Source organism: Hylaeus volcanicus, chromosome 7 (assembly GCF_026283585.1).
Source record: "Hylaeus volcanicus isolate JK05 chromosome 7, UHH_iyHylVolc1.0_haploid, whole genome shotgun sequence".
In the NCBI taxonomy this organism is placed as follows: domain Eukaryota; kingdom Metazoa; phylum Arthropoda; class Insecta; order Hymenoptera; family Colletidae; genus Hylaeus; species Hylaeus volcanicus.
Window position 1 is genome coordinate 15,774,566 of NC_071982.1, and position 72,089 is coordinate 15,846,654.

At 42.3% G+C, this 72,089-nt stretch overlaps 3 protein-coding genes and 1 long non-coding RNA gene across 5 annotated transcripts in view; 2 read left to right on the top strand and 2 right to left on the bottom strand.

Annotated features, from left to right (window-relative positions):
* Positions 1–4,835: 4,835 nt before the first annotated feature.
* LOC128879675 (uncharacterized) lies at positions 4,836–22,438 on the bottom strand. The gene is made up of 3 exons (XR_008457674.1): positions 22,294–22,438; positions 7,381–7,548; positions 4,836–5,036 (listed from the first exon to the last, which is right to left on the bottom strand). It is a non-coding gene; the product is annotated as an uncharacterized LOC128879675 (long non-coding RNA).
* A 16,644-nt stretch (positions 22,439–39,082) lies between these two features.
* On the top strand, positions 39,083–66,064 carry LOC128879662 (protein gooseberry). Its single transcript, XM_054129019.1, has 6 exons — positions 39,083–40,507; positions 46,817–46,855; positions 53,714–53,934; positions 60,908–61,154; positions 62,302–62,470; positions 62,775–66,064. The coding sequence occupies exons 2-6, from the start codon at positions 46,843–46,845 to the stop codon at positions 63,262–63,264; spliced, it is 1,140 nt and encodes a 379-aa protein (XP_053984994.1). The 5' UTR covers positions 39,083–40,507; positions 46,817–46,842; the 3' UTR covers positions 63,265–66,064.
* An 84-nt stretch (positions 66,065–66,148) lies between these two features.
* LOC128879656 (TRAF3-interacting protein 1) lies at positions 66,149–69,035 on the top strand. Its single transcript, XM_054129010.1, has 10 exons — positions 66,149–66,591; positions 66,680–66,797; positions 66,881–66,993; positions 67,075–67,338; positions 67,405–67,814; positions 68,031–68,135; positions 68,208–68,451; positions 68,540–68,659; positions 68,736–68,821; positions 68,885–69,035. Exons 1-10 carry the CDS (start codon positions 66,457–66,459, stop codon positions 69,033–69,035), a joined length of 1,746 nt encoding a protein of 581 aa, XP_053984985.1. The 5' UTR covers positions 66,149–66,456.
* A 98-nt stretch (positions 69,036–69,133) lies between these two features.
* The window catches only part of LOC128879655 (RNA polymerase II-associated protein 3), a 3,384-nt gene continuing 428 nt past the window's right edge, over positions 69,134–72,089 (bottom strand). Inside the window, exons 1-10 of one of the 2 annotated variants that reach the window (XM_054129008.1) lie at positions 71,967–72,089; positions 71,591–71,856; positions 71,398–71,529; positions 71,028–71,272; positions 70,720–70,930; positions 70,310–70,630; positions 70,040–70,249; positions 69,719–69,979; positions 69,444–69,636; positions 69,134–69,351 (exon numbers count right to left, since the gene is read on the bottom strand). The exon at positions 71,967–72,089 is cut by the window's right edge and continues 428 nt beyond it. In XM_054129008.1, coding sequence (XP_053984983.1) covers positions 69,257–69,351; positions 69,444–69,636; positions 69,719–69,979; positions 70,040–70,249; positions 70,310–70,630; positions 70,720–70,930; positions 71,028–71,272; positions 71,398–71,529; positions 71,591–71,728 — 1,806 coding nt within the window. In that variant the 5' untranslated portion in view covers positions 71,729–71,856; positions 71,967–72,089 and the 3' untranslated portion in view covers positions 69,134–69,256. Of the gene's footprint in view, positions 69,352–69,443; positions 69,637–69,718; positions 69,980–70,039; positions 70,250–70,309; positions 70,631–70,719; positions 70,931–71,027; positions 71,273–71,397; positions 71,530–71,590; positions 71,857–71,966 lie in introns of those variants that run through there. The other variant, XM_054129009.1, reaches the window with a different exon arrangement.

Genomic DNA, 72,089 nt, shown 5'->3' on the forward strand with positions numbered 1-72,089 from the left:
AAACTTAAACTGTTCTCAGGTATTATCCGTTTTAATTGCAATAGAATAAATTAAGGAAATTACAAAAGGGGCTCCTTTGATGTTTTATTTATCAAGCTTGAAGACAACTCTTTTAAGTGAACCATGAAATTAAATAATTTATTCATTTGTTCAGAAATTTACGAAGCCACTTAGCTGGATTAAATTTGTTTGATAAGAATTAAAGGGTTCTTGTGAAAGACAAACCAAAGAATTAACAAACAAACAGAAAACAAACAAGACATTCTGATAATTAAAGATTTAACAATCTTTAAAAATTGTTTTATTTCATCCTTTTAAAAAAGAGTACAACATACTCACATAATCTACCGAAGAATCTTACGAAATAATTTAAACGACACAAAGTCCACCACCGGATTAAAAAAAAATATGATTCAATTACGCCACGTTTTAAGACCGTATCGTGCATTCAATCGAGGACCAATAATAATTAATGAACGAGTAAAGGAAGTTCATTAGCACCAGACGAGAAATTGTTTAAACCCCCGAATTTATTCCAGTACGAGTCCACGTGTCGTCGATTATTGACTGGGGAGTTGTGTTATGCTAATGAGATCCGCAAGATTCGTGTCTTTTTCAGCGATCCTGACGATCATCTCGAGCAACAAAGTAGAGGGTTAATTAAAATACCTTGCCCGACGGTGTGACAGTGTCCCTCTTACGATGCCATAATTTTAATGAAATAAAAAGTAAGAGATCCCTTTCGTGGGTCCACGTTTACTTCAGACGACGTACCATCTGTTTTTGAAAATTGGTAGCAAACTCATCGCTTTTCGTGCCGATACGATTTACTAACCCTATTTTAACCACCAAAGTGTCTCATTTTTCACTAAAAATTTCCCACTCTTTGCACGAAGCTTACCATTAAATTATCAATAAAACATAAACCAACTAGTATCGAACCCTCGGCCAAAAATTCTCCTCGCATCTCTTCCTTTTGGACAACGAAGACAAAGGGCCCTCCGAGCTACGACAGAGTACCACTTGAACTCACGTTCCCGGATCTCGTGACGGCGCACGTGAACGTCGATCCCGCATCGATCTTCGAAATTATGAATTCAGGAATCGCGCGTCGTGAACGTTTAATCTGGCAAATTGCGCCCGGCCAGCGGGCGTCTAGGGCCGGAGAATCAATCGGGGGGCTGCCTTGTAATCGAGTCGCGCACTAATGCATTCTGTAACCCAGTTACAGCGCGGCCTCGTCGATCTCTACCGAAGATACCGGGGGATCGATCGATCGATAGACCACGACGCCTCGACGGACGTGTCGCGTGGCCGCCACACGACATCCTGCGCTGAGATAACGCGAGGAAGATCGTGACGAGGGGTGAGGGAAGATCGTGATCGCGCCGGTCGACGCAACCAGCCACTAAAAGCGTCGAAACCGGCACAGCGCGTGATCGAAGGGCTGAGGTAGGGGCAGAGATGGACCTGTCGCGGCCAGGGCCGACGATAGAGGTGATAGGATCGCTAGGAAACTTTCCAAAATCCTTTACTAATTCGTAGGACTTGATGATGCAGAGTTTTAGTCGAGGAATTATCAAACAAGCGTTCTATGTTGCCCATCAGGGATCCTACTTTATCGACTAGGTATTCTACGTTGCCAGTAGGGTGCCCTATTTTATCGACTAAGTGTTCTAGGTAACTATCTTATTAGCTTTCAACCTAGAAACTATTTCAATCGATTCTTTAACATAAAGTCCATTTTTTACAGAAAACAAACTGACTTTCAGATGAAAATAAGGGACGAAACGAACACGAAACCTGAATTGATTAAAATTTGACTTTGTCCTTCGCGTTAAAGAGCCCTCAAAAGTGAATTCGGCCCTGAAGAACAAAGAGGGGCCCTTCGAGAGAGACAATACGAGCCAGTAAGGTGTCCGCGGAGAAGGAAAGATAAATGGAAGTTAGAGAGGAGACAACAGCAGGTAAAAGGGCCGGGGGCCCGAAGAGACGTTCAATTTCTGTCGCATCTGCCTAAATGTACGTTAGCCTATGATCAGCCGCGTGGCTCGAGCATATTATGTATCCGAGGAGACTAAATATCGTTTGATTGCGATTTACGGACTGGCATTATAACGTGTACGTGTCACGATACGATGAAAGATGATCGTGTGGCGAGGTGCTATGGGCGCTCTTGTGTCTGCCGGCTATTATCGATGTACGAGTGCAGAAATTGTTTCGGCGCTTTTAGAATCAGCGATATAATTGATACGATACCTCAGCGCCGCGCGCGTGCGATGAATAACGAAGGACAATAGCGCGGAGCGACCTAACACCGGCCCACGGCGTCGTCGAGACATGTTCCCCGGGTGAATCACGCGAAATTCTCGCCCAGAATTGATTTATTATCGATCGTACGTCCCAGATTTATGTACACCACGGATTTAAGCTGTGACATCGCGTTTGCGTTACACGAAAATGGGCCAACAAGGTGGATATTTACAGGGGAAAGAGGAAAGAGCGTTCTGCTACTACTAAGTACACGTAAAATTCGTTCTAAAAATTCAAAATCTAACTAACAAATATATCATTTAAATTACGTTAAAGTACGGTGATTTAAAGCTCGAGTATATGAATTTTAAGTTGTATTTATTTTTAAAAGAGAAACACTTCTACCCCCTTGTAATGACAGTAAATATTTGCGATGCGAGACATGGAATGACAATCTGATCACGATGCAGAAGGGGTGTGCCTAAATACCGGTATTTTGCGCCCGAGTCTTGAAACGGGCTATATTACACAGCAGCTGGAATATCGCAATTTTTAATCATGCGGTGTCGCGTACCGTGTATTATCGCCCGAAGAACAAGTATTACTTCGCTAATATTCTCCGCCATCGGGCCACTTAATATTGAAATATGAGGCACGGGGAAAAACAACTTCATACGGGGTGTTTCCTCGGATACGCGACACCCTGGTATCGAGATTTTTCTTTTTAATTAATTTTTACCGTCGCCATGAGACACAGAGGCCGATTATTAGCGGCGGACACAGTGGCTCAATGACGAAAATTAGGCCATATTTGTGTCCCCGTAACCATCGGTTACGTCCAGCAAATATAGACATAAATATTCCTGTGGTTTATACTTTAGAGGGAATCCTTCAGAATTTAATTATACGACTATGACAACGAACTGGCGTCAACAGGAAAATGTATAAACTCGACAAGTTGTTTGGAATAAAATAAATAAATAAATAACAAATAATAATATGTAACTTTAAATGTTGAAAAGCAGAAAACGCGACTGGAGAAAGGTGAAGACAGAAACATATAAATGAAACAATTGAAAATTCATAGTTTGTTCTGTATAACAGATCTTGAAAGTTTCCCTTAGCATGAATAATAAATAGAGGTCCTACCGCACTACTTTCCATTCCTCTTCGACAGAGGTTTCAATAAAATTATAATTTCCACTAAAATTTAGTGAACTATTAAATTGCACGCTACGATTATGATTATAACATTTGTATCGGCAGAGATGCAATTCGATCGACGGAGGAATTTTGATACGTGAATCTAGAAGAACGAAAATTTACGCATGGCCAGGTATAAGTACCCACCATCATGGAAATTGGGCTGCAATTTCGAGATTCTAAAATGCACAAGTGCTCAAGGTGGCTACACGCCTGTGATTACTAAATGAGTACGCCTTGTTCTTCTAATTTACTATGTTGCACCGAAACCGACACGTTTTGCATCTCGCTGCAACGACGCGAGCTCGAAAGGGTTCTCGCGTTCTATTAATTTTCGAAAATTTAAGCTCGAAATTCTTGAATTCACTCGATATTGCTAATTGGTCTCCTAGTTATGCAGCATTTGAACAAATTCTATGGAAGTTAAAAAGGCATTAACATAGGTGATGTTCCAATTCCGATTAAAAATTGGATATATTCCAAACTAATACTAATTCCTGCTTTCCAATTAGGTACCATTAAAAAGAAGTCTATAGAGTATGTTAAACCCGTAAAAATCCGAACTAACACAACATTACCAGGTTCACCGTGAATGGCCGTTACCGGGAGCATAATTTCGTCGACGGAGGCTGCGGCAATCTCATTCCCATCGCAACGGCGAGCCTATTCGAGCCTCTACCAGGACACACACGACCGAGGTGGCTAATAGGCATTCGTGATTTCGCGTGCTTAGATTTTTAAGGGCAGGTGAGCTGGCCAGCAACTGTCCCCTCGGAGGCAGAGATCCGAACCCTCCCCCTTCCGTTTACGTCCCCCCTCGGCCTCCGTCACGACCCGCGGAAAGAACCGAAAATAAAAGAGCCAAATGGTAAGGTGGCGTTGCATTCGACTCAATTTTCGTCGAGGAGCTAAGAGCAAGTAGGCGTCGCCCCTGAAATTTCGCATTGACTCTCTACGAGTCCCGTATACCCGGTGGCATTCATAAATCGTTCCAACGACCCGGAGAGGGTTGATCCGAGCCAGACAACCGGGAACACGTGCCCCCTTTTCGAGTACACGCCGCGCAAGGATCTTGATAGCGCGAGGTATCTCGAATTAAGGATGTCTCCTTCGATCAGGGGCCCTTCTGCGGGATCTAATTTCGCGATTAGGCAGATACAGGGGCGCGTTTTAGTGCGCAGACGTGGCCCAATTAATAGGATCGCTGGCGAAATAAGGATAACTTATGCTTCCTCTTTTTTTCCTTATTTGAGGCGCGTATTCAGATTTTGTCAAAAGTTGGATCAACACTTTGGCTCGAGGCCATTTTGCATGTTCTCTTTAAATTAAATGTTGGGATTATAATCTCCAAAGCGTCGAGGATGAAGCATGTTTCATAAAAGCTTGAGAAACACTGACATAGACTAAACGAATGCGCTACTTAGACACATTTAGATGCATCTTTTTTCATTACAGCAGCCAATACGTTACCTTTATACTCCATCATCAGGCATGCCTGCAACTACTCGCATCCTCTATCAACTGTCCCGAAGAAGTCGCCACTTCCGAAGTAAACCTGATCCCAAAGCCAGCGTCTCGATCTACAAAGAAACAAAAAATGCAAGAAGTCAGAAATAAGGACATGCCCCCGTGCGAACATCCTGTCTCCATTCGTTGAAACCGTCTCGCCCCTAACCGTGAAGTATTAGCGCGTCAGGGCGATTTATTTCGTGGCAGAAAATTGAAAGCGAACGACACATAGCGGCGTCCGGTTTCCATATAAATAAACCTCGACAGGAACGTCAGGACGCTTCTTGTCCTCGTTAATTGAAACGACGTCGAGGTGTAGTTCGCGCGGCATTCCGCGTCCTCTCGTTCCAAGGGCACAAATTGTCGCGACGTTTCATCTTGTCGCGACGTGTCGATCGATTCGAGACTGCTTCTTGCGGTAACCGCGAGTGTAACGCGGATTTGTCTGCGAAATATCAGCGGTGCCGACATCGTCGTTCGTTAAACTATGCCGATCTCGTAGTCCCTCGGTTTCCCTTTGACGTCTTGCTTTTTCCGCGCGAGAGCGTTCAGGTTCGCGTTTACAGACTTGCTACGCGCGATACACTCGTAATGAACCCTTTTTAACATTATGGTACATTTATTAATATAAGTATCTTTGTTAATGAATATCTTTTTTCAATGTGGTTTTGCTCATTTTATGTTTCGTGGATGTTGTGGGGGGTTATCAAACGTCGTCAAACATTTACGTCTATACAAAAGCTTCTTTAAATTAATGAATTTTACTCTTAGGGCCATGGATTTAAATTAAGTGGGTCAAAGAAGCCCAGAATTAAAAGGTCGAAGCTTCGTGGTACCCAAATTAAGACGTTATCATTCTGTATAAATTTGATCAAAGTTATAATAAAATGAAGAATCGAAAATTTTGAAGTTCGACAACTCTTCAGCAATGTCGAGTGACGCGATAAGTTTGTCCTGCAGTAACACGACGTTGTACACGCGTTGTCCATATTTAGCCCTATACCGGAAATACCTAGATGCTGAGGTAACGTTTCACGTCCTTCGATCACGCTGGTTTCTTCGCAAACGTTTAGTTTTTCCGTAATCGACGAGCGAGCTGCCTCTGAGAGTAAAAGCAGGGTTCCGGGAGTGATTACGTGTGACGTGCGTGGACTGTGGTTAACTCTGAGAATCACCCATCGAGTTTGTCTGCTTTGTGCGCTTCTTTTAAACGCGGGACCGCCCTGCTTATTAAAACCGACCAGCTATGTGGGCGCGGGCGTTACTAGCATTGTGGAACGTTGCGACACACTATTTCGACACGAAACGCACAGATTTTAGTCTTGGTTATTTTTGCTTTCAGCCCTGAGTTCCTTCCAGAATTTAATTACAACGCGCAAATAATATTAAAAGTTTTCCAACATTTTCCTTGGACTTCTAATAAATAACTGTTAGCTACCGACACGAATTATTTCAACTTTTAGACAACTAATCCTCTCCTAGATTTTTGTAAAAAGTCTTCGTTCACTAAATATTGAACTAGCAACAAACACTAAAATATCTCAACAACTACGCCTGTATAAAAATTCAACCGAAGAATGTCTACGCATTACGAAATAAAAGAAAGCTGAGCTTGTAACAGTTTGAACCGTCCAGACCTCACAAATTCACCCGAATTGTTGCAGAATGCCTCGAACAATGTTAAAACGTTGCCAAAGAGATGTTCTTCTTGCTGCTTAAAGGGATTTTCGATTGTCCGACGCGAATTTACATCGCTCACAGGCGAACGCCACGCAAAATCATCCGGGCACGTCCAGGTAGCGCAATTGCTTTTGTTTAGAGCGTGCAATTTCGAAGGTTGCGCCTGTTTCTTGTCATTTAGGGAACTGCGTAGCCCGTACCTCGGGGCCGGAACAATTTACCGCGGATCCACCTAAATGGTTCGCGCACGAAGTGTCATTACACTACCGAAAAATGCTCCTCGGCACGGTCGCGAAGAGGGATCCTAATGATACGGTCACACACGTGCTTCCTCCTCCTCCTGACGATCGCTTGGATCGTCTTCGCTTGTGCTCCAATAACATTGGCTGCTCAAGGTTACTTCCTAAACTGTCAACTATTTCGGTCACGAATATCGTTTTTACCTTAGGCTTTTTACTTAAAAAATTATTTAACGCAAGGGTTTCACAGGGGTACACTACTTCAAAATAATATTCAGTTTTCAAAGTTACTTTTTTCAAGTTTGAGCAAGATTCAATTAAATCCAGATTATCAACTATGACGCCACAGGCCAAACGCAGGTTCTAATTAAAAATATTTCCTTAGTTGCACTGTCCCAAGAGGGCGAGTTACAGAAAATTAAAGTAATATTCACAACACAGTTAGATTGTTGTCGTAAATTAAATTTAAAAGCTTGAAGCAAGCCTGTCCATTTACCTCGCACGAGTCCAGCAGCTCACCCCCACCTCGATCGCTCCAGTATGCGCGTTTCACGATGGCGCAGTCCCCCACATCTGCTCTGCTCTACGCTCCACAGCACACTGAGGTCTCTCTCTCTCGGTCGCGGCGCGTAGAAGGGGAAGGCTCCGTGAGAGGGGGATCTACCTGTGGACAGGCCTGACTGTTAGATACGATTTTTCGAATTTCAAACGTTAACTAATGAAGCGGGAATTGGCGTAAAGGACATTTGGCTTCGATGTTATACCAAAGGTCTATTGGGCAAATAAACATTGAATCAGTATATACAGTGTATCATCAAATGGTCTTGGTTCATTTATAATTCCTAACTTTAAACTAACCTAGGTCTCCCATATAAATCCATACATGACAGTAAACGATGAAAGAAAAATACGACTATCTCTTTGCACACGAAAGAAGAAAAATTAATTCATAACCCATTTTCTCAAACAGATACCTTCGAGAAAAGTATCACAGAGGGTACAAAAAGCGACGACAAGTGACGCAACGTGAGCAATTGCAAATGAGAAATCACACCTGGATTAAGTGGTCGCGTTACAGCCAGATAACGAGCATGCAACGAGGTGTTAAATATCAAATTCCACCACTGGTCCATCATCATCCCCCCACCTTCTCATTGAAAAATCAATCTCGAATTTCCATTCACAGCCAAGACCCCCCAATTAAAGAAATCACGTAGCCCCCGATCTCTTGGATGGTCTTCGATCGGGACACAGCTGCGCGGCCAAAATACCGCGATTAACATACTTCAAAATACACACACGGGCAATCAGCCGGATAATCGGAGAAGTTGGCGACCAATAAGCATGCAAACCGTCCGAGACACCGGGAGTCGCGACTTGGCAACTCGAAAATGACAAGGTTCGGTGGTGAGAAAGGGTGTACTTTCGCTCCGGGTGATGCGCGTACGCGCATACGAGCCGACACCTGGCCGACACACTTGTCCCACCGTTCAGAAGTAATGAGCACAGCTGTGAAGAGGATTTACTTTTACCCACGGCCGACTGGCCAATCGCTGGCGCGACTAATCGCGCTCGATTTCAACATTGTCGCCATTATCGGGAACGACAGGTTCTCGTGTCGTCGGCTACATCCTGAAAACGATTCGAGCAGTGCCAAACACGAACCTATCGGAACCTCGCACTGATTATTTCGAGTCCTTTTCTTTTTTCGAATGTTTCTTGAATGGCAAATTTTATTATTGGAAAAATAATTCAAGTGGTACAATAATAAATACAAAAGAAAATCCAACAAACAAGACCGACCAACCATTGAAAGTTATAAAATCGAACATACAGATGTAAATGCAGAAAATGGAGAAGTATTCTTCGAGATAGATTCGCTCCTGGCGTGGGTCGATACAGATCGCGTTTTGGAATTGGAAATAATCGAGTCCCCTTGGTCTCTGTCCTGGCCGCCGCTTTCAAAGGGATCCCGTGGGCCATTATCATGGTTCGTTCCAGCTTTCGTACAATTTTGTTGCGGAGGAACGTGATCGTTCGCACGCATGCCACGAGATCGCGAGAAATCCTCGGAAACCGGTGAATTTCTCGAAAAAGGTGGAAATCGAGAGTGTGAGGAAACGAACGGTAGAGAATCATAAGTGAAGGATACAGAAGGATACAGAAGGATACAAAACGAAATATCGAACAAGTAAATATATAAATCACGTTGCAAACACAAATCGCCTCCGTCTTAATGCTCCGTCAACTTAGTAAGACACTTCCGAAGATACCATCGTCTCTCTCGATAAAGAAGACTGGTTTTGCTTCGTCTGCAACGAAGCACGTAGGAAAACAAGTATGCTTTTTTTTAAATCGTGTCAGATTTTGCACGAGTCGCTCTACCGTATCTTCGACTTCGTTGAATTCTTTTAAAATTCTTCGACAATCCTTACTGGACTTGTTTTCAGATCTTGGTCATTTGAATAAGTATGGCTGGTACCTTGCAATTTTCATAACTGATTTAAGCCAGCATATCGAAGCAAATTTCACTCAGCTGACACAAACTTCGCTAATACCTTCGTCTCTTTTTAATTTACTGTTTCCTTTACCTTAGACTATTATTTTTTCGTTTTATTACCTAACAATGCAACCGTTATCTACGCGATGTCATTTTAAATTATTGACTGTAGGAATAATTTTTAAGCTAGCTGTAGTTGCAGAAGGCCTTTCGGTATAAACACGTAAATCGTCGCGGATTTCCTGGGCTCCTTTTTACGAATTCTTTCACGCCTCGCGGTGCTTCTCTCCAACCGTGGAGAAGCATAGAGGCACTCGCGATTTTACGTGCGAGTCGAATCGCCTCCCAGTCGACTCTAATGACTCGTAATTACGCTGCTGCCGATAAACGCCGATGTACGCGATTATGGGAGTGATCCATGCGAGATTTAGCGGAATTCTCTTTGCAGAAAGGTGTCGCGACACGGACCTTTCGTTCGAATCGCCCAGGCATTCGACCACCCACGGTTATTGCCGAGAATCAATCATATTATGAGACTTATTCCGAAGTAGCCGAGGTAAAAAGTTGCATTGTTGAAAATATAATCATCTGATACTAAATTCTGGGATTACTTCCAACACGGAATTTTTCCCGAACATTCGATAATGAAATTGTCAAGTTGACACTTATAGTTCCTCTTACAGAAACACTATACTTCTTCAGAGACGTATTACACATAAATTTCCAAATACCTGTGGTTTTATAATAACGGCCCTCACCTCGAACCTATACTCATGGGGTCAAGCACGTAGAAAGTATCGGGAATCGCTAAAATTCTTCTGTATGAAAACAAACACAAGATTGGTATCACTCGATGATACTAATTTTCTGAAAACAGACATTGTATCTCTAAATGAATCGTTTTTATTTCTCACAAATGATCGTGTATCACGGATCGCTTTGATTCTAGATTCGGAGGAAAGTTTCACTCTAACGGTCGTCTAATTTCAGTGCAGCAGGCAGATAAGGAATGGCGAGTGGATTAGAAATTACACGTTTCCGGGGAAAGATTTACGAGGAAATTGTTGGTCTTCCTGAGTTCAAGAAGTTATCTAATAGCGATGTTAAAGGTGTTGTAATGAAATTGATTTCAAATTGCTTGATACTTCCTTGTGACTTGTGGAATGATATTTTAGGTTTCCTTATTCAGAGTGGTGGGTAAATATGAGACAAAGGTTGAGTAAAGACTGGAGGAATTTCTTTATAGTGTCGATTAGAATAATAATTTCGTATTACGGGTCGGATTGGAACTTTAATTACCAAACCTAGTCTGCAGATTGCAATGCATGTTCTCCATTATTTCTTTTAGATTTGCAAGCTTAAGTAGCAGTATTGCCAGCTTTGCATCGCGATCGATTAGTCGTCGAGTGTATAAACACATTAAACGTGTTTTCCACGCGAGGGTTAGTCGACACACGTCAGGGTTATCATCCTTTCACGCATTGGGGTGGCCACCCTACTTCATACCATTCGACCCCTGATTCTTCCGACAACGATGAGTACACTCGACCTTAGGGTTATATTCATTGTGCGTCATTGAATGTAGGCAAACGTGCGATAACATCGTCACGTCAGTCCTTATCTCAGCCTGCATCCATTGTTAACAATTTTTAAACAAAATTTAACTGGAGAGCTATAATTAAAAGGCTTGCTCATGTTGCTAAACATCTCGGAAAAGCCTATAATTAATCGAATAAAACCTCAAGAAAAACTCCATATTTACATTTCGCCTATTGTTCGACAGCGTTCGACATTATTACTCTGTCTTACGCAATTCAATTAACAACTTAAACGCGAGCAACGTCGAAACAGCACCTTCGCCCTTGTGTAACTCTGTAGGTATACTAGGTGAAACAAATATAATGACTCTCGTAAACTCGGCAGGGAGCCAAGACGACGCAGCCATAAATGTTCCGTTCTAGAAACCCGCATAGAAAGCCTTCCGACACCTGTGAGCATTTGTCACGCAGCCCGCTCACACGAAGCAGGCAAATCCCACAATTAACTATTCGATAATTATATAAAATTCAATTATTATCTCGTATAAATGCGAATAATTTCCCCCCCCCCCCCAAAAAAAATATTTTTTGTCGAAGGTATATAAAAATTGAATTTCACAAAACACTTCGAAACCTAAATCCCAGTAAGTATAGCCCTGTGGAGGCCAGGTTGCGTCTGGGTGGCCCCGAGAAAATCACTATATTTATTCCACGTGTCCAGGGTGGGACGGGCGAGAAAAAGAGGTGGGAAAATGGGTCGTGGTCGGGGGCGGCGAGGGGAGAGGACGAAAATCAGTGAGAATCGGCGCCTTTATCCGCGGTTTTATCGTTTACTTTCAGCCCAGAACCGTTCCCCATGAAAATCATCCAATTACGAACCGACCGTTATCTCCGATCTTTCGGAACGGCTGGCCAGGTCAGTGGAGTGGGACAGAGAAGTTCAATTATTCCAGCCACGAGAGGGACCACGCTCCCGAAAACTGGTGTGAACGGTTGACAACTTACACAGTGTTATCTGGTAGCAGCAGAATGCGCTGGTAATCTTCCGGTAAGCCCCCCGCCCGGGTCGAGATCCACCAGCCACGCGGCATACGATACACCTCAAGGGCTTACAACATCCCGATGGAAGGGTGAGGAGCCCCTGGAAATGATACTCTTGATGCATTTCAAACTGGGAATGTGTGAACACGTTTATGACTCTTTAATGGAACGATTTGAGGGGGGGGGGGGTGCAGAAACCTCTCCTTGATCTAAGGATCTTCCGCACACCCTGATGGAAGGATGAGGAATTTCGGCAAATGATACTTTTGACGCATTTAAAACTGGGAATGTGTACTCCATGTTTATGACATTTTGATATCAATTCTTAACGTCTTGCATTAACGTTCCTTTACACATCTATCGGGGCCCACTGATTCCCTTATAGCTCGGGTACCTCGGGATTGCTAAGCCCGTACTGTAGCTACAATCAAAGATAACTACAACCCCTGAGGGCGTCTTCTAAAAGAAAATCTCTAATTTGACCATCGATCAACTACCACCTCAAAAAGTCTCTTCTCAGTCTCCCGATACATAAGAAGCTTCCCCTAATTGGGAATTAAAAGTGATCACTTGATACACACTACCGCGCCACTGAAAAAATTAAAGTACACCCTTAAAAATACAGATACCCTGTAAATTCACGGCTATTACCTTTTACGACGGGGACTTCTCGCACGCACACACACACACACACACACACCAAGAAACGAATCTGCAATATTTACCATTAAAGTGTGCCCGCAAAAAAAGCCTTTTTAAGAAATGTCACGTTATAATTACGCCGAAGGAGACGCTTTAAGCCTCTTTCGCGACAGCAAAATCCAGAGACGCGGTTACAAGCCGTTCCCACAATTTCGCTGGGTGTGACCGCCATTTTATGCGACTTAATTTTTCCTTATTACAGATTGACTGTTCCCTACGGATAATCGCATAACGAACATACAGGGGTGGGTTGCGCTTAATGCTTCGCGATTTCTTCACCTCCCCTCCCGGCCAGTTTCTTCTCGGCGGCATATTCAGTCATTAGCGTGTCCAGGCCGTCAATTAAGCTTATGAGCTTAATGCGAAAAGTTTAAACGACGGTCCCCGAGCACGAAGAAGCCGATCTGTTCGCGCGGGGATCTTCTTTTCTTCTTTCCAGGATTGTGAACGGGCGAAAACGCCGATGATTGTCGAATAAAATAAAAGTCGACCGACCGTGCGTGCTGGTTCGAACGTTTTAAGTATCCAATTAAAGGGCCGACTTTCCTTTCGTGCTTTAATTGGACGGTTTTCGCGGCGCGGGATGTTTCCGGCACAAAATTGCAGTTTGGCAAAATGCGTTTTGCCGCCGCGATGGAATGACCGACATTCGTCATCCGCGCAATGAAGGTGGTTTAATTGAATCGGCGAGGTGGCATCAAACGGCCCGTTTAAGGGGTTATGCCACTATGACGGGCAGTTTTTTCGTGGTAGCACCATGTGTATGATCGGAGGGAATTTTTTCGTGGTGAAGAAAGTACGTGAGCTTTAAAAGGACATCACTTCAGAAGAATTTTAAAGTCACGAATGAAATTGACTGGCTTATTAGATTTAGAATTAAGAATTGTTTGTCTCCATTTCGCTCTCTAAGTATCAATAATATTTAACGAGCACCATTCACTCAATAACAATTATTAATCATGTTTGGACATTGCAAAATAAAATTCTGAAATAATTAATAATTACAATTAATTCTGAAATAATTAAATAATTAAAGTCTATTATTAATAGACGTGAAACTTATAATATATATTCAATGAATTTATGTGGAGTCCCCAACCTGACTGCTAGCCGATATATCGACCAGTCCCGCCGCTAAAAGGTTAATTTCCGCGTAACGTAACTAAAACTCCACCTTTTTCACGTCACCCGAAACAATTTTAACTTCAAACCACTCTTTGGAACTTCGAATAAATGGACTGCGCACGTGTGGTCTCGCGAGGTATCCGTGAAATGACACACCGCTTTCCAAATGCCAGGTGCCCCCTCTACCCCCCGTCGCCATAAATCGTTTCCCAATACAGAATCGCGAACGATAACTCGTCACGCGGTCGAACTCGAGCGATAGCCCCCCGAACGTACCCTTTTTATAGTCGTCGCGCGACGAGTGCCCTTTTCTTTCCCTCCGCGCAGAAAACATCCGAGGGGGCACCGGCGAGCTCGAGCAATTTTAATTCCTCAATCCTGACCGGTGCTCCAGAAGGAAACGACGCTGGACGAGGATGCGGAGAGGCCGCGAAGAAAAGGAAGACGTCGGGGGAAGAACCGAGGCCCCGTTGCGCCCCACAAATAATTGGGCAAAACTGCTTCTGGCGAATAATTACTCGAATGATTGAAGGCAGAACCTACCGTTCCCCTTTTCTCTCCATCCTCGTGCCACGATCTCTAACGAAAGCCCAACGAAATCCGAGAAATAAGCGGAAGCAAAAAGGGTCGATGCACTTTGCGGTTTGCGGCCTAGCGACAGCCTCGAATCCACCCTGAAACTAGCCTGGGGATGTTAGATGTTAGAAAAGTGGTAGAGGAGAGAGGAAGTAGATTCGTGAACAAATAAACTGCGGTTGGTGCTGTCGTTGTCTGGTTATTATTCTCTACGCAAAGGGGGCTCCTGATCGCCATGATCGAAGAGGACTTTTGTGTCCTTTGACAAGGAGAATTGCTGGTTCGAGGTTTTCGAGAACGGGGTTGTGTTGGTTCTGTGTGGATGTGAATGTGAATTTTTAGTGTGTGGTGAAGGTAGCAGTGAATCCTAACATTAAATTATATTATTCCATTACATCCTACCCAATTATATTTAAGATCCATTTTATTATTAACAATCTATCCCCTCAAATATTATTCATAAACACGATGAATTTCAATTTCAGAGTTCATTTTAACTCGAATACTTCGCTAGCCCGTACCAGGGTTCTTTTCGGTGGCTGTCGCGAGGAATGGTCCGCTTTTTTGCCCCAGGAAAGGACGAATCCCCATGATCGACGGTTCTCCCAATCGCGACTGGCCCACGAGGATTTAATTGATATTGCCCCGACCCGTCGCATTTTAATCCGTAATAAATTTCGATCATGCGCCCGCGAGATTTATGAAGTCACGTGGATCCCGTGGACTGTCCATCTTTCTAACCCCGTGGCCAGCGGAACTCGCCCCAGGGAGAACTTTTGGCGACTTTATGGCAACTGTCACTCAGTCGTCGATTTACGAGGGGACAGGGGCGACCGAGCGATCTAAATTTGGTGCGTCCATCGACGGACCCCCTGTTCTCGACTGTACGAATCCGTAAAAACGTAATGACCCCGCCGCACGGCTCGACGGGATTAATTTCGAGACGGGAATAATGATTCCGGTAACGATAAGTTACGAGCTTCCGTTCCTAGGCTTAGAATCGCTGGGCTCTTTAGCGACCAGCTTCAATTGAAAACGCTGATTGATATCCGCTCGTCTGATTAGGATTCGTGGAATCTCTGATCGATGTACAGAGTTTAATTAAAGCACAATACAGAAAACCACGGAATATTCCAGACAATTCTCCAGAATGCGTTGACAATTAAATTTTCTCTCTCACCTCGGTCCAAATCAATCAAACCCAACCTCAATGGCTACAAATAAAGAATTCTCCATAAACGAATACTTTGAAACCGAAAAGTCTCACTGATCGAAATAACTCACAAGCTTCCGCAATATTTCCTTTCGAATAAGGAGAGATCGATACCATAAGGCGGTCTGGGAGATCTTGTTCCACTCGTCGACCGAGATTTTCCAAGTACCTTTTGGGAGGCGCGCGCTCGTGTTCGCCACGGTAGCGACAACCGATTCCCTCGACTACTCACCTGCGCTCGGGGTGGACGGAGCACCTGTGCACGCCCAATCAAGCCGAATTCACTCGCGTTGCCGCATATATCTCCGTTAACACGCGCGGCGGAGAGCCGAAGGACCGTGGAGAAGATCAGTGGGAAAGGAAGAGGAAAGAGAAGAGGAGGAGAGGAACGGGCGAGAGCTTCGGGCGGCTAACGAGAGAGTAAAGGTCCGTTTTCACGAGACGCAAAGTCGCGACTTTTAAATTGAGTAAGAAAGAAAGTAATCAAGTTTCTTAATTTTTCTGTGAGATTCTGTGAGATTCTGCGAGAATGATACAAGACTTTTTTTGGAATCTCGACTTTCGGTACCATGATCTGAGATAAATATTTTCAAAATGGAGAAGGAGATCTCTCACACCACTAAAGCCTTCATTTCGTCGAGAAAGCTATGATTTCAAAAAAGTGGAACAACTCAAATTCCTCAAATCCATCCCAATTCCTCAAGAAGGAAGGTTTCAAAGTGGAGTAATCAAAGCCCCCGAAATATTAATATGGTCAAAGATGCTATCCACCTCAATTTTTCAAAAAGAAAGATTTCCAAAATGAAGAAGACCCCTAAGACTTTCATCCCTTCATGTCGTGGCACGGAAAGACCTGATTTCACAGAAGTCAACTAAATCAAATCCCCCAAAACATTGACAATTGCACAAACGCGATCTATCCATCCAAAGTAAAAAAGAAAGATTTCGTTAGCGAAGAACAAAATTCCTAGCACATCCGTAGCTTTCAGTCTCCTGCAGCATTAAAAGTAGCATCTGGGTGTCACGTGAAAACGGACCTTAAGACAACACCGCACCCAGGGCCCCGGAGGCAACAGACACCGGCAAATTGGCCCGACATATTTCAGCTCCCGATCCATTTGCAGTTTCGACGTAAAACCAGTCGTTGGAATCCAGCCGCGGATGCGAAATTCTTACGAAACGCCTTAGGAGAACGATTCGCCCGTTTTGGGACGAAAATGTCCCCTACCCGATGGCCGCTGGTCGCCGTACCACGGACGGAAAGCCGATTTTTATGATGAGTAATGAGCCAATCGTCCGCTCGGACACCGAAACCGGATTTATAAGCTAAGATGGAAAAGTAAAGCGGCCGCGGATCCTTAATCGGCCGAGACGAATTTAACCGGCACGAGGGGACAACGATTTTGCACTTATTATGGAGGATAGGCGGTGCTTTTTGCGAAAATTGGGAGGAGTGACATTGTAAACACGGGGAATGTTCAGGGAGCTGTTTAACTCGAATTTCGGACCGGAATTGATGATATAAGCGAGGTAGCATTTATTTAACAGTGTGCAATTTTTGGGAACAAGTGTTTTGGAGTGAACGAGTTCTACTTTGAATGGAATATTCTTTTGTAAGTAACAAGTAAACAATACCTTGTCTACACCCACATTCACCTTCGTTTCACTTACTTTTTAAAGAAAAAGAAATAAAAGACTCTAATTCGGAGAGATGTCCCCGCGTGAAAGCAGATGACACGTAATAACGCGATCTGTTTTCCTAACAGAAAGACGATACGGTGTTGGCCAGGGGATCCCTGAACGGGGTGCAAACGACCCACGATGGGACCGCGATGGACCCCCGTGGTGCGCCACGAAAGGCTGACCTATGAAGTGTGACATTGGCGCATCTGGCAGTAGCTCGAAACGTTATTACTCGCGTGTCACCGCGATAATGTATCAACCACGTTTCGTAATCTGTGTTTAGAATGACGCTGGAACCGTCGACTTACGCATCCAATACTGTAACTTACAAATTTCTCAATAATCGCTACTTTAATACCTTAGAATACCAATCCCAGTTAACTCATCCCCGACTTCTCCAAAAAATTCCTTACGTCCCGTTTTGTTTAAAACGACGTCCCCGCGGCATCTGCCAACGCTCCTCTCGGTTAGTCTAATTAAATTCCCCGCTCGCGAATACCCGCGATCAAAGCGCAATTAAGTTAGAACGCCTGAAACATGATCCACCGGCGTACCTTCGCGGGTAACTTCACCTGCCGCGGACATTGTTCGAAAATGAACGACGATTATCGCCGGATATCGTCCAAAAACTCCCCAGCGTCTCGGAGCTAGCGCAATGAAATCGGAATCTGGATGGTGGCCTTAAGGGGGCCGTGCAGCACGAAAAAGGACGCAGAGAAATCGATGTTATCCGCATGTCGGAGGGCCCCTCGAAAGGGACAAAAACGGAGAATCCGGCCAGCATGCCTGTCCCGTGGAGTGTAGGTACATCGAGCTGGACGGTTCCCGTACAAGGACGATCCCGCTGGTGTACGTGAAGCTGGTACCCCGACGAATCAAGTGACTAAAATGCAATTAACAGCAATTAAGCCGAGGGACCCTTAAAGAGGTCGTACGAGCCGATTTCACTTTACCTCTTTCTCACTGTGCCACCGCTGTACCTCTTTCCTTCGCTCCTTGTTCCGTTCCTTCTTTATCCTCGTGCCCTACCCCCTTCTCCTTTTTTTTTTTTATTCTTTGGAGTTTACTCGCGGGGCCCACACGTTCCCTGATCGAATGGAGAAATAAAGGGACCGAGGAGCAATTATACCAGGGACAATAAAATAATTGCGATTACACCGTTTTACGTGATTGCATAAAGGGGACAAAAATATCGGGGGTAGGGGGACGTGATAGAGCAAGGCCGCGAGTATAATTGAGTTGTAAAACGAGGGGCGGCTGCGAGACGGTGCGATGATTATTGGCGTAACAGTGTCCTTATGGGTGAGCGGAATGAGCTTGAGGCTGGTATCTATTCGAGTGTTAGTTAATTAATCTTTTGCACAATTTTGAAAATTCGTCTCTCAAGAAATTGAATGAATTCGTTATTACTTTCATTACTAGTATTTGTTTAAGAATTATCCTCCTTCGGTTAACTCTATTCAATAAACAAATAGATAAAAAGCAGAGAAGACGTGAAAAGGAAAGAGAAGGTACTACTATTCGATCAGAAGATAACCAGAAAAACGATAATGCCAGCCAAATTAGGAGATCCAGACAATTAGGGAAGATCGAAATCCACCCCTAAGCAGTCTGGCTGTTTAACAAAAGAGGTATTTCTTTGCATTTGCCGCCGTTATCTTCTCGGCCAGGCAACTTTTTCATTCCCTTTTCAACGTTGTCTTCGAGGATTGCAATTAGAAATTGAACACTTGACAGCCAAAGCAGAGGGATCACCTGCCGATTCAGCGCGTGCACCTTGAACGCGGCGAAAAAATAAAGTTACCGCGAGCCTGCATTTTGAGTAATCGGGCCCCAATGTAGGTATAGCAATTCAACTTTTTAATGAGACGTTCAGACACTCTTGTATATCATTTGAACAGTTCTTGCTTCGTGTTCTGTTTTCGGTTATAATATCAAGTGAATCGCGAGCAAAAATTGATTTAAACGAATAAGTACACTCGAATAGCGAATAAACTAATAACGAATTCATTTAACCTGTTGAGAAACGAATTTTAAATTTTAGATTTCCCGCAACAACATTTTTTTTTATATTCATTTTATTTAAAGTATGATAATAATATAAAGTTTATAGAGTATATATGCTGTCTCATTTTAATATTGTATATTCTTTTATTGTGAAAGGTATAAAAATTCGTTTAAATTGAGAATGTAATTAATTTTGATTCCCTATTTCACGCATGAGCAACATTTCTATCCCATACACCGAGAACTGTATTTTTCAAATCTCTTATAATCCCCACTGCAAATGTTTATCAGCGTGAAAATTAATTCAGATAACTGGTTCTATCTCTTGAAGCGCGTCATATAGCTACATTGAAGCGTAGACCTGTTATGTACTCGCAGCAAAGTTGATCTTAAGACCAAATCAATTTCTGTCTTAAGTCTTCGTCTTCTTTCACTACCAAAAAAAGCAAAAGAGACCCCAAACATCTTGCATTTTATCTTGACAAAAATAAAATGCATCATGATATTAAGAAGAATAAATTGATATTGTTACTAATACAAGTTCGAATTGGTTACGCAGGTGAATCAAGGATGCATGTTAAGAGTGCATGCAATAAATTGCAATAACATATGAATTTTTGAAACACAACGCAACAACGTTAACACGAGCTAAATTAGGCCACCCGTCGCGTCGTGATTCCTCGCGATCCGAAACCAAAAATAAAACCGATTCGATTACTCCTGTCACGGTAAATGTTTCGCAATCAGCGCTAATTAAAGGTGATTAAAATCGAACGTAATTGAATAACGTGTTTCAAATTTATTGGTGGACATGCGATAATTCGAGCACAGATGTCCAGATTCTTGCTCTCGAGTCACGTATCGTGTCTCCCGATGCGAAGACAGGGGATACAGGTGCAAAATCACGAAATTAAAGTAGCCCCTGCTTGTCAAGCTTTGACTTCAGTTTTTGTAATTACGCCATGGTCAAGAGGATTATTGCAAAATTGTAAATTAAAGCATTCGTGAGAGCAACTGGAGAAAGGAACGTTGCGAGAGGAAAGAATTTTAATTGACAGAGAAAATTTATAATTAAGCGTGGCAGCTTGAATAGAAAAATAATATTTAGGTTGAAATGGAGTGAAATGGCTAAAAACGGAGTGGGGCGAAACCTTATATAAATACAGTATTCATCAAAATTGATCATTCTGAAAATGACGAACATATAATCCACAAACACCGAGCTTTCAATAACAACAACAAAAATTCTTGCTGCAATAATCACTTTCCACAAAGAAAGCCTACGCACGAGATAAACAAACAAATCTTCCTCTCCAAAAGATCCTAGAAAAGTCCTCTAGTTCTCCCTCCAAGACCAACATGGCGTCGTTCCATCGGCAGGAAAAATGTCAGGGCAACGCGAACGCGCAAGGGGTAACACTCCAATTAAAGTCGCCGGTTATCATACATTCAATTAGCATAACTCATACCAGGGCCCATAACGAAGCTGACCGTGGGCAAAAACCTTCTTAGCCGGGTGCATAAAACCCGTGGCCCAGCCGAGGCTGCGCGATCTCGAGAGCCGCGCTGTTACGCGCGAGCTCCTCGCCGAGGCAGAAGCGTTAAGGCGCGAACAAGAAGAGGGAACACGGTGAAGAAATAAATGAGAAGAGGGACGGGCCCCGGAGTGGCACCGTTTTACTGTCGCGCGCTCCCGCTCGTTACGAATGCCCCGACCAACAGGAATAAAACGACTCGACGAGCGTGTTCCCTCAATGGCGCGGATTCGAGCCGCGAGGATTGATGTCTTCTTTCGACTAGCGCGCGTGACGTGCGCGGACGATGCCAACACGGCCGAGAGCGCGGCTCGTAATTGTGGTAATTAGCATTCGGGGAAAAACTTTGTCGGGAACGTTTATGGCTACCACGGGGCTAGAGAGCCATCAGGATGGCTTGGCGACTGCAATAAACTCTCGCAGGAACGCGTCTCGAAGCTTTGCGTGAATTTTAAAGTGAATTCTGGGTGGAAGGTGACGTTGGGGTGTCGGGAGAGGCTAGATGGTGATTGGGACATCTTTCTTCCTTGGGGGACATTTTTTCGAAGGCTATCCTAGGCTGGGAGGTCGATTTTCAGGGGTCCTTTGGATTTTGTTTGCTTTGTAACCTAAGACATTTTTTTAAGAGGTATCGCATACGTGTTTAATCACATTTTAAGAATGTTGACCACTTGAACGGTCTTAACCATGTTAGTTTTATGCTACAGTGACGTTCAATGACACAATTCATAGAAGCCAATAGGGGTCAGTGGCACGAGAAAAGCAAAAAGAACCTTGAGAACACTCGTCAGGCACGAGGGGATCACATAAAAAACATTTTACAACGCTGATGATGACGGTAATAATTGGCGTCCGCGGGAAACCCGAAGGTGGCGAATTCCGGAAGTTGCCGTCCGAACGATCGACACGTTTGACCTGGTATCTCGACAGAATAGGGCCTCGTTAATAACGATGGCTTATTTTTAGAGAGATGGTACAAGCTCGCGTGACAAGCGTGCAGGAAAAACCGAGTCGCGATACTCGATAATTAACATTCGAGGGGTATCGAGAAACGCGAACCCGAGGGGGCGTCCTGGACTTGTTTATATCAATATTACTTCGTTATTATTTTACGATGGGTCGTGACTGATGATGTCGGTTGTTAATCGAGAGCTTTTGTTGTGACCGTTTTGGGCTACTTGTAACTATGAAACTAACAAAAATGTTGTTCGTGTTGATCTTCCTAGTCGATTTTAATTTTGAGGTAGGAACAGAACGATACATAATATTTATAAGGTGATGGATAAGAGACTATTCTAAAGAAACAACTGCAAGAACACATAAACTGAAAAAACGAAAACATCTCTAAGCAAACACCAGTCTTCCTTGAAAGTAACGCAAGGATCAGCAGACACTTAACGCCAGTTATTCCGCGCTCATAATTGCCAGCATCGCAAGAAGATATTTACAATGTAGTGTCACGACCGAGTTAATAGCTATGATTACCAACCTATGATCGGTGCGAAATTGGACGTCTTCGATCGTTCGGCCCGTTGATTGGCTCACGTGACAAGAAACTCTACGTCTTCTTTCGGTGCCATGTCGACGAACAACCGTGGAACGAACTCCCGTAACATCGCATTACCATTACACATGTATCGTAACTCGTTGTTACACGATAGCGCCGCTCACGTGCGCCGATTACGGATGATCGATAACGATTTCCCATCGATACATGGTAACCTACGATAGACAGACGGAACGATAATTAAGTGTGCGTGTACATTCCCATGGACTTGGGGAAAGAGGATTCTTGCACGCATATCAGCGATTTTTATACCAGGAATTCCGATCGTTTAGCAATGTTGCGATGTTGATTGTATGGTTAATTAAAAATAAAGTTTCTACTTTAGGCTACCATTTTTAATTCGTAAGGCAGAACACAAAACTTATTAAGAATGTTGAAAACGATTGACAAACATCAAAAATCGACTCTTCTCGGCCTTCATAATGAGTTTTCGCGATCTTTGGAAATTTAGGACGGCGGGTTTAATAATTTATAGCGGCAATTAAATTTTTCCAACCTCGTTCTCTAAGTGGCATAACCTAGATCTAACCCACCGCTTCTTAGACAGGACTAAACAACGACTGTACAGCTGTATAGTTAATCATATAAGTGATAAATGTATCATATTTCTATAATTAATGTACAAAAACAATTATAAATTCTCGCCAAATTATTAATAATAATCTGCCAATTTTATGACGTTGTTAGAATATCTGATTATAAATATTTTGCTAATCTCGAATTTCGGGAACGACTCAAGCAATCGAGTAAAATCGTCAATAAAATGAAAGCTCCGCCGTAAACTGTAGGTCTTTTATAGAAATTGATTATTTAAGTCCTTTATGGATTCTTAATGCGCTTAAATATTCGCGCTCGACGCTTTACGGGGTCCGACTTCCGGTATCATTAAACGAATCAACCGAAAGGGAGCAAAAAACCACGCGAAGACGAACAAGTCGCTATTTATATTTTCCCATAAAAATCGCCGTCTATAAAACACGCGTTTCTCGCGGTAATTAGCGCGAAAGTATCGGCGCGCTTATGACAGTAAATTAGATTCCACGGATGATGAGAAACGACCATAAACGAAAAAGGAACGGTAAAAGTACCGAGTCAAGAAACAGGTATGGCATGCAGCTATATATAACTAAATTTGTAGCGAGTATTTTTCTAACATTAATTATGAATGTTTTTTAGTTTATTTGATAATGGCTAATTTGAATCGTCTGCAATATACTTCCACGTATACATATATTACTAAAATCCCGACAAGTGTGTTTATAACTGATTCTTTAATTTTTTAATATTTTCGAGTTCGCTCAACAATACCAAAAGAAATATTAAATAAATGCTTCAACCCCTAATTAGGGACTTTCCTTCCTTCTTCATGCCTCGACGCTTTACCTCCTCCTCGGCATCCTTCTTTTCGCGTTAAAGTATGTATATCTTTCCTCGCGATTCTCAGACTCTGTACCAACACGCCCTGTTCCTCATTCTGGTACATCGACGGATTCGATTTCTTAATTAGCGGTGGACATTTCGGCTGACACATCACAAAACTCGTTTCTTTTCGTCGCAAGTTGCACGCTTCGCCACATCCTGGTTTGTCCCTACGTGTACCCTTTTTGTCGCTCGTGCTGAGCGTATCTGCCCTCTGGGATAACGAATTACCTGTGATCCCAGTTCGAAGGAAATTCGTCTTCCGCGCGAGTCGATGTCCTGCTCTCGATACCCGTGTCTCGGTATTTGGGTCCGATTCGTATCCACAGACGAATACCACCATTCCCCCCAAATCCATTAGTGCAACCACATCATAAACTATCGACCAAAAAATGCCAACTTCCCAACTACCTTTCTGCTTCGGAGCAAATGGCAAGGGCCACCCTGACCCGCGCGCTGGACAAGTGGACGCGGAAGAGCAAATGAGGTCGGGCACCGCAGCTCCGGGCTGGTATTGACCAAGACGAGAGCTATGCATGGGTAATGCAATAATCGAGTGAGTGAGTCGTCTCGTCTGGTCCCGTCTCGGTCCCAGGGTTCGCCTATAAAACGCAAACGCGAGCCAGCCCCGTAATTACTGTGGAAGTGACTGGTTACTGGTTAGCGCTTCGCCTCGACGAGGGTTTACCTTCGTTCATCGGCTCGATTGGTTGCCACCTAACGGGCGGCCCGGCGCAAAAGTACACTTTCGAGCCGGAGTGTAAATCGAGAGGCTATTACGCGCCGTGGCAAAAATGTAATGAGATATTGCACCGACGCGGCGGTTCCTTTTAACGAGCGGTGCTCGAACGCCGGCTACTGCCTCGCTTGTCCTCGGCTCCGATCTTCCACGTCGCCGAAAACCAATCCTCCGGCATTTTGCACGGTCCACGATCGCGGTTACGAAAGCTTAAGAAACATGAGAAAGTTTCACAGGGAAGAATTCGAAGGGACATCGTCGAGGAGATGTTTTGGTTTTGGATTTTTGGGTGAAGTTGGTTTTTGGGAGTTTATTTCGGAGGGATGGAAAAAGGAATACTGAAAATGAGCTGGTTGTGCAATGGTAGATAACGCAAAAAGTACTTGTTTATACTTTCTTCGCTGGAAATTTCTTTTTGATGACTAGTGTAATATCGGTTTCCTTTGAATCATGATGAATTCTTGGATGAAGCAATAATTCTGTGTATAGATTATAATATACAATTCTACAGTATGACCAAGGAGATAATCCTGTGACCAATCAGACCCACTGTCCATCTTCTCATCTCCGCACTCAATCTAAACTACACATCCTGCTAAGAATTAATTATTCCATACAATCTCCCAAATTGTGTCACACCAACAGCCGCCGCGATAAATAATCGAACTCGACGTCGAGCCTGCTTACCCTAAACGAAGCCTCCAACTTAATTGACACGCAGTAAATTAGCCCAATAGTACGAACCGAGGGGAATAAAGAGGAGTATTAAAAAAAATGTAAACGATCAACGGATCTCGGTTAGATTAGGCAACTCATGAGCTGCAAACCCTGTAATCTTGATTCTCAATTGGTGTAGAAGGCGTTTGCCCGGTTCTTAATACATTTTCGGTGGCCAGGGTTGCACCTGTTGCTCCCGAAGGACGAAAAGAACTGGCTAATTACGAAGCAATCAATTATAAAAGCCTCGACACACGAGAGGCTGTTCGTCGTCATCGACTCGCGTGGCATTTACGATTGCAGAGCTCGATTACCGACCACTTCTTAATTGCTGGAATCGAATGCCATCGATAAGCCGATTTTACGCTCCAATCGTGATCGCGTACTCGCGATACGGAGCTGGATAAGAAAAACTGAATGGAGGGTGAAAGAGAAGAGTTTCTTTCTGGTATATCTTAATCCAAATAAGTATGATGAGAAAATTGTCATTTTCTTGTGAATTATTCTAAACGTGTACTTATAGAATAAAGTATACTATTTGTATTCAGGGAAATTATTATACTTAATTAGAAAGTATCGAAGGTGTATCTCTAACGCAATTGAAGCGATCGATTATGGAATTAAACCCTCCTAATAATTATTTTTGTTGATTTTTAAAACTGATTCTCATTCAATAATTATCATCACGAACGAACACGTATAATATAGCCCGCCAAGACTATAATTATGTCCATCATATTTTTCCAAGCAAGCCATCATCCCAAAATCGTTACAAAGATTCAATCTCGAACTCTCTGCTTGCTTCTCGGTAGATAAATTTTTATGTACCGTATATGTATCATTTACGACAATGTTAGTTAACCCTGGGATCAATGACAGCAATAAATCGAGTGGACGCTACTTAAAATATTCAAAACGATCCCAGATGGCCGCCAATTTCGCGATGTGGGCCAAACCCCGTCGAGTGAAATTCGCCCGGTCGCAGTGGCGGCTGGAAGAAGACGAGTAATGAAATTACGATAAAGGAGCATCACGGGGTCCAATTAAGTGCCGATAATGGCAGGATTCGCTATATCCACATATTACGCGGAATTATTACCCGGCACAACCTCGGGACGCGAATGGTAATTGAAAGCGTACGCTCTCGCATATGGAACATCGCGGTTATAGATTTTGCCGCGCGATACGAGCATGCTTTCTTCGTGTAACTGTAAACGTAACGTAAAACGTAAGAAAAAGAAAAGACTGTAAATCGGGTCGCTAAAAATATTCCAGTTTAATTCCTCTTGGACGGTCAATTTTAAGCGCCTCTCGTCGTTTTGGGGGACATAATTAATCACTCGAAGGAGCTCTGCTCTGAAGGAAGCTTAAAAAAAATACGGGTGCTTATATTAGCAATATTGGCGGTATTTCGAATATTACAAAATGATTCGGTTCTCAATGAAAATCAAAAAAGAACTCCAAACTATCAACCCCTAAGAATTTCGAACTCGTCGAACTTGCCTTGCAGTCTCCAAAAATCATGACCTCTCGTGGTTCCAGCCACCCTTTTTCACCTCTACCAACATTCACGAATCTGTCCTCGTCCAGTGCTAAATTCGACAAGTCCGAGAAACCATCCACCAAGTCTCGGTCTAAAATCGAGTTCGAGGAACGTCAAGCGCCGCGGCTGCGTGTCGCGGCGACATAAACGGTCCATAACGATGGCATCGCGCTAAAATGTTTATCGCATGCGCAAAAGGACACTGTAAACTCGCACACCTGATAACGCACCAAGGGTCTCGCGTTATTGCGTTTACGTGTTAATTACGAAGGTGCCGCGGCTCTTCCTCGTCGCGGCGCAATAAAACGATAAAATACGAATCAGACCCCTTCTTTCCGTTGCACGTGGAACGTCGGTCAACGTTGTTTGGCATTCGGGACTTCGTTATTATAGGCAGATGCTAAACGTCCCGCCTTTGCAGCCCTCTAGCGCCTCCTGTGACGTACAGGGTGCTTCTTAATACGAGAGAAGCGAGAGGATGGAGAACATCGCGGGACTGCCCTTTGTGCGTTCCAGCAAATGTTGCTTAATTACTCTCAGAGAATGACAATGTAACTCTACTTGAATCTGTGGTCAAGTTTGACTCGAGTATTAGATTGTTAATTGTTGCACTCGCATAACAAACAATCCTATATTATCCTATGAAAACTAATATAATTTCTAGCACCTACTTCTAGAAGCTAATTCTCTGTAATTTTATAACAACGCTAAGATGATTAGAAACACCTTGTACATTTTTCACCCTCACCCTACGTCCTTGCCCCTTCCAATTTTTGTTTCAACTTTGACGCTCACGTGGGACGTCCGCCCTGGCAGCGATTCTTAATGAATTTCTGCATCGAAAAGAAGCAACGAGATAATGCTCGGAGATAGGTAATTGGGGTAGATCGGGCCCCAGCGCGTAGTATGACTTGATTCGCCCCGGCACGCCCACGGTTGGCAGAAATTTCATTTGCCGCTGCGTTTTTACCCCTTATCCCGAATGGATCTCGATGGATCGCGACAGAACGGGCCGACTTTTAGCGAATATTTCGACGACAACGGGCCACTTGTCAGTGCGTTGCTTTATGTGTTACGTCGTTAATACTTTGGAAGTGAAGACGATCTTCCCTGGGCACGCGATCGTTGCCGGTTTATCATCGTTCCGTTATTAGCGCTTCGAAAGACATTAGCTGTCTGGTAGGATAAAGGGAACTTTATATCAATTTGAATACCGTCGGTGTTAATTAATTCAAATTGACGACAAAGGTAGTCGCTATATCGCGTTGATCGTTTTGCTAATCTTGCAGAAGATTTGTGCGAGAGTTATTGTTGTATTTCTGTGTAGTAATTTGAATCTTGATGATTAATTGCCGAATTTGTAAAGGCACTTGTAAATTAAAGAATAATTATAGAATTTGTGAGCTGCGCGATAGATTCAATTTGAAAATGCGCGAGTGTGTACTTGCATGTAGTAGAAATATAATCTTTACAGATACCACCGATATTTTTCCACGATTCATCCAGGTACATAACCAGAGATAAGATCTGGAACAAATTCGTATTTAATCTCCTCCGTCATTTTCAATAATAACCTCCGCGCGAGAGATTCTACATTTTACTGCAGCTGCGAGGGATGATGTCCCCGTCCTCTCAACCGGTCTTCCTGAAAAATTATTGCACCCCGGTCAGGGTCATTAAGAACTCGTGATTGTCGAAAAGATGGCAAATTACCCGCGATTAGATACGGCTGACAAAAACTACCTCACAGAAAGCGGCTCTACTAGTCCCGTTTCGAAGAAAAACGGATAATATACCTAGAGCAAGTGGACAGTGACCCAAATAACGAACAGGTGTGTTTACTTTTCATGTTTGGTCCAAATTATGCAAAGAAGAGGCTGATTATTGATCATGGGGTCCCGAAGAAATGTAAAAGTCAAGTCTAAAAACAATGTACTTTATCGTATAGTGAGAAAATAAGAGACTAAGAGACTGAGAGATTGAGAAACTAGAAAACTAAGAAACTAAGAAACCAAGAAAGTAAGAATTTGAACAACTGAGAATTTAAGAAATTAATAAACTGTGAATTTGAGGAACTAAAAAACTAAGACACTATGCCTACATACTTCATTTTTGCAATTTAGAACAACAAACAAAGAAAACCCTCTTATACCCTCATGTATCAACCCCCCAACAAAATTTCGTTCCTCCTATATTATCCTTTAATCATAGAGCAATTGCCAAAATCACATTCAGGTTCTTTGATACAAGTCCTAAGACTCCCCAAAAACTATCTAAATCATCTCCAACTTGGACAACCCTGTCTTTAACCTCGTTCCCCAGCCTCAACCCAGCGGCAAGGCGCGATAAACTTATTCTAACACCTTGGTAACCCGCACCGATGCAACAACGATGCAATTTCGCGCACTGAACCCACTTCACTCGCCCTTTCGACAATTTCAAAGGAATCCTTTTAACGACGGTCCCTGGGCCTAGTTGCGAGGCGCCGAAAGTCGTCCGCGGTCTCGGTGCCGATTGTTTTTACCTCTGTTTTCTGGCACACGGCCGATAATTGGCAAGGGAAGTCGGGGGGCACCTCTTCCTACCTTTTTCTTTACTCCAGCACCCGCCTGACGTTGTTTCTGGGCACCCAGAGCCGCGTGATAGGGAACGAGGGCTCCGAACCGGGTGCCTTCGATCGACGAGCAAAAAGGAACGTCACCGAGAGCAAGTTGGTTTCGTATAACGAAGCTCGCAGATCGATTGATTATTAATTGGTGGTCCAAGGAGGAATTCGGGAGAAACTCGTTTCACGCATGAGTTACGAATCGCGTGGAAGGTTCGCGAGACCAATGGTTTTGCTTTCACGGAGCACGGTATGCGTCAAGCAAGGTATTTGCATTCAGAAGATGGGCCAGGAGATCATCAAACTTCCGACTAAGATGACGATGGATCAATTGTGTGCGCTACGGTTAACAAATTAGTACGAATGCTTGAAAATTACCAATTATTATTTAAGGTTTGGTTGAGTCTGGTATCCTGAAATCGAAAGAAAAATTTAGCAATCGTTCAGGTGCACGTGTTGCGCGTTTCTGGGGGCCCAAACACCGTTTCCCTTTTCGAGGTAACGCAGCTGGCAGGTAAAGGGTTACGAACTTTATCCGCGATAATTTGCACCAGGAAAGGGGTTGGAGGTGGAATCCAATTAAAAAGTTATTTCGAATGTTTGTATAACGAAATTGTAAAGCTTCGAGAACCGAGACACCGCCCATTATTGGCACCTGCTGAGATAATAAAGCAATTGCTGGCGATTATCGAAATTCACGGTTTGCGCCATCGCGCCCCGAGCCCAGGCTTTCCTCGAATGGAAGCTCTTGGAAACAAACGTAACCGTCGATTTCCTGTACTAGACACTTGCACGCTTTATATTTGAGAGCCCTTCGAGTAATATTTCGATTCAACAACTATCTAAGAAGTATTCGTACAACAACCGATTCAAAATAAAAACTATTAAGAAAAGAAATAAGAGGTTAACATTAAAAGTAATAAACTTTAATTTACCAAAAATCTACTCTAAAAATATGTAGGAATGTTGGTTAATTATTTCTACCCCTAAAATTTATTAATAAAATAAATATATGAAGTTTTATTTCGAATTGGTTTCTGTACGAATACTTATTACAAAAAAATATAATTCGATAACTACGTATACTATCAAGCCCTAAAATTTAGATCTAAATGTATAAAACGATTCATTACTCAGAAATAACGCAGCTATACTCTTGACACACCTCAACATACTCGACAAACTATGTACATGTTGTCATTAAACCTGCAATTTTATCTGTCCAGTAACATATATTTACGTCGCAATATGTGTCCCTTTTAAACGTCTTCATCGTCACCGAAAATTTCTGTATTACTCATGGCTCAATTATATGCAGAATCCTTTTTAACTTGAAAATGTCGCATGAAAAGAGCTTTTCACCAGCTCGTTTAACGTACCAAGGAACTCACGACAGACTCGTTACGTATTTAACTCGACAGGTGACCGTTTTGAACATTTACTTTAAACGCGAGTCAACAGCTGACAGAACACGGAAGAGCCTGTAACTCGGAAACAAGCTCTTCATGTTCGCACAAAATCGTCGCCGTTGTCCACGAGACCATCCCCTGCAATTCATTATACGTGTAAAGGGTCGTGTATGGCACAACCGAAAATGAACGCGAGCGTTTAAGTATGATTCCTGCGAAATTCCACGAGCGTCTGGGAACCGACGGAATTCCATTACGCAAACTTCGTCGAACAGCGGCGTTTCAATCTCGATTCTCTCGCCTCAATTAACCTACACGATAATGAGCGTTAATTCGCGGGGAGGTTTATAGTCGGTTGGCATGTCACGCTGACATTTGTCGTTGGCGGCCGTATCGGTCAGAAAACATGGCGAAACTCGAGCATTAATCCTTCGATTCCCAAAGGTGAACGCGTTTTCATTTTTATTTTAGTCGTGAGAAATTCGGTAAAGCGAACGCCGGATTAATACTCTTGAGAACCCTTACTGAGAACTTTTACTAATTCAAGAATTTCGTACAAATTTATTTTCTTTGGCATTTGACATTCGGAATGATTGCAAGTGCATTTATACGTTCCTTTTTAATAGAACCCTAAACAATCTATATATTCAGGTGTCCCTATATAAATGCTCCACCCTGTATATTATCCCCCAGTTTAACCAAAGCATAGGCAAAATTCGCCTCCAACTCAGACAATTATAGACACATATGTAACTGGTCGAACCCCCCGAATGGCATATCTCCATCCGCAGTTCCCGCTGAAACTGGGCGAAGGATTAGGCTCGTGCGAACGGATACGGGACGGAGGATTAAACTGTAACTTCGAGCTCATGCTTTTCCGCTTGCTTGACTCGTCAGGCAGCCAGCTTAGCATCGACGCCGATACCCGAAAGGCGTTGATTCCCAGACTCGCAGGATCGATGACCAACCTGCCGCATCCTTTCTCGCTCCCACGCCTTTCGGACCTCTTCCTTCCCCCCCCCCCTGCGCTCGGCCAAAATGATAATATCGCGTAGTCCAACTGGCCGATGACACCCGCGCTGATACACCGTCGCGTTCCCATTGGCTGCCCCGCCGGGTGGTTAATATTAGAGGGTTTCACCGATTGGCGGCTCTTTGGAACGCCCAGGAAGGATGCGCAGCTGCCAGGACATGCGTAATCCGACGGTTGATCGACGTTCGGAGGAGTAAACGCTCCACGTAACGACCATTTCCACGTAGCCTCCATTATTTCTCCTATGCGTACGTATGTATGCGTAGACGCGACGTTCGACGTCCATGATCGCCGTTTTCCGCCCTCTTCAGCTACCAGAGAGACGAGGAGGCAATTGTTCCAATTCGAGTCGCTGTTGGGGGTTGCTGAAGTTTGCAACGATGGAGGAACGACGTCGAAAATATATTTTTCTTTAAGGGGGAAGTCTGGTCCAGCTAATGTATTTTTCTAATGCATATCATTTCCAGATGTAATTAATTTTTGTTATTGAAACATTTTTTACATATAAAGGGACGTTCAAAGAAGAAAATTCGACAGTGTAGATTTAAGTTGAATGCATACATATGTAGATATAGTAGTCGCAAGGGAAGGATTCGGTCAAAAGCGTAGTCGAATAACGTAGATATTCAGGTGTTCCCATGTAAATCCTCCACCCTGTACATTATTTATCCCGCTAACAAAATTTTGAGAACTTTCTCTGTAAGGGTAGTTTAAAGATACACCTGCCAGAAGGATTAATTTGGGGAGATAGTACTCTAGTGCAAATTTGAATGGGAACTAGAGTAAAATATTGAGCTGTGCAGATAGTTTAGAAGCATAATGATGGACACGCTGTAAAGGTTAACTTCAGGATACGAAGTCTGCAATTGTTCGCATCGCGATATATTTGTAGGTGAAGTTTATATGAAGTTGGCATGATGTTTTTCTTTCAATTTTCATGTGGCAAAAAAATGATGATAAATCTTCCACAATGCGGACACAATAAACGCAACACGCTGACCATTTCCACGAAGACGATATCTGTCCCATTTGTCTTCGTTCTGCGTTTACATCGTTCGACGCTCGTGGACGCCATATGTTTGCGTTTCCGGTGGCTACTGACTGGAAGTACACTTCGCAAAGATCTGATATCGGTAACGTCGATATGGTAAACAGGAATTAGCACGCTTTGTTCAATTTCATTCGTTGAACTATTCGTCAAGTTTTATAGGTTTAGAATTTCTTTCTTTCACGGTACTTCTATTCGACCTCTTCCATTCATTATAAATTGTATAATTTATAAAAATTGTTTAATCTTCGATACTTCCTTCGATCAATAACACATTTTCGTATCTATAAAAATTGTACTCGAATTGCTTCCAATAAATATACGTGCTACCCACAGAGGTCCATCTCTCAGGTAACCTACAAACCCCCTAAATTAACCATTGCTCCTCAAAACAATTAAAAAACGAACAAATGAGCGTCCCGCCACGCGACAACCCGCAAAGATGAATACGCCATCGATTCTGATTAAGTCGTTACAATTCGTTTTCGTGAATCTTTAAGTTGCGAATGATAATCGCTCCGCCCTGATTGTTTCATCAAAAATCGGTGCGAACACCTTGCGCGACCGGTCATCTTCTTGTTTCTTATTTCACGGCACGCTACGTAGCTCCGTCTCGCTCCGTAAACGGGGACTCCGTTCGCGAAATTAATGTTTGATCACGGCAACGCCGTGAAGTCCTGTCGGGCATAAAAAGAGCGACTCCTAAGCCTAAAAAATAATAGGAAACCGGGTCCTAACAGCATCGATGGCCACTCGGACAGCGGCAGCTGCATGTTTTCGACAAAATTGCCGTCGATGAAATTGCACCGAGAAAATAGGAGTCTTTCTCGCGGGACTATCCTTCCTTTACCTCCCTTTTGCATTTATCGGTTCATCTCTCCTCGTCTTGAATAGCTAATACTTCTAACCGGTTTTATTTTCGCATTGCGCCCTCTTCTGCTTTCGACGTTACCTTTTTCTTCCGATAGACTTTTTTATATATCCAAACTCACTTTTAGCCTTCTGATTAATTTTAGTAAATTAACTTCACATATGAGAGCATCGATTCAATAATAGAAATCTAACACAAAATCCCCGTAAACCTAGCGTTAATTGTAACAGAGTCTCACTTTGAGAGGATTTCAGAGCCGCGAGAGTCCTCCGCGAATTCCACGGTTGCGACAGCAACGATGATCGTTCGGAATAGTTCACCTGTCCTTATTTCCACGAGACACGGTCAAAAAGGGCAGCACACAGGCAACCGTAATCATCCTGGTGCTCCCTACCGCCGTGCAAAGGGCATAGATTAATCTATTCGAACCATCTGATCCTCTCCTCGTTAGGGGTTGTTCCGTTGCTATTACCAGCTACCCCTGGCCTGGCATCGCGCACGATCTGATAAAACCGGACCACGCAATTTTTACCCCAGTTTCGTCCGCCGTGTGCTCACGTGGGAAATGTCGCTCGAGTTTTGGAAGGTGTTTCGAGGAGTGGAGAGGTGGGCGGTGGGGGTGGGGTAGAATTCGAGGGGTTTTATCGTCCACCGTAAACAGGTACCATTGACAATTTGATCTATCTTGCCAATGATAGATTAGGCGGGGACCTAAAAGTTTCGTGGCGACAGCTTCAGTAATTGTTTTTTGGATTTGTTTTGGACTAGTTCCTATAATATCTCTTGTTTTTTTTTTTATGTTGTGAAACTACCAGGCAGTTTTAGAAAAAGACTCTAGATTTTTAGAAAGATAAATAAACAAAACATACTGTGATAATCAAGAAAATACACTCACTAAAACTAAATAAAATTTCTGTGGAGGCCTGAGAATAAATAAAGTCCGGCTGCGATAAGACTACATAAATAAAATCTACTGTAATAATCGAGAAGATACACTCACAGAGTTCCACCACAGCTCGAACCTCAAAGTTCAAAGTGGCCTTCCAAAGCTGGTCCCTGGGCACGCACACCTCGTCGAGCAGTAATAACATCCGGATGAACCGCAACGAGCTCCAAACACCGATTAACCGTCGATGATCCGTGAACGAGCGCAACCTGTGTTCGAAATGGGACAAAGAGGGTGAGCAGAGTGGGGAGGGGGGGGGGGAGAGGAAGAGGGTAAATGGGTAAGTTAGCACCAGGTCGAAAGTCGAGACTTGGACGATCACTCTACGGGGGGTCGTTAAAGGGCGTCAAGGGTGCGGTGGTTGCTCTCTTATTTATTTGTCATCGAGCTACCGATCCATTAAACAAGACCATACGCCAGGCAACGATGATGGACGATGTTAGGCTTCGTAGACTTCATACATCCATTTACGAATCATGTAATCGTTTTACAATGTTGCTTGTGTTGTTCTCGAATTGCAGAAACGTCTATTATAGAAATTTAATGAGAGTTTCGGTCGAATTATTTGAGACACTCGAGAAAAATTGTTATGGAATTTTAGAAACTAAAGGAAAATAGTTGATACCGAAGAGAAATTTAAACTAGTCCACGTCCGAATAATCTCTGCTACACTAAACAGATCAATAACTAACAATTTTGAAGAACAGAAAAATAAAATACAATAAACCCTCGGTATACCCAGAGTATCTTCATTCTTTCTGTTCCTAGCATCGTTTCAGCACATCCCCGTCGCCCACAGTTTGAGATTCCATCCCGTAGACGGAACTGCACCATCGGAACGAGCAAAGCTACAAGTTTCGGGTACCCCTGAAGCAATTTATCGCCGTGGCACAGGTAGAACTTGTCACTGTCCGTTCACCGGCGCACCTGTTCGCGAGGATAATTTAGATGGGGCACGCTTTCGTAAAAGCTCGACCGAGATCGGCACGTAATACAGAGAAGAAAGTTATCGCGATAACCAACGAGATAGTAGAGAACCACCAGCCGATTTTTATCTTCTAAATCGTCCCTTCGAGGCAACCGACAAACCGTGGTCGTAACCATTGGCTCCTCGTCGAAAAACGGTAGCGACGGCGCTCGAAAAGGGTAGCCGACCGTTTCACCCATAGAGACTTATATCGTGCACGTGGGTAACTGACACCAAGACGTCGCCTTTTATCGAACTCATCGAACAGGTTTAATTACCACCGGTTGTAAATTTCTTTGCAATATCCTGCTGGCTCCGTAGGCGCGACATGACTCACCACGGTGCTCGACGTTGACGTTCAGGAATTCTAGGCTTTGATGACTCGTTCAACTGCGGTTTCTCGTTAACGAGGCGATCTTATTTTTAAATTGGGTGGGCTATTTGTTTATCTGAGCACTTTCCCCGGTGGTAGACAACGGTAGCCGTGAACTAACTAATATTATGAAGAGGTAAAAAGAGGTAACACTAGAGTAGCACTAGAGTCCTGCAAACCACTTCTAAATGGTTCATTATATTCAATAAGTAAATCTACCAAAATCTCTCCATAAAGCTTAATTTCCTCTAAAATGAAACTTTCTGCATTTTCATTAATAGTACCCTTGAAAAACTTTGGAAACCATCAATTTAAAGAGTGTCCTCCCGCTTTCACCTTGCAATTCAGGGATGGTAACCCCACTTTATGGGAATGAGTCATGCCAGTCGAAAGCAAGACAAAGAAGGGCAGAATGTTACGTAGGAACGGGTCAAGCACGCAAAAAACTGGCGGTCCTAATATTCACGCAAATTATTATTCCCGCCCTGGGACGACGCTTTCGGATCGCGTCGAGACGACCTTCGTGATCGAACTGAAACCGATGATTCGCGGACACGCGTCGACCGTTTAGCCGACGGGTTTAATTCTCGAGGAACGCCGGTTCCAGGGGCCGTATAATTGTCGAGGAAAGAGGTACAGCTCGTCCTCTTGCGCAAGCAAAACGGCAAAATGGTGGACCAAGGACTTGCCAAGCGCTCGCGACCGCGCTTCCTCGATTTTCGTGGAACGCGCCGAAAAGGATCATCCTCGAGAGTACTCGCGTGCCGCGACTGGAACGATTATTACACGTCTTCCTCAAACAAGGAAGCGTATTACACAACCGACTCAACTTTGGGATCTCTGGCGCTGCCGATTTTGTAGGAGACGAAACTGTTCTTTGTAACGCGATTCCTTGTTGCGTAACGACGCGATTATAATGTTGATGTTGGTCTTTTTTCAGAGTTTCTTACGAGTTTAACAATCAGTCGTTGTTAAAAAAATGCTAAAAAAATAAATACAAATCTGACTTTTATTTCTGCACAATGCCTACGTGCATCTTGAAGCTAAGCACAATTTATAATTTAAAGAAAAGAGGTTAACATGTAAAGAGGTTAACAATTCCAACTTCCCACTAGCCCTATTTAAGGATAATTATAATATTTATCTTATGCAAGATCGTTGGAGCAGTAGCTACTAACAAAGGCTGCAAGCAAAATAGAATTTTCTTTAAGCTCGAGGGTAATCTAACGATCAATTAACTTCTTTGCCTCGTAGGACGGCTTTCGTGCCCTCTCTAACGATGGTTAATTCGATGGACTTTTCCAGTTTCTTACTTTTCAACGGTATTTTACGTGCTTCGGCAAACACGATTTCGTGCGCGACAATTACGTCTCTCTACCAGTACTACGGAGGACTGCGGCATGTTGGAAGTTTTTCAACGCCTGAGAACTTTTCTTCACGCTCACTCGAAGACTCTTATTGCGAGCAGAAACATAGAGGTACGATTTAAAAATTATCTTGAGCTTTGCTTAAAAAGCACCAAAGATTTCTCACTCCACAATTTCAGAATCTAGGGATGAATCAAGTCCCTCAAAAACTTTCTCTAAGCTAGATATACCATCCCTTCGTCGATAAATTTGAAGATCAAGTACGGTTCCATAATTCAGAAATAGCTTGCTATACACCAAGTATTGGGTTGTCCAAAAAGTTCGTGTCAATTTTTAAGAAAAATTCAGAGACACATTTGAATTTTGATATATATTTATCGAATTATGTAAGTACCATTTTCTTCCACACCCTTTCCGGCTTTTAAGGGATATACACATGTTATTTCTTTTCAAACGTTACAATATATTCAGACCTGTACCACCTATCAACGATCGGCATGGACTTTCCAGGCAAACCAATACGTGAGTTAGGTCTACATAATCAATCCCTGAAATGGCACGCGACCAAACGACACCAAAAAGTTCCTCCACCCCATTGCTAAAAAATGTAAAAATCAACCTAACCCTCCCAAGACTCCCTTCAGGTTAGAGTCCCTTCGCTCCAATGTCTCCAAAAGACATCACGACTCATCCCCTGTATCTTCAACTAAAATTCAAAGCTCCAACCTAACTCTTCACTACAATCTCTCCGAAAGACATCGCGGCTCATCCCGCACAACCTCGAGCAAAACTCAAAGCTTCCAACTACAAAATCAGCCCCCGAAAGGGTGCGTCGTTCCCAGAAGCCCGAGTGCACAAGCCATCAAGCGCGGCACGGTAAAGGAGTAGGCGAAGGAGGAGGAGTGGAGGATCACGGTTGAGCCCGAGGAGGAGGCAAGCCATCCGGTGGAGAGTCGTTCAGCCCGCCCACCCCCGGTGTCGTTCTCCTCGTCTGTTTTCCCATCGTCCCTCTCAGTCGACTGAATGGTCGTGGAAGCGGTAAAGCTCGCAGGACGACGTCGAGAGGATAGAGAGAGACGGAGGTCCTGTTCGCAGGGGCCACGGCCGTGGGCAAGGTGGGCCACGGGCCATAGGGGCAGCCCCGACTCGATGTTCAGCACGCGACGACACGCTACCGTCACCTTCCCCTCTCTTCCCTTCGCGCTGGTCCCGGCCGAAACGCGCACAGGGCTCGCTCCTCGGCGTCGACGCACACGTAGGAGTTTCTGCATGAACAGGCACCACGACCGAAGCGTGGATCGCTCGTGGCAGAGAGTCAGGGGGACCAAATCGAAAGCAAAGCCCGTAACCCCCGGCTCGCGGGCCGAGCCCACTTCAGACACGTCGTGTCCTCCGCGTGGTCCACATCAGCTCGTCCTGGTCATCTCCGCATCCATCCTTCTTCGCTCTCCTGGGAGCGTTACCCTTCGGTTCTACGAACACCAACATTTCTAATGGGAAATGAAAGCTAGACACCCTTCTACTCTTCAAAAATTGCAACCTCGGTAGATCAGACGACTAATTACGATATTTCACAATGAGTACACGAGGAGTCCAGTTAGAGTAACTTAGATCTCGCTCATTTCCTGTTGGAATAGAAATTCTACCCTATCCTCTTCCTGACACCAGCTTCATCATCCTAACATCTCTCCCTCCCCCTCTAAGGTTCCCTACCTCCGCCTCCGCTGCTCCCTACCCTCCTGTCTCTGTCTGGCCAGTTGAACTTCTTTCCTACCTTTTGGCGTCGTTCTTCCTCCCTCCTCGCGTCCCTCTCGTTGCACGTTCGGCGGCCAACCGCAGTCGTCCAGCGCGTTTGCCCTCGTCGCGCGGACCTGCCACTCCGACGGCTACCAGGAGTAGCTGCACGCGCGCACGAGGTGCCTAGGGGCCTGGAGGAGGTCCGAGAAGACACGCCGTAACCACTGGGGCTCGGACAACCGGCGTCGCGCCAAGTGAAGTTGAACGGTCCAGGGGAACCACGATCGATCGACGATCCCTCGTTTTCGATCGGCCGCGCGACACCCTCAAAGGGGGAGGTTCTCAGGTATTCTGTGAATCTATATATTGGAAAGAAGCACCGAATCGGAAAGGAACTGTGAAGAAGGTGCTTGCGCAGGAAGTGTACCTAAGGTGCGACAGTAGGAGTTTCTGGCGAATGACAACTGGAAGAGAGTGTTGACACTTGGAGAGGAAGATCTGAATGCTGTTGGCACCTACAAAAGGAGCTTTGGACGCTATTGACACCTAGAAAAAGAGGTTCAAATGCTCTTGACTTTTGGAAAAGGAGGTTCAAGCGCTATTGACACGTAGAAAAAGAGTTTCAAAAGCTATCGACATCTGGAAAAGGAGTTTCGAGCTCTATCGACACCTGGAAAAGAAACTTCGAACGCTATCGACACCTAGAAGAGGAGTTTCAAACGCTGTTGACACCTGGAAAAGTTGACAGAGTGAGCCTTGACACGAAAGCTAGAAGTGTAACTTATAGTCTATCCCAAGAAACCTTAAGCAATTACGCTAGAGCAGTTAAGAACCTCCCGACAGAAGATACATAGATTCACAAAATCTTGAGCATCAGTGTCGAAGTAATGGACTCCCGCAGAAGGAAGGAGACGACCTGACGGCGACCTGACGTTTCTCCATCGAAAAACGCTCGAGGATGACATTTCGTCCGCGTCTTACGGAACAGTGTCGATCGAAGAGTCATTAGAGGAACAATCGACGAGGTCGCCTTCCGACAGTGTGTTCCAGAGAGAAACTCTATCGTAGGTGTATCATTATAGAGTCTGGTTTCACCTTCTTCCCGCGCATTTGCATCTCGTTGCCGTGAAAGCGGAATCGCTTCACCCGGGCGCCGAAACGCCGCAAAAGTGTCACGGAGGATCGTGCCCGAAGAATTAGGACGTCGTTGGAGATCGAGCGATCCGAAGATTAGGGAGCCAGGATCGACGGGAACTGTCAGGGCGAACGGCTTCTTCTAACCGCGACGAGGGAAGAAGATTGGAAGATTGGAAACGAATACGCACGGAAAGAATTGGAGCCCGCTAAGAGAAAAATCAACAGGTATGGTGCTTCTTCTTTCTTTCTTTCTTTCTTTCTCTCTTTCTTTCTTTCCTTTTTTTTTTTAATCCAATTGGGGTTGCTTTTGTAAGACGTTGACTGGAGAGTAGGAGATGAGTTGAAGTTTATTTACTTGCCATATTTGCGCAGGTAGGATGAAATTCATAGTGTATCAATGTAGATATGAATAGATAGTTTTATGGAGGAAGAAAAAATCAAAATCGAGAAGTAAGATCTTTTTTTAGAAACATATTGAATCTTGATTGAATCTTGAAGAGTCCTGTCGCAGTCAACGTGTTAATGTGCACCCTTATTGAAACTTGCTTGCGTCTACTTGTACATTTTCAATGCAAATTTTGGTTGACAATATTTCGCATATCTTGCACATAATCTTGACATTGTGTTTGTGGATAATTCAGAACGAATTTCGATATCAAGGACGATCAAACCCGCGTTTAATTAGTGTTTACGCTTTTAATAGCAATCACTACTAGGAACGAAAAGTCTACGATATTTCTGTCGAATGTATAACCCGTATCACTTATTGGACTATCGATCGCTAAAGTTATTCGCATAGGTTTAAGTCAAATTATTCTGAGAAATGCTATTTAAATTTTGCAACTGACCTTCGGTATACTATAATATTTACTGTGGCTAAACTGAGAGAAAGCTTGCCAAGGCGAAGTCCAAATGATTGTAAATAAATATATAAAAACTTGAAATAGGATACACGAAGTCAAAACTCTGACATTTAATAGGTTCCTTAATTGCAAATCAAAAGTTTTGTTGTTGGCAAATGGTGACGATTTGCAATTGCATAAATAAGCCAAAGGCAACATTCGCGGGCAAAAGATTTCAGCCAAAATTCTACAAATAATGAATTTACTAAATGAAGTGGATAGAAATAATAAATATATTCGCAAGCAACAAGCCGTGGTAGGTTCGGTGTTAGTCACGGTACGAGATTGTTCTGCCTTTTTCTCGCCTAACCACAGAAGGTACCTTCCCTCCTCCCCCTCCTGCAGCCTTGATAACCCAAAATGAAAGGTATCATCGTCCAGGTCGCATGCGTGTCAATAACATAACACGAAAATCAGCGGCGCTAATTACGCGATAACGATCCACCGTTAGGGGTCTCGGGCTGCAGAACCTTCGGTTAGGTTCCACGGGTGAAAGAAGAAAGGAAGAACGTCGAGCATGAACGGATCGAACCGCCCGTGACTGCGTTCGAAGGAAGGAAGCCCTGGATATACACCTACACAAACACACGCGACACACGCGTCCCTGTGTGTACACGCGTATATATACACGGTTATTCGGTTTGGATATACGCGATAAATATTAAAGTTCCTTATAAAACACAAAGTTCTGCCGCTCTCCTGGCCAGCGTACCGGGGGCCTCTGACACGCCATTGCTTCATTTAAAATGCAAATTCGTCCGTGTGGCGTGAACCACAGCGGCCCGAATTATTCTAATTACCCCCCACCAGTCCCCTGGTCGCCCCTTTTTGCTCGTTGCTTCGCCGCTTTGCTCTCCAAAGCCTACCCCGACCTGAGCCTTCGATATCCGTCGCGGAAAACTCGAGATTCCGTCGATGTCTCGCGTAACCTTGAAAATGGCGAGAGAAAAAAAAATATACCCACGGCACGATACCGTGGACTGAAGATTGGATACGTGATAGGAAAATATTTTTTTTTTTCAAGGACCTCACGGAGATCGATGTCATGTTCTCTGGAGGGAGTTTAGGTTGTCGTTCGGAAGGGAAATTGTTTGAGGGGTAATTGTTAGACCGAGGCAGTTTACGCATTTATGGCGAATAGAAAGATGGAGAAATGTGTACATCTCTCGGTATGTTCTTTTAAGAAAGGAACTGACTAGGGAGGAGCTCAACCTCTTCGAGACCTTTCCATCAAACATTACCCACAAAAATGAACGATTACTGAAAATTCAAACCCGAGTAAAATCCGCCTGTTTGTAGAGTTTCCCATCTTTCTAAATATCGAGTGGAGCCGTCGCGAGGCGAATGATAAGAGCCTACGCTCGGCAGGGGGAGCCCAGAAGAGGGAAGAAGAAACTAGACACGGTGGCGCAGTGGCTGGCGGCCAGTGTGTACGCAGAAACGTGTTAAAGTGTGCTAGAAACGAGCATAGATTATCGTGGGTAACGTGTTCACGATCCGACCGAGATGTCGTGTGCATGTACGCCTAATATATTCAGATTTTTATGGCTGGTGGCATATCGGAGATACGGCGTTCCACCCCCTCCGTCCCCGTTCGCTGTGTCGGGCAAGCCTTCTCCACGTACCACTTAAAGCGCGGGGTAACCTAATGAATAAACAAAAACTAGATTTCGCTTAGGGCTTACACGTAAAAGCGTGACCTTACCGGCGATTTGCCGCCGCGGTTCTCAAGTCGAGCCTTCCTCTCAGGAACGTGGAAAAGAACGCGAGGTGTGGAGCCCGACAGGAATTAACCCCGCTTTACTACAGCGACCGAACGTTTTCTACTATCGACGATTCGATCGGCGAGGAAAACGCCGGCAGGTTTTATTGCACACGCTCGCTGCTCGACCTTTTCCACGGGCATTTTCATTCGACGCTCGTTTCGCTTGGGAAACGAAAATTGCGGAGGCAAAAAGGAGGACGGACTTGTTTACGGCTGACTAGATTCTTTGGAATAGTCTTTCAGTTATCGAATATCTCTGGTAGGTTATAGAGCGTTTTCCAAGAATTATGAAGGGGGTTACAGAGGATTCTACAATTTCGTCGTAACGAATCGTAACGGATGATATATATATCAAATAAAGAGATTCTTCGAAGATAAACTATGTACTTCGAAGGCTCAGCCACGACTAAATAACATCCCGAAACGTGAAACGACACGGGAAAAAATATCGTAAATGTTTTTTGTAACTGTCAAAGTCAGTTAGGTTGTTGACGAGAGTAGAAATTGAACCGAAAAAAGATACGTTCAATTTTTTGTTCTCGTGATATATGGCAGTTGTAAACGTACGAGTATCCCCCAATCAAGTTTTCTTTATTTGTTGTTGTTTTCTGGTCGTTGTAACGATTCGAAACTTGACCAATTTTAGCCCGTTGCGTCAATAATAAATATTTATACGGAATGTAACGGATCGCGGATGATTATGGTAGCCCAAAAAGTCAGGAACATCGCGCAGTTAAAGTGACATCGATGCCAGCATAGGAGAGCGTTCAGCTGCAGATATTCGGCGCGACCTACTTTTATAATGGTAAACGTAGCAAAGCTTTTGTCGTGACGTGTAGTTTACTTTTTATATTTTATATATTCACGCATTTGTTCACATCCTTGTTTAATTTGTGTATTCACGTTTGTCATAAACATCCGCAGTCTACTTACGATCTACCACATCGTTACTGTACACGTCGACTTCAAAATAAATTGTTGATTTCTACGCATTCCCCCGCGGCTTCTTTTCGTCCGTGAAAGCATCCGCCCGGTGTTAAGCGCGACTTTCACCGAACCGATGTAATTGAAACATCGGGATCATAGCGTGGCCAAAAGAAGTTACCCGCGCGGTCCCGGCGCAACGAAAGAGAAAAATTCACCGTGTCGCGAGCGTTCGGTTCGTACGTCACTTTTGCACGTACCGCCGTTTGCGTGGAGGACAGAATGAAGAAAGAAGTAAAGCGAGAGGCGGGACACGTGTTCACGAGAGAGTAACACCGGCAAAACACGTGGCGCGCGAGAAATGCGGCGAACGATCCGCGTTGCGGGCCCGTTTGATTTATAATAATCGTTCAATCCTCATTACGGAGATATTTTATTGCGGACGAGGCTCGACGAGAGTCCCGATGGGATTTCCGATCGTCCCCGAGTCGGGTCAAACCTAATCCGCCTTGTTTCGCGAAAAAAACGATCGTTCTTCTCTGGTCTTCCTAGAAATGCTTGAGGCTGCCGATGAATTGGAGGAAACTGGAATTGGACTGCTCGATTATTTTTGAAATGGAAGTAGTTTTAGGTCTACCTTCGATGGAAGCAATTCAAGTGAGCCGAGACTACTTTTTCGACTATTTTTTTGTAGCAGTGTTAAAGCTACATAATCCTGTTTCATTTTCGTTCTATGATATTTGATCTAGATATGATATTTTATTACTTACAAGACTATTCTTTATAAAATATATTTCCATGCTTTGTTTCCCTCTCAGGTGGTATATACTACCCCTGCTAGAGTAGTAGGCCCAACAGCAAGGCGCAGTACTCCTACAAGGAGCTCGGGTACCTCGGGTTCGCCAAACCCGTACTGTAGCTGAGACCAAACTCAGCTACAGCCCCTGAGGATTTTCTGGACACTTTTTTTTATTTAATAATACAAAGATACAAAAATCCCATTCTATATTTTCAGTGTATCTTTGTATCAAGAATCACTCCCTCCTTTGATTTACCATTCCTAAGTCATCCAGCCTGTTCACCTGAATATCCCACATCAGGGCTCTCCCATAAGGGAATTTCGCCAATTTAATTAAAATAACGTCCGAGCAATTGACCACCAGTTCGTGCTCTTCTTTGTCAACGCCCAAGTCGTACGATCCTTTACACGGTGAAAAAAAAAAGGGGGGGACTGCGTTTCGTGCCGCTGGCAGCTTTAACGAGTACCGCTTGACACCTTGAAAGCGCTTCGTGACGGAATTTTAGCGTCCGCGAACTTTACAAACGCCATATACAGCCGGATCGAGTTTTTCGTGATACAGCCACGGCCGTAATAACTTTGCGCCGTCGATTTTCCAGGTCTTTGCACGGACGCGGGGCAAAAGTGGTCGTTTTCTTGCGGGGACGCTTATATACGACATTCTCGACTTCTTGCGCGCACCTTGAATTTTCACTGGTACTAGCGATACTGGACGGGACTTGCCGGTCTCCATTCCTGTTCCAGGTGCAATTTTATCACACTTTTGTCAATATTCCATCGGTATAGGTCTGGTTAGGTCTGCTTTTGAATTAGCAAATAATAAATAAGCGTTGCTAGCGTTCCACGTACGAAACTCCTTGTGTGTAATACTTTGAGAGAAAATGTCTTGAATTGTAAAATGATTTTAAAATATCGTCTGTTTTTTGCTGGTAATATAAGCTAATTCTGTCAGCCTAGCTCCCAACAAGCTCCTTGGGGTACAAGCTCCCAAATCGTCTCAACCCGAGGAACACCCATCGTTACTTTTCTCGACATGATCTACCAAGCAAATGATTATCAGATGAATGAATCGTCGATAGAAAAGTGCCGCGAATATTCCGTCGATGCCGCGACCGTGCACCGCGTAACGTGTAATAGTTACATCAGATTAAGGCAGCGGGGGGCGAGCGTGTAACCAGGCTTAATGCGTGGGTAGGCATCGAGTGGCTGGGGTTGGAGGGTGGCGTACCCGTGCTCATTGCACGTAGCGGAGAAATACACCTGAAACTGTGGTACGCAGCCACCAACACAGCCGCGCGGCCATTTGCTGGTGGCCACGGAGGCCACGACACGAACGAAGCAAGGGTAACGAGGAGAAGGGGCTGCCGGGGTTAGGGGCGGTTTGGTAATCGCGCATTAATTTGCATCACAAAGTACACGCCACCCGCCACGCTACGCACGCATTCCACGTAGTTTTCCGCTCACGCTAGATCTCTTTGGAGTTCTCAAGTCGTTCCGCACCCACTCGTTTTCTACTCTTGGTGTCACATTTCTGTCCAGATGCTCTCGAATGACCAACGGGCATTATCGGTGGAGAGTTGGACACTATGCAGACGTGAAACATGTTTGCTCGATAGAATCCTGGTCTCGAAAAATCGATGGATAGAGGATGCGATCCTTAGCGAAAATTATCTTTTTGATGACACACTTTAGTCAAATGGCCTCAATAGGGGATAATTTGTGAATCATCTCCCCATACTCTTTCCTATATTTTCTTTGCAAAATAAAAATTGCATATCGCAATCAGGGTGCGACGGACGCCCATGGCTCTCGAGTCGCGTCATTTTGGCGGAATGAGAGTCACGGGTCCGCTGTTAGTAATATTTTGCCGCGTGGTACGGTTGCATATTTAAGGGTTGCCATGTCAAGCGTCAAGCGCGCCCTTTGAATACATTTAAATTCATTAACAGTAAAGGCTACGTTCCCGTAAACTGCGCCGTGCGCACACACCGAGTTGCATACCTCTCTGTGTGTGTACGTGCAAAATATGGACGTCGTTATGCTCTAAACACCGTCGAGTCGCAATAATTGCGTGCTTCGGGGGATCAGTCGACGATTTTTGCAGTGATCTACATTCGTTAATGAGTCTCTCATTTTTGTTTCAGGTTATCGGAGAAATCCTTGGATCAATATGCCGCATACAGGTGAGTCCGCGAAAAATTACGAATAAAATATACGAAAAGTTAAACGTGTAAATTCATGAATAGTTGCGACGATAAAGTTTATTTGTTTCGGAAGGTATGTTGTGATTCGTTTCTGTCTTTTTTTTTTTATATGATAAACAGCCTCGTGATTTTGACTTGAAGAAAATTCTTGGGACTCGATTGAGCTTCCTTCCGTATTATTTATATACCTCGGTTCCGTTACTTTTGTTTTATTGAATTATAAGTATTTTTCAAACATGTAAATTCCGGTAATAATTAGGAAATCAAAGAATGCAGATATCGGAATGTATTATTTATCGCGGGAGATACTACTGTAAATTAGTTAGATGATATGGTGGATCGCTTTTGTTACACATTTATCGTTAATGCGTCTTATTGTTCTTTTTGTGCCGTTAGAGTGTCCGACTGCTCGAGTCTTATTGGAAGACTTAACAATTGGTCTTATTCGAATCGTATTCAGATGATTCGCTACTCGACTCTTGCTTGAATACTTGACTACAAAAGTCTTATTCGACTATTACTCTATTCGACAACTGTTATTTGACTCGTAGCACAATTTTCAAACATTCTCATTCACTGATCCATCTTGATACAAACTTTTTCTTCCCGCTATCGATCGAGAGAGCACTCCCATTAGAATTCATACGGCGCAAATAGGATTCGAGGTATCGTCACCGTTCCGAAAGATATTAACGTCGCTAACACAACAGCAGCGGGGCTGATAGCCGTTGCCAGTACCTGCTTTCTGATTTATGCAACGACGCGGCTCGTCGTTATCGTTTCTCGGACATTTAGCACGAGGTCAGCTACCGTCGGCGAGATCAGAAGACGAGTCGTTCCGGCCCGATCGACAGTAAAAATTAAAATCACTCCGCCTCCCCCTGCTCCCCCTCATCCTTCTGGTTCTCCATTTCGCTCTGTTCCTCTCGCTTTCTCTACCCAGCCCGTGTTCACCGTCCTTCTTTCGCGGACCGTATCCGCTCCTCGGAACGATTGGCTCGAGGCGTCAGGTAAATTACGATTTGGAAGTCACTTTGACAGTAATTAACGAAGAATTTTATACGGCGGATCGAGAGCCAAGATCTATGGACCTGTTATTAAACGACTTTAATTACATCGCACTGTCCACCCGCCCCCTCCCCCTTCGGGCCCCTCGCGCTCTTTCTTATCCTTCGTGCTTCATTTACCGCGGGCCTGTGGCACAATGTTTCAACCGTATTCTCAATTAGGACTGGAGGGTTCTGCTTCTCCAACTTTTTCTGCGCCCCAATACTCGGACATTATGGGAAGTTGTGTGTTCCATTCACGTAACTCGAGTATGTGTTATAATTGTAACAGTCTTATTTGAATATTTCAGCGGTTGCCTATTCGAGTTTTATTCGAATATTTGGCTACTCGTGTCTTATCTGAATACTCGACCGTTGCAATCTTACTCAAATAATTTCTGAATTGTAAATCGAATTGTAGCGAATACTTAAATAGGACAATATCGTAATAAATGTACTAATTAAATCGTACATTTCCAAGAGTATGCCTCGCCTGCACAACAACACGCATTTCTGTTCATTTACAATTTAAAACCTGACATGCCCAATGAATATTTCCGCAATTTTTACTAAACAACGCACGATCGATAACCGTTCAGTTGAAATAACTGAAATATAAACTAACTTGACTACAGTACCCAACCCTGGCTCGGAGTCGCGCGATCGTCGTCGAAGGAGCGACCAGACGAAAAAATTGGCCCGATTAACGAGCCAATTAGCTGTTAACACGTTGCTGCATCGTCGCGAGCGATATCGCGGGGTTAAATATCGATCGTACGTTTCAATTACGGGATACATGCGATTCGGGATCGACTCGAGTTGCGTCGCGTGTCCCCTCTCGTGCGCGCCGAGAAGTGAGAGAAAAAAATCTGTTAGCGTAGATGGATCGTGATTACAGGTAGGGCAGGTGTGTAGTTTGGATAGAGCCTAAATGGCAAGCGCGATTGCGATCGCCCGTTGGCCCGCATTAGTTCGCTAATTCTAAGCTAACCATTATTATGTATCCAGAGATACAGCCTGCGTCGCATAAATATTTTTCCTACCGCGCAATTTGATGGCCAATATGGCGGTTACGTGTCGGTATGCGCCCAACAGGATTTCGTTCGGGGTTTTATTTTTTCGTATCGGAGCTCTGGTTCCCTTTCGATCCGCTCCTGTCCTTATCAACCAAACTCGATCCATGGAGGAAAGCTCCTCTGCCGTACGAGTAATTAAAGTTAACGGTTAATTGCCGATAAGAGCCAATTTTTTAATTGATTGCCACTCGAGGATCGCGGAGATAGGAGTTTCACGTGGCACGGGGAAAATTACTTTTGTTTCTTGATGATAATTAATGTAGAGGAGAAATTTACGGGGGATGTCGTTACGTTCGATGTTTTCTAGCGTAAATTTCTAGGTCAACAGTTCCATTTTAATTACAGATAGAAATTGCTTTGGTACGGAAGGTCCCACTGAAATAAAAACTGTCTCTATTACACACCTACAATTTTTAATTTGGATACATCTGCTTAATTACCAAAGAACTAAAAGACTCATACGCACCAGTTTACCTGACACTCTTCCGTCGGTACGTGGACAATTCTCCATTCGAACCTAACGAATTCCGTCCAACCGTTCCCGAATTTGTCCAAGCGATCTCCACGCCCGATAAATTTGCACCTTCGCCCTCTTCGCCATCGGTCGTGGAAGAGAATCGCGGGAATCCGACATTTATTCGCGCAATTTCGCGTTTCGGTCGGAGATTTTTACACAGATAAGGAGACAACTTCCTGCTTCGTTTTTTGCCGTAATAATAATTTGGCCCGCGGTCGCGTACGGTCTGTCGCTTTTCTGGCCACGTGTAATTTTCGATCCTCGGGAGGCTGAAAGTTTCAGCATGAAACAGGAAGCGACTCTCTTCTTGCCGTGTAGCGCCCAAAATTAAAGGGAGAGTGGGGGGGAGGGAAAAAAAAGGAGGAGACGAGGAAGACACATGCGCTACTCGACGACGGTGATTTTTAAGGCGAAATAATAATTGCCGATAAACCTGAATAAATCGTTATTTCGCTGTCGGATATCGCCGATGAGTAACGAGGGATCGACACGCGAGAATTTCTCCCCTTTTGCATGTAATGTATGCGTAATAACGTGCCGAAAAGTTTGTCGCCGCTGTCATGGGAAAACCTTAAATCATCCGCTGAGGAGATTCTCTTAGTACATGGTCCTTTTATTATCTACAATCTTTTTAAGCCTTTTAACTAGATTGTGAGCGTCTGTACAAACTCGTATTTTTATACAGACAGATGAAGAACAGATGTTTCGTATTTGATATATTTATGCGTTTGTACATTTATGCTTGCCATAAATGCATAAATGTCCACAGTCTATTCGTACCATTTTCACCCAAGAAATATAACTTTGAGATCAAAAATAAAAATGACTGTGTAATTTGATTAAACACGGCAACAGGAACGTAATTATTATCTATAATTGCATCGTCGACTTTAAATCGTGGCACGTTTACCGAAATTTGTGTATAAAGCTGACTCGATCGACTCGTTTCGCCCGGTCAATTCGGGTTATAAACAATTTTAATGAAACGCTCGTTTCGTTAACGTTCCTCCTGCATTTTATCTCCGGCCACAGTGTAAAAGTTACAAGTTGCCTATCGCTGAACATACAGCTCGAAAACGTTAATGGAACGAAAGTTTTATTGGAATATAAATTTTCTGAATTAATGCAACCGTACGTAACAGGTTAATTAAATCACATTTAAACATAAATTTTGGAGGTATTCACTGAATACTTAAGCGCGATCGATAAAACCTATAATTGTTTTTCAATCGATGAATATGTAATTAATGAAAGAGTTTCTTGATAAATTCTCGGCAACGCTTGAAAAGGAGCCAAATGTTTTAAGGGTGAATTTTATATTTTATTTTATTGATGCTTCTCAGGACTTGGAATGTTTCCGAAAAAACAGTGGACGTGTTATTTGGTGAAATCTCTTCTTAGAAGCAGATCAAGAAGTAATTAATGGTTGTATTTCGTTATTACTGCGATCTACTTGGAAGAAGAGTTCGTAATAATATTTTGTACAAATAGAAACATATACGAAATTTCAACTGGAAGATCAAACCCGAGATCTCCTGTTTGGTATTAAGTACTTCACAACGAAATTGTTCGAGTATAATCGACGCCTAATTGCATCACTCGAATCGCTACCCGACGTGGACACGATAAAAGCCTAATGGCGCGAAGTTTCTCGAATTTTTCGCCTGTGGCTCGGGGAATCGTAAAATCGTAATGCTCGGAATAAAAACGTCAATCGATCACCGATTTTATATCCACGGGCTGATAATCGCGCGGCCAGATAGGTCGTGGCCGACAGGCATTAAACCACGGAATAAAATTTGAGTTACGCCACTTTTGGGCGCGTCGTCGTCCTACGAGCGCTGCCGTCAGCTTCCGCAAGGAGAAAAGGCCCGAGAGGCCCGTTCGTGGGACCCACGAGAGGGTATTAACTCTCCCATAAATCCTCCTGTAGCTTACCGATCGCAGAGAAGTCCCCTAATTCTCCAATCGTCTCGGTAGCCGACGATTACTTAACGGCATAATTATTACCGAAGAAACGAAACTTGGTGGAAATTTCTACTCGAGCACTGTTGGACTAGAGACAAATTTCTTTTCATTTCTTTTCTTTTCAAATGGTAAATAATAAATAACGCGAGGTGTTGATTTCTCCGATCCCACTATTTGCTTTTTTTAAACATTTATATGCATTACATCGAATAAATTGCACATATAAGAATCCACCGAGCTGCCGTCTATCCGTAAATGTTTATAAACTTGAGTTATTCTATCTTTTACTGCCGCTTGTCACTTCTACGCGCAGATCGTAACTGTTCAAATACTCCACAAATCGGAAGAATTACGAGAAACAGTTGTTCGGAGTGGTGAGCAGCTGCCCAGCCTTAAGGAATCTTTAACGTTTCAAGATCAATCGAATTTTTATCCGTGAAACGGATATTCGTGTGACATTCCGAATTTTTATTGGCCAATGGGTCTCTTGGGCTTCTTTTGATCTTGGCGCGGTAATTTTATCGATCACTAAATTACCCTTTACGCTTTAAACAGCTGTGCATCAAAAGACAAGATGGGCGCATAAACAGTTGTATGTTTATGATAAAAATAAGCGAAACAGGATAGAGAATTGATGGAAATAGAACTGAAACAGCTTCGAATGAGAATTCACGTTGAATTTCTTCATACCGTGTGTATCGATATTAAATGTCCTCGAGGTGCATCTTTTTGCCACAAGTGGCAAGCAGCTCTTGGACTTCCGCTAGGAAATGATACAATTTTACGATAACTTCTTGGTTTGTAAAATTATACTCTAGTCGTACAGGATGCACTAATTTCATTCCCGATCATGCACAGAGGAAATTGGTGTACTTATCGGACCAATTCTTTTTCAATTGAATTAGTGGTAAACTTGACTGACCTTACGTGGAAACTGAAGAAGCGATACAGATACGAATAAACATGAAGATTATTATTAGAAATATATAGATTTATAGATTTATATAAAAATCCTCCAGGGTGAGAAGAGTATTGTCCCTTTGCAATTTTGATAATTCAAGTGCTCCATAACCGAGCGTGCAGTCCGACATTACCCAACTTAAACGATTAGCTCGAAGTAACGAAATGATTGAAGGTATGGTAGAAATGCAGGTGTGCTCTGTTTCGGGGCACCGAGAACACGAAAATAGAAATAATCTGCTAATAGCTCGTACCACGGTTTAAGGAGGAGCAGAGAGCAGATGCTTTTTTTCGTGGCCTCTAATAACATTGGTAAGTGGGATGTCCTCGGACAAAAATCGCCTGACATTCTTGCATGCGTCTCGTCGGAAAACGGAGACGTATAATTACTATTCCACGTTCCGCCCTGCGGATGTCGGGCAACAGTGACCGAACAGAAAGAGGAACGACCAAGTTGGTCGAAATCGTTTTCCGCTAATTTTAAGATGTTTCTCCGATCCCCGAAATTACGGGTTTTAACCATTTTTCACGCACTCGACGCGAAATAAAATTACCGGGGGACCTCTGCTCCTCCGTCTCTTTCATTTCTTTGGAGATCGAGTCGATATTTTGACCTCAGGTCTGATTACGGTGGTTTGTTGTGGACTGACTATGGATGTTCATGCAAATTCGTATTTTTATATACTAGATCTATTCACCAAGTAAAATCATTTCTGTGATAACCAATTTTAATTCTCTTTTTTCGCAATAATAGTAATTTAATGATCCCACCTTCTATTTTCCATTATTCTTGGAGCTTTACATGCTTGAGTGTTAAAAACACCTAACAAGAAGGAACAATAAAGAAGTCAAGATTTATTATACCCTGCTTGCAATATTGCACATTCTCGTGTGACCATTGGTGCATACGAGCCTGAAGGTGTTTATTTGGGAAAGAAAAAAGCTTACTAATGTTACTGGGAATTACATTAATGCATTATTCATTGTATGCTCTATTGCGTGATGTCATTCGTGATCACCGAGGTCATTAAATATTGCAAATAAACAGAATTAATTTTGCATTACCTTATCGTACCGACGAAATTGTTTTCTCTGACTTTTCTCTAAATAAGAAGCTTCTTTCAATCTCAATAGTAGCAATTTTACCCATAACATACGATTTACACCATGAATAGAGTCGATTGACAATAACCTAACCGAATATAACACGAAACTTGTCGAAGATAGCTAACCAAAAATGTTCGTACAAATGTATTATTTGTTGTTGCAGGTCAAGCAGGCGTTAATCAATTGGGTGGTGTCTTTGTTAACGGAAGACCGTTGCCCGACTGCGTTCGGCAAAGAATAGTGCAACTCGCTTTGGTCGGTGTCAGACCTTGCGACATCTCGAGACAGCTTCTCGTCTCTCACGGATGTGTATCGAAGATCCTGACGAGATTCTACGAGACGGGGAGCATTCGACCAGGAAGCATCGGGGGAAGCAAAACGAAAGTAAGTACCATTTCACCCTTAACGATATTCTGAATAGTTAACTACGTATCAAACTCGACCCATTCAAAAACGAAGCCCCCATACAAACAATTCTTATTCCTCCTTTTCAACGAATTTCTACACTGAAAATCACTTTTATTCGTACCACTCATCGTGAAACTCTACACGTCTGTATCTTTCCCTCTTTCGAGACCACCCAAGTGTCCAGCAGACCCAGTTCACCATCCCCCGGTATAATTTCTAAATAAAGATGACACATAATCGTCAAAATATGCGAGAACGCCGCGGCAGGACACCTTGAATATCCCGTGTATTCCTCTTAAATAATAGCCCTTCGCGAAGGCGCCGCAGAAAATGGCCGGCGCCGAAGACGGAAATCGACGCGGGGTCGTCCACCCTTTTCCTAATCGGGTCGCAATTACGGGATGCCACTGTGGCGACAAAAAGCGTAATAAACGGAGGAAGGACGCGTGCGTTATGGGCCGGTGACCCTGATGAGTGAAAGAGGGAGATGGAAGAGCCGACTCGAAAGTCATTGGGCCGAAGCGGCGCTGATGTGATTTTAAGTAAGGGCTGCGCGAGCCGACGGTGTACGCAATTATCCAAACACCTTGCAGCGGCGTGCATTTGCATAATTTCATGGCTTCGCGCGGGTTTCCTCGGTCGCGGCCTTGCTGTCGCGCGGAATTATCATTGGAGCCTCCGTTGGGTTTCTCGACGACCGGTCAGAGAGCGATCAGGGTATATCGCGATCGTAAAGGCGATCGTTTCGGCCAAAACGAGTCGAATTAGACGCACTAACGGGCTCTTTAGAGCGAGGAAAGTGAGTATAACCAGGTAGACGCGCGACGCGCGGCTTTTAACGCGTGTCGAATTTGAATTTCAAATTCTTTGTTTATCGCGGCGCCTACCGGACCGCGCGCGGTTTCCACGCGATTTACGATATTAAAAACTTTCATTGAATCCTGCTACCCTCCCTAACGACCGCGCGAGAAGATTGAATTGATCGTTCAATTACGATCGAGCGGATCGGTGTCGGTGACACCGTGAAACCAGGGGCTCAGGGAACAGCAAGACTCTTCGACACCCTGAACTATGGATATTATGTAGTCGTCGATGATAAAGGGTTTGCTTTTCGATTAAATATTTTGTTAAATCGAGGAAGACTCTCGATACAAATCATGCTTGTGCTCGAAATCATTGGATTACATACCTTAAATTAATATCTGCAGACCGTCCAGCTGAGGCTCTAGTAGCTCATACAGCTCACGCCTTGATTCGTCCCTGGTCGTGAGAGAGCTCGATGCCTTCGAACATTTATAGCATGCGCTTCAGCCCTGATCGCTTCTGCAGCCATTTTACCCGCATCAATGACAGACTTCAGTTTCGTTATTACCGTCTTCAAGATTGACGATTGCTGAAAAATTCCAATGATTTCATAAATAATCAAGGTTTCCTGTAACAAATTCTTGAATAAATATCGTGGCGTTCCAGACAATTGAGTACTAGTTTTACCGATTATCGGTTACCGTCAACCTTATTTTTTTTTTTTATTACTCTTCTAGTAGATCATTCATATCTTCAAGAATTTTTAATATTTTTGGATGAAAATTTCTGTGTTATACCCCTAAGTATATATATTCTTTGGAATAAATAAATACTGATTTCCAAAATATATCAACCAACCATAGTAAAAAATACGCGAATATCTTTTTCCAACCTCACAAATACCCCTAACCCCTAAATCAGCTTTAATCATAATATTTTTCAAAGACTTCGCAACAATAAGAATCCCACAAAACTGAAATCAAGCTACAATAATCGAACAGCGTCGTAAAATATGTCTTCGCCATAACGATACCTCGTGTGCAGCGCGTTGCTGGCGTTCGATAATCAAGGACCACGGGGTGGCGAGGTGGATTATCTCCGTCCAGATGAATCTCGCTGAACGACGTACAAATGCGGCCGACAAAGAGACCCTGCGTGTTGTGACGTCACTAATGACAATATAATTGCACGCCGAGCACATACTACGCCGGTATTTCTTGCGAATCCGCCCGTGCCTTGAACACGATCACGGTTTCGGCTTAATGAATTTATTTTAATAACGTTGGCCGTCGTGCAACGACCTCCGGTGCGGCGAATCGCGAGCTGCTGGCTCGAGTTCTCACCCTGGGGTTCTTTAAGGTGGAAACCTGAAGAGCGTATTTAAATTCTGACTGTGCTCGGGGACGATCACGAGCGCATGTAAACGATCGTCATCAGCGGCCATTATTGCGCCGTCTTCCTTTTCTTCTTAACCGAGGCGAAAATAGTCAAATCCATGCGTTGTATGGTTATAGTGGAAGGTACTATAGTTTCCTAGAGATTCTTCATTTCTATCATTACCCAGTTCTTGGTTAATGTGATGCAAAGCGGTTCTATAATGTAAACAATAAAAAAAAAATTTCCCCTCATAATCACATGTACAAGATTCCATTGACATTATCAAGTTAAGGACGAAATTTCCTTAATGCGCAAAGAAACACAGTAATCTGTTCGCTTCTGAATAAACAGGGAATACTAAATGTGAACCGCAAAAGACGCGGATAATTATATATCGAATGAACTTGGGACTCTTAATTGCACGGTAGTTTTAAATCGATTCCCTTAACCCGAATGCTGCTTTTAGCGTTCTCTCTCGCATCGGGTAACGGAAAGCTGGCCCAAATTATTGTCGAGTAACGAAAAGTAAGTGTAGTCTGTCGAAAAACTGTTGATGGGTCATTTTAAGTGCACCGTGCGTAAGGGAGAACCATTTCGTAGATTTTATCTCGCCACTGGAAGGAATTGGGGTCGTTTGGTATGTCGGGCATGGTCCCTATTAAGCATCAACACGAAGCTTAGGCATCGATCAAGCATCGTAATCGATACCTTTACTAATCGTAATTCTATATAAATGTAATTTATACGTATAGTTTTCCAGATATCTCTCCTAAACTGGCTCACACGTTCAATCGAAAACATTATACAAAGTATGTCGCACACTTTATTCAGCTAGCAAGCCCAAACATCATCTTCAAAGAAACGCAAGTTAAATTACGTATAATTGTGTTCGCACGTTCACGGTCGTTAAGGCGTCTCCGTTATTTCCCCAATTGACTGGTTAATTTCTGAATTAATTGTCCAACTATCGTCGATCTACACGTGTTCTCGGTACGGTACGTAACATTTTCGAAACGTGTCCTGGTACTTTCATCGTTATCTCTGGTCCGTGTACGTGCTCGAACCGACGCGATACGCGTCGGATAATGGACTCCCATCACGGCAGAGGAAATTGTCCCATGAAAAATGCACGGCCCGTCGGTGCTCCGATAATAAAGTGGAACGTCGAAGCCGCGAGAAAATCGCGCAATCTTCTTCCCCTTTGCTCTTCTTTTTCTGTGTTTGTTTAACTGGCCCTTTCACAGGTGCCCTCACTCCCTCCCCCCGCCCTCCTTCATCGTTCGTCCGTGTCTAAAGTTTTGATTGCCGTGCGTTTACGGAAAAATTGTGCGACTTTCCTGGAACGTATGGCCCCCTTCGACCGATACCGCGTATTAACGGAGCTAACGCGGTAAAGTATAGTCCTGCAATGAAAATTACAGATGTCGCATCCGCGGAAATATTGAATTTATAGAGGAGGACGGGGTATTCTTAAAATACAGATAATTACACGTTGCCGAGGATTGAGGGTATGTATAAAAAATTACATATTTTCCCGAAGGAGTACCAAACTATCAATTTTCCACTTATAATCGGTATTCTTTTCGTACACTTTTTGCTCTTTTATACGCTCTTTTGCGGGGGTTTTTTTAACCTCGTTAAAGATAACTTTCTTTCGGATTAATCGTAAGCTAGCTGTCGTCGTAAGAAAATGGAACAAACTTTTCTCACGTTGAATTATATTGCGCACCTCAGGCTCGTATTTAATTCTACACGTAAGAATCGTTCCGCGCCGCGGAATCTACATATTCAACAGAATTCTCTCCAAGAAAGTGTCATAAATATTCTCGCATGCGGACATTCGTTTTCTCGTTCGTCGATCAGAAGCTTTTCCATTTATCTGGTAATTAAGATCTCACACGAGCACGATGGCGACCCGTGCTCGACCCTCTTAACGGATGGGTATTTATTTCTCGATGAATGATTTAGTAATAGCCGATTAAACGTCACTGTACAACGAAAACACAGAGCTATGCGAATCGCGCACATGGACGTCCTTCGCATTTATAGTATACGACTTCCAGAGGGAATTTAGCAAAGGTAAACGAATAAAGTTTGCATATGTAAACGATCGTCCTATCTACTTCCTGGTTATAATGGTTTTTAATAACTCTCCAGCTGGGGAATTGAATTCGTTCAAAAGTAGGCAAAAGAATCTAGATGTGGAAGATAAACAACTATTACTTTGTTGTTGTATGTTTGGTAGAAATTCAAATTAAAATTGTAAAATAGAGTTGTGTTTCGAGTCCACTTTTGTGGATCAAACGTTACAAAGTCTCATCGCTTGAGACTTTGAAAGAGTTCAATATTACAAAAAACTAAAATACTGGATGAAGTTGAAGAGCAGACCCTACCAAGCAGAATCGAGCCCTGTTCTCGACTCCTCCTCCATCTTATCATCGCGACCAACTCGCCTAACCGCGCACAGGGCCCCTTCAACGGTAATTACTGGTCAACCTGTTCGATAGTCCGTGTTATCTAACGTTTAGCGCCAGATGTCCATCCAGGTCGGCCAATTTCCTTTGTGGTGCCGTCGCACGCACACAGAAAAGACACCGGCGATCGGCCAGCCGTATACGTGTCGTATATTCGAGGGTACACGGTGCAACGCGAGAGGGCAGACATTGGGACACGTACACCCTGGGTCGGGGCAATTGTGGAAATGACGACGGAAGTGTCAGATTAGAATCTGAGATGCTCCTCGGAGCACGCGATGGTTTGTCCTACCCCTCAAAATATTAGGCGGACGGCTCGACTACCCCCTTAAACGCTCTGGTCACCAGTGGTGCTCCCATATCAGGGCCATTCAATGGACATCGACCGCTACTCGTGAACGTGCCACCGTTGTTACATGCTAAATCAGGTGTGCTAGGGCTCATGGCCCTCTTCAGCTAGCTACGACACTTTTCGACCGAGGATTACGATGATTACGAGAATTAAACGACTGTCTCGATGGTTCATTCTACAGATGTAACAGGCAGCGAATTTTAACCCCTACGGGTAAAGAAAATACCCTTAAAAGCTAACCCTTATTCTATTCCATCATTTCATTCAACATCAATGGGATTGGAATTCACATATACAGCAGAATTTTACAATTCAATAGCATTTATCCAACGTCAAATAACTGGAGGCACGCGAAGAAAATTCCTTCCACCCCAAAAATAAAACAATTCGAGACCCCCAAAAGGGTTAATCTGTGATCACAGGAATACCTGAAAGTGATTCGATAGCAGAAAGGGGGCCCGCAGAAAATGCACGCCCCTCTGTAACCATATCGTTCTCTCCCCCTGGTCGCCCCCTTGTAGAAATCGGCGATCTCGAAAATCTGTACGCCGCATAACATTTCCATCGCGTTAGCATAAAATTAACCGCGAGGACCGCGCTCATTAGCAAGTCAAATGAGCGTCGCAGAGATTGAGCACCACTGGCACGGGCCCCCGGTTACCACGGAAGGAAACACGTCTGCGAGAGCAGATGAGCCCGCCTCCTCGGTAAACCGGGGCTAAACTGCAATAAAGCGCGGGTACGCGTTACCCACCTACCTTTTGGGTCCTACCCCGTTATCTGATTCACTGGGCCCACGACGTGCTTCACCTGTGAGCGACATATGGCGGCCCGCGTCCCTCTGCAGGCCCATTCCGACGACAGTGTGACCACTTGCGCGTTAATTCGATGAGATAACGCCAACTACAAGGCTGGTTGGAAAAATGACCGGGTTAATGGTCGACAACGGTCCCAACGGTCCTACTGTTTCCGTGCTTGACGGCCGCCACCGACTCTTGACGACCTGCAACGAAATGCTCGGTTAGTGGAAGGTTTCAGATTAACTCTGCGTGGTCTTAGATGGTAAAGGGACTGTAGGCTTCAACTTTTACATAAACATTGTGTTCAATTGAAGAGGATCATTGATGCAAATGGTGAAAACGTCATTCATAGAATGCCTGAAGGGGACGCCACGACAATTAAAATTCAAACATTTGTTTAAGTTACATTTTTGAAACAAATTTTCTTGAGAGTAAATTTATTAGATGGACCTGTACCTTTGTCAGCCCGTGTGCCGTTGGTCAATTTACATCTCTGTTATTTAAACTAATCGATCTCGATCACTCGCAAAGGAATCAAACACGCGTGTATATTTAGCTTGGACAATCCTATCGTCGTTTGATCGGCGATGAAAAAAGGCCGCGGTTAAAGAGGATCAGATGGAGGAAACGTGCGGTTAGAATCGATAAACGCTCGAAGTACAACACCGAGTCGATAACATCGTGTCATATCTCGACATGAATCGCAATCATCAGCGTTTACATTTCGAAAATAACCGGCGATACGGATCACCCCTCTCGAGAACATCAGGCGGCTCGCAACATTGCTTCAATCCCTTCGTCGGTGTATTTATTCTGTCTCTTTATCTGGAGGTTGTAACGATTCCCAAATTTGGCATTCTTAATTACAACGTCAAGATCACTTTAGATCTTGAAGGATAACTACCAAATTGCCAAACATAATTATTTTCTCCAAGAGGAAATTAATTTTGTGTACTGGTTAAAGACCCTTTTAGTAAGCTACAATTACATATTAAATCAAGAACACGTGAACACGTTAAATGACTTGATCTTTTTTTTTTGTAATAATTTGAGAACTAGTTTGCCGATAACTCGATAAAATCCTAGATTAATATTATAAAAATTCCAATCGCTACTAATATAACTAATTTTGTATTTTTCAGCAAGTGGCCACCCCGACGGTCGTGAAGAAGATTCTACGAATGAAGCAAGAGCAACCGACCATGTTCGCCTGGGAAATTCGCGAGCAGCTCGCTCGACAAGGAGCCTGTGATCCGCAAAGCTTACCCTCTGTTTCGTCTGTGAATCGAATTCTGCGAGGGGGAGGTCTTCACACAGATCACGCGGGGATCGAGAATGGCTCTCCTAGCACGTACGCTTCACAGGTGTCGCCAAACGTTGCTAACAGAGGTAAGAATAAACTTTATAGTGTACTTGTTTCGAATAAAATGTAAAGGAAATATTTCTAATGAAAAAGAATACTTGCCAGTCCCAGTAGAAGAAGACGAGACGAATAACTCGTTCATCCTGCTCTTGAATCGAACAGACCCTATTTGAAATCTTCATCTTGGAAGTTAGCCCATCAAAATTCCTACAAACCCAAACAATGGCACATGTTAATACACAGTGGAATACAAAAATGGCTGCAACTTGAAGACAAGGTGAAACAGGACATTCGTACCAACTGTTCCAATTGTTTTTCTGTCTCTGATCGACCACTGACTCCCAGATGTTTCGATGCACCTCGTAGCAGTCTCCCAGCGGGTATCTTCCAAGCTTTGTGAGTCATTATGCGAAGGAAAGCTGCGTTGCGAGTGCGCCATTACTGGCTAATGATCCCCTAAACATCTGTCCGTATCGTGGAATCACTCTCGGCCATTTTTTGCATTGTTTTGACCGTTTTGCCGTCGCCACAGTTCGGTTCCATAGACGAGAAACGTAAAGGGGGGAAAAAGGAGAAGGAAGAAGGAGCCAGAAATGCAGCAATCGCGTTCTAGAGGGAGGGAGACGCGGAGGAAAAAGAAATAGCAGGAAGAAAGGGAAAGCGTGCCGGGCGAGGATGATGGGAGAAAAAGACGAGGAATTCGGAGATACCCTCTGGCCGATTGACTCGTCAGCGAGCTGCCGCGAGAGACCATCGACACGCAACCCCTTAAAGGGAGCTTCGTATTCGCCATCGCAATTTGCCTCGTTCATTCCGTAAATTATCTATAACGTTGCTCTTTTTCTATCGGGTGAAACTGCGTCACGAAGCTTGAGTTATGGATGGCGAGACAATCTCATTCCACATTAATTATGCTCAACCTGCATTAGGGAGATTCCTCTGCGTTCGACGAAGTGCGCTGAAAATAGGGTTACCAATCTTAGTATATACATACAGTGTATTTAATATATTATATAAATAGATTGCGGATTTTATGCTATTACGATATAAACTGTTATATTCTATATTACTACGCGTTATAAATTCATAAAATCCGCAGTCTAATTATTGAGATTAATTATAAGGATTTGGTGTATGAAATATGTACTTTATACTGTCGAATTTTGTTCGCAGAGGCGCTGATGAGAACAGACTACCAGCTATTTTATCCAGGAGCCCTGGGACCACTCCACATTTCCACCACTTCCGGTAACACCGGCGCACCATCTTGGAATCCAAGCTTCTACTCGTCCCTGTACCAAGCGACAACGCTGCACTTGCATCATGGAATGCAAACGTTCACGTAAGCATTCAAATCTCCTAGCTTGGATGACTTCCTTTCCTCCCTCTTTCTTTTCTGTACAATGTACATCAAAGATTTGCTAATCCCGAATCGAGCTTATTGACGCCACTAAATCTACTCGAGAATATTACAATTTTAATGAAACATCGCCTTATTCTTACGATCTTCCATTATTCATCTTCCAAGCCTAATAAATATTTCCTAATCGAACACGACACCAGCCCAACAATTCTTCCTAGAATTTCCAAAGATCCTACCGAAACCAAAACTAAACAAATTGAAAAGAGGAATCTGTTTGTTCCAGATCTTTGGACGTGGAGCGTCTGTCCGAGCAAAATGGAGCGACGAACCAGGTCGAGCTCAAGTCCAGCTCGAGCTCCATGGCGGGCAGCGACGACTCCCTGGACAAGAGCGACCTGGACGAGAACACGGAGTCCCAGGACCACTACAAGCCCTTCCAGAATTCCCCGATGATACTAGAACTCGGCCAGAAGATCGGCAGCGACCGCAGCGCGTTCGTTAGACACAGTACATCGGGATCTTCTGGGAGTCCACCGCCGATCGCAACGGAAAATCAGAAGAGCAGGATTCCGGGGACAGGAAACGAACAGAGCACGGCGAGCAAAGAAACGGCGGTCGAAGAGAAGCCTGTGCAACCTCAGAGGAAGAAGAACCCGTACTCGATAGAGGAGCTCTTGAAGAAGGACGAGAGCAAAACCACCTCGAAGAGGCCGAAATTGACGAACATCGGCGTGGTACAACCCTGCGGGATCGTCCTCAACAAGGAGATCTGAACGAAGTGGGATCGTACTTCGGAAGGAACGAGGATCGTCTAGCGATAGAGGCTAAGCTAACTATCTAGATCGGTGGTTTTTAAACTAAACAGGATTCAAAGAGTGGTTTTAATGTGGAAACACGTGGATGAGTTGATCTGTATCGTTTAAAAGATGTTTGAATAGCACTGATCTAGATTTTGGATTTCGGTGGATCATCGTATACGCGAGAACCTTTTGCGGATATTTATGCGTTGTAGACATTTTTTGAGAAAGATGGAGGTGTTACTTTAGGACGCAAGAAATAGAGGCTAGAAGATATTATAGAGAGTTGTATATATCGACGAGTCGCTGAGGAAATGAGGCAGTGTTTTTCAAACATATAACAGTATTGGAATAATGCCCTCCAATGAGGCCGTGACCATTTCGATTTTCTTCTTCTAAACTTTGTATAAAATTAAATAAAACCTTCGATTTGAATTCAATAGAACTTTTCATAAATATACTTATTTAAAAAAAAGACAATTTTAAAATACGCAATTTAAGAAATTCTACCCCACGGAATTCGCCAATTCGTTTTTTACAACGTTGATCGAGCGAAGTTTGAGAAACATTGCCTCATGGAATGCTAAACTTGGGTTTGTATTTGATATTTGTGACTCCGTGTCTAAACATGTCGATATTTATAATGTAATACTTACAAATTATAAAGTTGAGAAGAAGCTTACTCGTTTCGCTGATTAAACAAATTTCAATTACAGTCAAACACGTTAAATTAGAATTTAATTGAGTAAAAAATACCTTATCAACCCCTATAAATACTTAGTTATGGCCTCTGCAAAGGCGCCAACTTAAATGATGTAAATTCAGGTCAGTGGCGCCATCTGCACCACTTCTAGTTAACTTATTTTAGCGGTCGTTTTAAAATCATCAAAACCCTCCAACAGGTTTCTGAAACTCACAAGGAAAAAAAATTAGTCTAAATCTATTATCAATTTACAATGAAAAGATAATAATAAAGAACGACTGTCAAAGTATCGATACTTCGTCGTTTAGCGCCACGGGTACGTGGGGACGCTACCCCTCAACAGCCCTCATTTTCCAAGGGAGCTGCCCTGCGGACTATTCAGACTTCTACAAAAATATGTAATAATACGAATATCAATTTTGTCTTCATTTGAAAACAAGAAGATACTTAAAATTCTAATTTTCACACAAATATCAAATATAAACTTGTTGATCAGTCTTAGTTGACAAAAGGATGGATGAACAGTATTTTCAGATGATGAGGAATATTTCTTTAATCCTTTAACCTTTGCTGAGACTTACTGTTTCGCATACTTCAATATCAATGTTTGTTTAATTTTATAGATATCGCTTTCGTTGGTTAAAGGATTACAGTATATTCTGCGAATAAGGAATCCAAAAAGATCCGTGTGACGCAAAGAATGTAATATTAAAGTAGACATGTAACATAATTTACCAAAAACTAAGAGGAACATAAACGTTCTGTATTTATAAAGTCACATTACAACCGAAACTATAATTAGTATGGCTTTATCGATGTCCGAAAATTCCACGATATAACAGCGATTGTCGTTGTACTATGATATTAAAACGTAATAAGTTGTATTAGCATCAATCGTCGAACATGTATTGTTGACTGCAATATCGTAGAGTACACGTAAGTCTGTTAAGCTAATTTATAACTAAATTATTATTTTTATTCCTTCCCCCGCGTTCGACACCGTTGACGCTCTATCTTCAGCACGAGAAGTCATTGAAGCATGCATAACGACACAACAATAAACGATAAAAAAACGTATCGATATTATAGTTGTTCTAAGAGCTCCCTAATAGTTTCAGCACGATCAATTTTTCTGATCGCTGATGCGCTGTTTCCCTATGTTGTATATTATACTTTTCATGTGTTGTGTGTTGTATCATTTTGTCTTGATCAAATGAGACAACGCTATTATTATAATGTACGATATTTAATTTTAATAAGTCAAAGAAGCTTTGACATTCTAATAAAGTGAAATGACTAGTAACCTTAAGCAAATGCTTACTTTGAATTGCTAGAATCTTCCAAAAAGGGTTTTAGGAATGTATCATTACAATAAAATCCTGAAACCTTTTTTGCAATACCCTTTACAATATATCTAAACCTAATTTACTAAACATCGACAGCCCTTATTACTTCAAACATTTGGAACATCTGGCACGAAGAGGTGTCTCCAAACGTGGCATGTCGTAAAGTGCAAGAAGAAGAGGAGAAGAGATGAAGAGGCCACGTTAAAACAAGGGCCCAAGGTCGTTCGAAAGCGCGATTAGCCCGTAACTCGAGCTGGAAGTATTCCAAGCTCGGCCATTAAACCTGTGCAATTAAACGAAAGCCTAATAAAGCAATGGCAATAAAGCACGCATGGAGCATCAAGGCGACGAACGTGGCAATGCCATAAACGATTCGGTCCAAGTGTATCACACGGGGACCACAGCGTGTATAATCTAGGTATATGTGCTCCATAACGCACAGTAAAACGTCGGACCGTGTAAAATGAAGAAGGAATTAAATAGCGGATCGCGACGCAAGCTCTCTTTTGCATTTACAACGTTGTAAAACTTTTTTATCCGCCTTCTCGTCGCGAGCAGACTAATTAATGCACTATAAAACGCTAATGCCTCGGCGTACAGCAATTTATATCTGGCTTTAGCAGCCTGAATGCATTCTAAAATATCACACTGTGTAGTATAGGTTCTCCATTGCACCAGAGAAATTTAATTCTCATTCATTCTATGGCTATCTCTAATCAAACTATAATTGAATTATCTAACTATCTAAATATTTTTCTTGATGCTTGATACTTGATACTTGATACTTGGTACTTGATATAGGTTGATCCTTAATGCTTGATGCTTGATACAGCTTGATCCTTAATGCTTAGGAATATTTAAGAAAAACATACATGTTAGATTTCTAATAATTTGTTTCTTTGACCACGAATAATGATTCTAAACATGAAGTAATAAGAATTGAATTATGCAGAGTGACCTGTCTTTAAATGCCTCACCCTATACTGTACGCCCACTGTATATGTATGTACTTTGGTCGTATACTCGTTGCCATGCAACCACTAAATGCAACACAAAGCTCACGAGGATTCTAAGAAATATGCAGTAAAAGCTCGCCGCACATTACAGTTGTAATTAACAATGGCAGACGACGTGAAGCCGGAAGTAATTAAAAAGACGCAAGATGTCCTTGGCAAGTATTTTAAAAAGCCTCCACTCACTGAGAAACTACTGAGGAAACCGCCGTTTCGATTCCTCCACGACATTATATCTGCAGTAATGTATCATTCTCACTATTCCATTTTTTACCTTAAAAGATGCTTGTGTACTTTTGTATACTGATAAATAAATAATATTGCCGTAGATCATAAACGAAACTGGTTTCCTGGATGGTTTATTTACCGAAGAGGAATTAAACTCTGAAAATATAAAAAATAAAGAGGCGAAACTTGCTTATTTAACAAAATTGATTGACGTTGTCAGTAAGTTGTAACATCTCTTATATAGATATGCAAAACGTTCAATACATTTCTTTTCACTAATATGCGCCTCTCGATATTTTCAGAGTTAACTACTAACGCTAATTTAACTGTAAGAGCTAGTAAGATCGTTTCTGGTCAGGAACCAACTAAAACAAATGAGTTACTGCAAGCAATTGGAAAAGCTTTAGATAAAAAGGTAACATATGTAGATACATTGTAACTTAAAATGTAGTAAGAAAGAGAGAACAAAAAATTAAATGAGTATTTTGTAAATCAGATTAGCAGTGAAGAAGCCATTGAACACTATAAAAAGAATCTACAGAAAAGTAAATCAACCTCGAGAGGTAAATCATCAGTGGAGAAAGGAGAAAGAAAAACGTCGAAAGAGGTGCCTCAAAAAAGAATTACAACGGCCAAAGAAAAATCTACAGAACAAAAGAAAAAAATCTCTAGTGCAACTGTACAAGAATCAGAATCGCATAGAAATGAAAATCAAGAAGCTCAAAGAAATATTGAAGTTACACGCACACCACAAACTGAGGTAAATTACAATATGTCGTATTTATATTATAAAGATTAACAATTTAATTGAATGTATGACTTCTAGTCACTCCAAGACAAAATACCTTCATCTGGCCACAGAAGAAAATCTTCGGCTGCTAAATCAAAACAGAACACACCTCCCATATCTTCGGTTGAAAAAACTCCTGTGCAAGTAAATGCAAGCACAGACAAAAAGGAAGATGAGAACAAAAAACATAAAGAAGTTGAAAATAAATCAAAGCAAGCAATGCTTAGTGAACATGACGAATCTCAAAATCACATGCCAGATACTGTATTCCTGGAATCCAAATTTACAAATAATATAGAAAGTGATAAAACAAATGAAAGTAAAGAGAAAACAGAATATAAAGACAATGAGATGATAAATAGTGAAATTTCTTCTCAAAATACAGAGAAACCTGACAATGTAACATCAGAGGCTCCAAAATCTCAATTAGAAAATATTGATATAAGGTATATCTTAGTTCATTTTATCCATTAACCGTTTAAGTTCCAAGCAGCGCGATCGCGCTGTTGAGATTTTATTTCGAGAAAACCCAGTACTCATTCAGAGAAAGCGCGGTTACGCTAATTGGGATTCTTCGACAGTGTTTTTTGAATACCCTCTGGGACTCAAACGGTTAAGAAACAAACATTTTATAATATCTTATTACAACTTGGTACTTTCAGACCAAGAACCTCTTTACGTCCACCTAGTGCAAGACCCATTAGTGCTAGGCCTGCAGCACCTAGGATACGAGGGAAACAAGAATTGATTATTAACGAAGAAATAATGTAAGAATCATGGCAAATGTATTCTTCTATCAAAACTATTAGTGAAAGTATTATACCATTAAAACCTCCTAGGACACCTATGGGAAATATTAGCGTCATTGTAGAAAATTCTGATACTAAAGAAGATGACGCGGAGGATATGGTAGTCATGGAAACTAGAGGAAGCGGTGGAGATTTTTTAGACAATAATAGTACCTATAAAGTTGATGAACAGTTAACACAAGAACATGGACATCTTGTTGCTCAAATATTGGAGACACAGAAAGAACTGGTTAATAATGAAAATATAGACGTGATGCCTAAAAAGACAAATATCGTAAGGACATTTAAATTAATTTGCAAGTTATTATTTAATTCATTTAATTTGAATGAAATTCCTATATAAAATATAAGCTTGTTATTAGGCATGGGATACAAATTCAAAGCGTGACGTAGTTTCAAAGGAAATTGATAAACTTCGTAATACGATTCAAACTTTGACTCGTGCAACAAATCCACTTGGAAAATTGTTAGATTACTTTCAGGTGCACTGTTTTTACTCTACATTACTTAACATTATATTGCTATGCCTATACTGAAAGATTATATCACTGTTCACAGGAAGATGTAGAAATCATGCAAAAAGAGTTACTGGAATGGAGAAATCAGTACCAGCAAGTTAACGAACAATTAAAAATAGAAAAAATGTAAGTTCTTCCCAATGACTAAAATCTGTGTATTGTATATACGATAACTTTAGATGTTTCTAGAAAAACACAAGAATTAATCGAACCTATGAAGGAGACATTGAAAGAAATCGATCATAATATGGAAATGCAGTTAGATAAAATATGCCAGGCAAAATCACAAATAATGAAAAATGATCAAAGGATACAAACGTTATTAAATGGTCATGTTTAAATGCACGACTTTTTTTCAAGCTTCTATCTACATATTGTACATATGTAAAATAATAAACTATACATATAACATACACTGTAATATAAACAATTACAATGTCATTATAATAATCTTATTTATTTGTTTGTTTGTAAATAGAAATATACGTACAAAATACCTAACTTACGCAATCTTTTTATAACTTAAACATATGTTTTCAAACTTAACTGCATATCGTCAATTTATTTTGAAATTTCATATTTTTCTTGCAAAGCTTCAATTTCTTCAAAAGATATATTCTCAACTACTTTGCAATATTCAAAAAAGTCTTTTAAACCTAGACATTCAGAATAAATAATGTAAAGAAAGTATTATTATTATTATTATTATTATTATTATTTTAAAGTATTATAATGGAATAATACCTACTTCTTTTTTCATCGTTGCTAATAAACATAATAAGAGCTCTAAACCGCTTAACTTCACTAAGATCTTTTAAATAAGCGTATATGGACTCCCTTCTTTTTATAAATTCTAACTTTAAAACTTCTAATATTTCACTGAAGATATCGGATTCCATAGAGTTTTGAAATATTAGGGGCAAACTGTTCCTGGTTAATTGCTGAAATCCACTTATTCAATTGTATTAAAAGATATATAACTATAATATTACAAAATGTTAGCAGTGGCCACTGAATTTTTACCTTTAAATACTTGTATCTAAATTCTGACGATTTGTTCGTCTTCCAATTTGTTACAAACTGTACAGCTGTTCTAGGAACTGGAGGGATATTATTAACATTTTCTACAGATTCAGAAACTTTAATACAACTCTCAATCTTAAAATTATCATCTGTGCTAATTTTCTCCAACTGTACTGGTTTACGTTTGTTAGACGTTGTTCGTTCTTTGTTATGAATAGTACTAAATTCTACTTCTTCAACTGATATTTTTGTTAGAGAATCCTGTAAATAATGTGCATTTGAAGCATTCGTAATAATCAGTTGCTAATTATGTAATCTTACTTTTGAAAGTAAATGAGGTGGCCTATTAACAGGTTCTATTACAGCAACATCATCTTTCTCGGGTAAACAAATAGGAATATATGTATCATTTCCACAAATTTTCTTTAACTGTACAGGTTTGTATTCATTACATGCTGTTTCTTTGCTGGTACAGCAGTATTGAATAGTACTAAATTCGACTTCTTCAACTGGTATTCTTAGTAACGACTTCTGTAAATAACGAGCACTTTAAACATCCATAAAGATCAATTTTTGATTTTGTAATCTAACCTTTGAACGTAAGTGAGGTGGTCTTTTAACAGGTTCTATCACAGCAACATCATCTTTTTCTGGTAACCAATCAGGAATACGTGGATCTCTTTCTTTATATTTCATAGTAGTATTTTGTATGTTAACTATTGTATCTTTCTCAATATGTTTCAGATCCTTGCTATTCTCATCCTTTTCACCCTCTTTACTGTCTTTGACATCTTTAATATTTGTTGTTTTAGTACTTGATTTAGTACTGGACCACATTTTTTCACCAATCAGTTTTTCAACTGAAGATTTCTCAGATAATTTCTCTGTATTCTCTTTCGATGTACTAGCTGACTATATAAAGTGACATTATTAGACGATACACATTTCATAATTCAACTATATACTACAATGAATTTATTTCTTCTTTGTTTATTACTTACACTGGAAGCTTGTATCTTGCTCTCAATTTGTGCAAGTAGCAGCTTTGCTTCTTTATTAGAAGGTTCTAATTTTAAAACTTTTTCCAAGTCTTGTTTGGCTTCTTTGTACTGTTTTAAATTCATTCTAGCTGTTGCTCTCCTATGGTAAGCTTTTACGTAAGTTTCATCCAATTGTATTGCTGCTGAACAATCTGATTCAGCAGAACATAAGCTACAAAAATATATGGTTCATTCTTAAACTTTTATTTTAGCTTGCATTCAAAATTCAACAAATTGTCTACATGCTATGTTAAAAAAGGAATACTTACTTATCTAATTTTAATTGACAAAGTGCACGATTTGCATAAAACACAGCATCATATGGAAAAGTTTTAATAGCCTGATTATAACTTCCAATTGCTTCGACCCATTTTTGTTGCTGTACAAAAATATTGCCCTGATTTTTATATTTTACTGCCATTCTATGTGCCTTTTCTAATTCTTCTTTAGACATTATTTCATCCTCTGAATCATTTGATTGCTCTGCTTTATCTATATTTTTACATGCCTCATCCTATATAACATTATATGTAATTACTACTTTCTGTCTAGTTATTAAAATAATGTGTTGCTTTTTCATACAGATGCATATACTCCATAAATTGCCTTAAATTCTAAAGTATAATAAATAAACCTTACTGCATCAAATTTATCCCAAGCAGAATGATCATACGATTTAATTCTTTTAGACTTAATATTAGATCCATTTTGTTTTGTAGGAACCACTTTTGTTTTACTTCTATTTTTGCTTCTTATTGGTGGTAAAGATGCCTGTAAAAATATACTTCTTATTAAAATGAAATATAGAACAATTTTTGCTGATAATATATACCTCGCCATACATTTCTTTCCTTAGCTCTTCATCTTTACTTTTCATTTGTTGTTCCCAATTTTTCATATCAAGAAATTCTTTTTGTAAATCTTCTGCATTGTCTTTCACTTGCTTTTGCATAAAAATTGATTTATCCATGTTGCTTAAATTTTATTTAAGATAAAGCAAACTATAACGTCGCTTGTCAAATTAGGTTATGTTGCGCCTCTTTGTTAGGTTATTTTCTTCAGAAATTGTAAGTGAACAATATTTCTAACATTTACAGTCTGCTTCGATAAAATATTCAGTTACATAAGAGAATAAAACGTTTACTTCATCTGTATATATCGTATATCATATTGTATTAACAAAATTATGAATACTTCGAGAAGCTTACTCAGTTCGTTGTGTCGGAAAATGATGTTTCTATGTACAATGTGTCATAAATATACAATCTTGAACTTTTAACGTATCGCAGAAACTTTTTGTTTTTCTCTCAGTTTACACTTTACTGCTAACA

Bases quoted from the DNA above. Each gene is read 5' to 3' on its own strand.
- LOC128879662 (XM_054129019.1), top strand. The intron at 53,935-60,907 runs GTAAGTACCATT...TGTATTTTTCAG, and splicing joins TCGGGGGAAGCAAAACGAAA to CAAGTGGCCACCCCGACGGT. The intron at 62,471-62,774 runs GTAAGCATTCAA...TGTTTGTTCCAG, and splicing joins CATGGAATGCAAACGTTCAC to ATCTTTGGACGTGGAGCGTC.
- LOC128879656 (XM_054129010.1), top strand. From the start codon at position 66,457: ATGGCAGACGACGTGAAGCCGGAAGTAATTAAAAAGACGCAAGATGTC. The intron at 67,339-67,404 runs GTAAATTACAAT...TATGACTTCTAG, and splicing joins CACGCACACCACAAACTGAG to TCACTCCAAGACAAAATACC. The intron at 68,822-68,884 runs GTAAGTTCTTCC...AGATGTTTCTAG, and splicing joins CAATTAAAAATAGAAAAAAT to AAAAACACAAGAATTAATCG.